Source organism: Dasypus novemcinctus, chromosome 3 (genome assembly GCF_030445035.2).
Source record: "Dasypus novemcinctus isolate mDasNov1 chromosome 3, mDasNov1.1.hap2, whole genome shotgun sequence".
Lineage (NCBI taxonomy): Eukaryota > Metazoa > Chordata > Mammalia > Cingulata > Dasypodidae > Dasypus > Dasypus novemcinctus.
This window is the reverse complement of record NC_080675.1, coordinates 131,785,175-131,857,263: the sequence shown is the minus strand read 5'-3', so window position 1 is coordinate 131,857,263 and position 72,089 is coordinate 131,785,175.

Below are 72,089 nucleotides of genomic sequence, written 5' to 3'. Positions count from 1 at the left end.
TGAGGAAAAGGCTTCACAGAGGAGGTGGCATTTAACAGTGTTTTGAAGTGTGTGGAGGAGCTCATTAGGCCAATAAAGGCATCCAGGAGGGCAGAGTGTTCAAGGCCAAGGGGAAAACCCCTGTGCAAAAGCACTGAGGCATGAAGGGGCATGGTATGTTTGCAGATCAGTGAGGACTGCAGTGGGGCAGGATGCACAAAGGTGGGGTCGGAGAGGCACGGGAGATGGGACTAGAAAGGGACGCTGCTGCCAGAGGGTGGCATTTGCAAGAATGGACTTTGGGCTCTAAGCTGCATAGGGAAGGGAGTAAAGACAGAGAGAGTTACAGAATATGCAGAGATGTCAGGTGCTTGCAGCCAAGGAACCGTACACGGTCACTCAACCTCAGATCCTAGCATGTCTTCGTGTCTTCCTCCTGTCAGGGCATACCTTTACACCCCCTAGTCAGCTCTCTCTCAGCTCCACCAGGGAAGCCACATCCACCCCATCCACGCTCTTCAATCTCAGACACCTTTGGGCCGCACCCCCCATTCCCCGCAGAGGACTTCACTTCCTACTTCAGCAACTGCCATTGTTTACTGACTTCCCACTCTCAGCCAGGCCCTGATCTAGGCTCTAGGGATACAGCAACGAACACAGCCTCTGACCTCATAGGAATTATATTCTGGTGGAAGGAGACAGTAAGCTAATGACCATGCAGAATGTAACTGACCGTGACAATATGGGGGGAGGAGTGGGGTGAGGGGGGTGGGGGGTATATGGGGACCTCATGTTTTTTGAATGTAACATTAAAAAGATAAATAAAGACAAAACAAAAACCAAAAACAAAAACAAAAAAAAATAAAGTAGTATATGGGGGAATAAGAGTGAGGTGCTATTTTATTAAAGGGGAGTCAGGTGAGATAACATTTATACAGAGCAGTTTATGGATCTATCTGAGGGAGAAAAAGTAAGCAAACCCCAGCAATGGAAACACAACAGCGTGGAGGCCAGGGTAGCTGGGGCAGAGGAAGCAGAGAGGGAGAAGAGTAGGAGATGAGGGCAGGCAGGTGGGGAGGGGACAATAACGGAGGCCTTTAGGGTCTCATGGAAGATTTGGCCTTTGTTCTGAGTGCTATGCTTTGAGCAGAGGAACGACAAGATCTGTATTAGGTGTTTTTAAAAAAGGGTCATTCTGATTGTTGGATGGAGAAGTGATTGCAGAGAGGTAAGAGCAGAAGAGAGGCAGAAATTTCAAAGATGCTGGAATTGTGATGTCCCTTTGGGAAAGGAGTGAGTGCATTTTTGGTTGTGCAAAGGAGAAGCATTTAGATGGGAACATGGGGTGGCAGGGGCAAGTAAGGGGATTTTAAGTAAGAAAGGCCTATGTGGATGCTGGGAAACCTGTAGAAATTGATTAACATAGATCACTCTTGATTGTTTTGCTACCCAGCATTGAATGTTCTCCCTAGCTGGGAGATAAAAGAGTTATTCACTATGTGAGCTTTGTTGGAAGATAAGGCTGCAACTCCCTCTACAGTAGCACCTGGCAGCTAGAGAATGGGTAGCGGACCTAGCTCTGCCAACTGGGCGCCCATGCCCAAAACCTTTAATCTTGATGGGATGACCCTTAGACAACATTCCATCAGCTGAGAATTCATGATGGCTGCAGCCAGGGTGTGACAGTGGAAGCACAGGTGGTGCCTTAAGCAGTGTTCTCCCATTGGGACCCTTAGCCAGGCTTTCTCCCTCACATCCTGCCCCTTGCAGCCAGTTACCTGGCTTTCAGAGTCAGTTCTGTTGCTTGCAACCAAGAATCCTGCAGCTGCAGTGGCAGAAGATTTTTTTTCGCCCTGGAATTTTGCAGAGTACTGCTTTCTAGAGAAAGTCAGTTCTAATTAGAGCAACACTCACTCAAGATTACATGAGGGGTGAGAGGAGGTCACAGAAGGTATTTAGTATGAGGTTGTATTGAGGTGGGAGGAGAGTGGGTGTGGGAACAAAGATAGGCTGTCGCAAGGATGAGATGAAACAAATTAAAATGTTTTATGAAATTGCTTTGGATATCTCAGAGTAAAATTGACACATTATCTTCGTGACTTTTTTCTTTTAAAATTATTTCAATAATTTTTCTAAAAAGATCTTGTTAAATTTTAATTTTCTTCTTGAGAGTACTTAGTTGGGTTTTCTGATTATAAGGAAATTGTTTTGTGAACTGGGGAAAGTTCATACTTTTGATGGTTCTTTTTATTTACCTCATGAGCTTTCCTAAGTTGAAGACACCTAATTTTATTTTATCAATTAAAAACTTTAGTTCCAAATAATCAGTGTGGATAAAATACTGGACTGGGAGTCAGGAATTTTAGCTGTGAAAACTCAGTTTCCTTTATTCAGTTGAGGAATTTGGAGCAAATAATCTCAAAAGCCCTTGCAGCCCTCAAATAGTAATCCTGCCTTAAGCTATTACTAATTAAATAAAATGGCCACCTTCATTGGACATTGCTAGGAGGGACCTTTTTTAAGAAGAGCTTTTCTAGAAGACAAACACAATTGACCTGTAGGGTCTTTCATCGCAAATGGAACAATAGAGAACACCCTGCAGAACTGCAAATAGGCAACTGCTTCCTATAAACCAGTTTCCTCCAGTAGAGACAGCGTATCAGATTGGACAAGCATGCCATGCTAATCAGTGTATATCTGCTCTCCACTTTTTAAGAGCCCCTCCTCCCCCATGTAAAATGGAAATTTAACATCAACCAATCAGAAATTAATCTCCTCATTTGCTTCCACATTTCCTCCATAGAAACTTCCCCCTTCTACCTGCTCCATGGAGTTCCTTTCTACTTTCTGAATGGCATGCTGCCCAATTCATGAATCACTCAATAAAGCTATATTTATTTAGGATATATCACTCAATATCCTAAATTGCATGACTTTTTTTTCTAACACTATTAGAAATTGTTGTGACTTTTTAAGCATGCAAAAACTTTTAGAAAAAGATTGACACCAATGTAATCTACCATCTAGCTTCACTTTGTCTCAATATTTTGCTATATTTGATTCAGATAGTTGTTTTCCATTTGAGTTTATTTTAAAGATTACCATGCAATAAAATGGGCTTTTTTTCTTTTCTGTACAGTTTTATGACTTTTAATACATGTATAGATTTGTGTGACTCTATCCCCATCAGGATACAGAATAGTGCTATCATCCCCCAAAACCCCCCTCATCCTATCCCCTTCTGATCATACCTTCCCCACCTCCTACCCCGGCAACTGCTAATCTTTCTCCAGTAGTATGTTTTTTTTCCTTTTTACTGATGTCTTATAAATGGAATCATAAAGTATGTTCCCTTTAAGACTGGCTTTGGCAAGAGGCCTTTGAGATTCATCCAAGTTGTTCTGTTTGTCAATAGCTTGTTCCTTTGTGTTGCTCTCTATGAAGCACTCTCCAATCCACTCCCCTCCCTCCCTCTCCAAAGGGAACTGCTGTCCTGAAGTCAATGTATTTGACTCTCATAAATATTTTTATAGTTTTAGTGTATGTATAAAACAGTGTATACTCTTGTTTCTAAGGTTTAAAATTTAAATAAATATCATAATATACATGTCATGTTACAACTTGCTTTTAAAACTCAACTTTGTTTTTGTGGCTTATCCATATTGATGCCTTATTTATACTGGGTTATTCATTTTTGCAGGTTTTAATATTCTATTATATGAATATATCTGTGTATTCATTCATTTACCCATGGATGGGCACTTTTTCCTGTCCATCTGCCTTTCTCCCTGTCTTTGCCCAACCCTGACTTTTTGGCTGCTTCCCTGACCTCATCCCCTCTCCAGGTTCTTCAGTCTGATGGTTGGAAATGCCTGCCCTAAGGTCATCATGGAGAAGTCCCAGATATCATCTCAAGCCAGCTGCTTACTTAGCTGGGTCCCTGGTGAGAGTCTGTGTCTGGATCCTTTGCCCATCTAGGGTCAAAATTTCAGTGTAGATTCTTCCTGGATGCATATTCAAATTTCTGAGGGGGCTTTAATATAAATATAATATAATGGGGAGGGAGAGAGGAAGGAAGGGAGGGAGGAAGGGTGGGGGGAAGGGAAGGAAGGAAGAAAAGTATAAAGGGGAGGGGAGAGGAGGAGAGGAGAGAAAGAAAGAAATTAGAATTAAAATCTCTGGGGCTGTGTGGCCCCATTTTTTGAATCCCCAAAAGAGAAAGATTATCTTTGTAAACTAATCTATTCCTCTGGGCATGATACCCTTTGATTACATTGAATTCAGTTGAGGCACCATTGATTAGATTACTTGATGAAACTGCTTTAGGGCTTTTAGTTGGACTACATCAGGGAGGAACAACTGGGGTTGAGTCCCCACCCCCTTGCCTGGTCTGATATAAGTGAACTCATAAGGACAGACAGACAAAGGGAAAAGGGAGCCAGCATATTTTTTATTCTGCTGTGTAAGGAAGAGGATTGCATGAAGCATGAAGCCTCAAGAGACTGAAACCACAGAGCAGTTCAAGAGGAGACCAGGTCTGCTATATACCTGATAGCTTAAAGCTAAACATGGAAGAGAGTGGAAGAGCCAACACATATAGGGAACCTTAAGAGACAAGCCCTGTGCCACCTTGCAGCTGAAATCAGGAAGAAAGCAGAGGAGCTGAGCCTGAGAGAGGAAGGCCGGAGGAGAAAGCTGAAACTTGGGCAGAGATCGGCAGCCATCTTGCTTTACCACATGGGAACACACCAGGATCAACAGTAGCTGACTTGGGTGAGAAAACTTCTCTGATGGTACCTCGATTTAGACTTTTCATGGCTTGGAACTGTAAGCTTTTTACCCCAAATAAATACCCTTTATAAAAGTGAACAGATTTCTGGTACTTTGCATTGGCACCCCTTTGGCAAACTAAAACAGGCTTTGACCCAGGCAATGATTTTTTTTTAAACTAGGTGATTCTAAGATGCAGCCAGGGTAACAGACCCCTGATAAAAAACAAGTGCTCCCCATAACTCTGCTCAGCCTCCTTTCACTAGTTGGGGAGCCCGCCTCTACCCTTACATTTCCAATAGTGAGCATTACTCTGTACCCCTCAACCCACCACCCCTTTAGTTCCCATGGCCCTGCTGCCTCCAAACAACACTACTTTTGCCTGCTTCCAGAACCTGAGCAGGGAGGCCTGGCCTCAGTCCTGCTCCCTGATGGGGTTGTCCTTGATTCTGATACATGGGAATGCTTATCTAGTCCCTGAGCCTCACTATAGCTGATGAATTTCCTCTATTTGTATTTTATCTAATGTACTATATGCTGGAGCAAAGATATTGCCTCAGACCATGAACTTATAAAAAAGTTTTCTATCTTAGACTCCTGAAAGCCCAAGGATTGCTATTGTGACTTCAAAGGAACTTATGCTGCAACCTTGTAAATAGCTTCCTGTTATGTTTTACTTTTTTTAAAAAAGAAACTTTTTTTTTTTCATTTCAAAAGTAGTTCATGCTTGTGATAAAAACATTGTGGAAATGAATAACTTGGACTGTAAAAGCCCCTGTAATCATCCCTTACAGGTGATTACTTTAAATTCTTTTGAATATAATTTTCCATATTTTTAATATATACATACTAATTTTAAAAAATCAAATATTGTTAAAGTGTAGGGCCATCTAATTTTTATATTTAATATATTATGGAAAATTTTTCTATGTAGAGATCTATTACATAATTTTTAATGGATACATGATATTCTTTTGTATGATTGTATTGGGGTTCATTTGTTGATAGCCATTTAGGATGTTTCAGGTTTTGCCATTACAGACAATGCTGAAACAAATGTACTTCTATCTGTGCCTTTATGACCTTTTGCACAATCAAAAGCTGTTTTATCTCCTTGGAACCCACATTTTCTATTGAAGCCCTGAGATAAGTACATGTGTGAAGGGAAAAGAAAAACAGCCAGAAGAGTGATGAGGAAAGTTGGTCCTTCCTGGCAGTCAGAAGACAGAGGACCTTGGGACCTGCACTAGAGGCTCAGCCCTATTAGAACAAATTTCATGAGTCTCAAAACTCTCACCTCCCAAGATACTGAACACCAGCTTCTGGAAGGTTAACTTGGAAAGATTTAGTGCATTGTTTTTCAAACTTCAGGGCTGTGATTCATTAGTGGGCTATAAAACCAAATTAGAAAGTCATAAACCAGCAATTTTACAAAAACGAAACAGAACAGAATAGTATAGAAAATAACAGAGTGTATCACATAAAGTATAATGTGTTTCTTGAAATTTTATTTCAGATCCACACGTATGTGTGTGTATTGGGCAGTGTCTGAGGCCAGGTTCCCTAGAAGCCAATCTTAAGACAAGGATTTGGGTGTAGTTGGTCTTTTTAGGGAGTACTTACAGAATACAAGGAGGGAGGAAAGCTGGATAGGAAATGAGGGGCCCCTAAGCAAGAATGTCTTCTCAAGCCTGATGCCCTGGAGAGCTCTAAAGCAGCGTGCACTGTATCTCAAAGTTGGTGCTGCCTGAGGCAAGGAGAATGGCCTGTTAACCACCCCCCCCCCTGTGTCAATAATTGGGCATTGACTTTAGGTTGCTCTGAGGAAGAGAGGATTATAACCTTTTGGAAAGGCAGTTCTGTTCAGTCAAGGAAAATTCTCTACCAAGGAGGCAGCTGTGAGCTTTAGCAGCCAACACAACTGCAGCTGGGGAACAAGAGTAACAGCCTGATAAAATGGATGTGAGTGGGGTGTCTATTACAGGAAGTGAGAGCAAAGGTACTTCTTACTGTGGGTCATTGTGAAAAATGTTGAATGTTTGAAAGTCACTGGTTTAGAAGAACTTGGTCCATCAACCTCTGGGAAAGAAAATAAGGCCCTTTTCACCATCATTTCCTTATTTCATCAGACAAAGGCAAATTGCCATACAGTTGGAATGTTATCCCCCCAAGAGAAAAAAAGTTCCTGAAAAATTAATCATGGGTGGGTATAAGTGGTTTGGTATTATATATGAATTCCAAAAATAGATATTGGATTATGTTTGTAAACTGGCCTGTTTGCACATTAGATTGTATTGAATTTAGAGGTTTTGCCTTTACTTGATTAAATAATGATTAAGGCTTTGATTGGGCCATGTCAGTAGGATGTTGAGTCCCTGTCCACCAAAGGGGTGGGGACTCACAGAGAAAACTACAGAGCAGAACAGAGAAGTTAGTTGGAGTTTTGATGCTGGAGTTTTTGAGTTGGAGCCTGGGAAGTAAACACACAGAGAAGCAGATACGGTAGAGTCCCTGCGAAGAGAGACGTGCTATTCGCCTGTTAGTTTGCAGCTGCAGAGACCAGGGCCCTGAGAAGCTGAGCCTGGAGAGAAACAAGCCCCGGGAGAAAGATGAGATTTACCCCAGTCTACAGCTGGTATTGGAAGAAGCTGGGACCATGGAGCCTTCAGATGAAGGAAGCTGAGTCCTTGCAGATGTCGGCAGCCATCTTGCTCCAACACGTAGCAACAGACTTAGTGAGGGAAGTAACTTACAGTTTATGGCCTGGTAGCTGTAAGCTTCTACCCCAAGTAAATACCCTTTATAAAAGCCAACAGATTTCTGGTACTTTGCATCAGCCCCCTGTTTGGCTGACTAATACAGTGGGAAAGAGGAAGAGGATGTTCTTAACGCTTTAAGCTTGAGCCTTAAGGCCCCAGCAGATGTCTCAGGAGGTGGTATGGTTTGAATTGTCCCCCACAAAGATATGTTCAAGTCACAACCTCTGGTGATGCAGCAGAAGGGAACCTATTTGTAAATAGGACCTTGATGATCCTATTTAGTAAGATGAGGCCAAGCTGAATCAGGGTGCCTTAATTCAATAGGTCTGGAGTCCTTATAGGCAGAGGAAATTGGGGCCCAGTTAGGAGTAGGGGAAAGGCGACAGATGGCCATGTGACGGAGGCAGACTGAGTTATGGATTGCCAGCAGGCCAGCGCCAAAACACTACAGACTTCAGAGAAAGCATAGCCTGCTGATGCCTTGATTTTGGACTTCTAGCCTTTAAAACTGAGGACAAATTCCTGTTGTTTGAGCCAACCAGTCTATGGTATTTGCTAGAGCAGCCCTGGCAAACTCAGAAAGGGGTTTTCCTATGTTTCCTGGCTTGGAGGACACCTGTCCCTGGGGGCACCTGGGGAGTGCAGGGGGCAGAGAAGCTGTTGAGGTGACCTTGAAACAATGGGATAAGCATGACACATGTTCCTGAAACATTAATTTTACTCAACAGTAGATATTTTTAAGCCACTTTTTTTACAGTCGTGAATATAAATATGGAACAAAATATAAAATTCGCTTAAGCTTTAAGAGCAAGAATAAAATTAGCAAGGAGTTTCAGGCTGTAGATTGGCCACTTTGGATGGCACTTCCAGACTCTCTGAGGTTCTTGTCCATTGCTTCTGCAGTTAGGCACTCAAGGAGAAAATTATGAAAAGAGGTAGGTTTCCATAATTTTTCTTCCCCTCCCAGGAGCGTCACTTACCATGGGAGGCTGGGCCCTTGAGTCTTCTACTGTCTAAGCAGTTTGCTGGGAGCTGACAGTCATCCAGCCAAGGGCTTGGCCTCCCACCCTAAAATATAGAACCGTTTGGTTGGTCAACAGATAGTAAATAAGTTCCAACTAGGTGCTAGCACTGGGGATAAAATGGTGAACAAGACAGCCTGTCCTGTGCTGATGAACCATTCAAGTTGAGGCAGACAGACGAAACCAAATAATGCAGTCGTTATTGGAACTGCTCACCAAACTTTCTGGCTTTCATCCTTTTGGGCACGCGTTAAGAGTGTGCTTTGCAGCCCCTTGTGGGTGGGTAGGGCCATTGACTTGTTCTGGACAAGGAGTTGTGGGTGGAAGTGCTGTATGTCCCTGCTGGCCCAAGCAGGTAATTGTCCATGTAGGCTCTCTGGGGCTCTCAGTCCCTTCTGGCACAGTGTCCAGGGCAGTGCTCCATATGGTGGCTGCTCCATCCACCTGGCCAAGAAGCAGAGCCTCCTCTATCCACAGTGGACTCACAGTGAGAGAAGGCAGTAAACCTTGTTTTAAGCTCCTGAGATTTGGGGGTTGTTTATTACTGCAGTAAGACCTAGACTCTTCATGACCAATATAACACAGTACAGTAGCCTAAACTGTGCTAACTGCAATGAATAAAATAAAAAAGTTCCTGAGAGAACATGACAGAGGGTGGCCTATAAGGCAGGGAATGCTTCTGTGAAGAGATGAAGTTTGAGCTGGGATCTCTTGGATTTAGGCGATGTACTTTTCTGTAATTGTTTTACTCTATTGTCTGAGAGGAGCAGTATAGCCCTAGAATCATAGAGAAAGGAAAAGCAGGAAAATGGGGGCCTAGACTTGGCTATGGTCACACAGGTAATTGGTGGCCGAGGTGATGGTGTAACTACAGCATCTGTACTTGGGCCCAGGCTCTCCATGCCAGGGCTGGGACAAGTGAAGCACTACATTTAAGGAGCTGCTCTCTAGGCTGACCCTGCACTTGCAGGACCTGAGAGTGAGTGCCTCCTCAAATTTCGTGCCCTAGATGTCTCACTTTTAAGAAGACACCAAATTCTGAGTATCATGGAAGTGCAGAGTTGACGCCTGAAAGTGAGTTCCTACTTAAATTTTGCACACCAGGAACCTCACTTGCTCACCCTATTCCCAGCACTGCTTTATTCTATTATTCTCAGTTAGAGTAACACACAATCACATAGCATTTAGGCAACTTCTGGGTGTGCTTGCTGGTTTGAAAATAGCACCACACACATCTGGACCAAGTTACAGAGAGTACAGCACTTACAGATGAGAAAGTGCAATTTTGGGTAGTCAGAAACTGACTTCTTTTCAAAGTTGTTGATGGTTAACCAAGCAAGGAGACTAGGGAGGGGGTTTTCAGGAGTTTCCAGAAACACTAGAGGCCAGCCTGGTGCCCATCTTTTCCTTCAGAGGAGAAAAAGCCTTTCTTTCACTCTGAAAAGGATGGTTTCAATTGCAGGAAAGGAATTTAATGAAATGCCTTCTCATTATGGTGTCAATGACTAACACCATCCTCTTTCTTGGAAGCAGATATGGGAAAAAATAAGGAGAAGACTGTTAACAGCTAACATCTGTAGAGCAACGCCTATTTGCTGGGCACTGGAATTTGTTTTACAAATGTTTACCCTCAATTATCCTCTCATTAATATTATGAGGTTGACTCTATTACTCCGACTTTAGAGAGGAAGAAACTAGTTCTTAAAGTCTAAGTAACTTGCCCATTTGAATACAAGTCTTTCTAACTTTTACCCACTTGACTAGAAGTATTAACCAGGGGAAGAAGACAGATAACAGTAAAGAGACAAAGCCCCCTACTTTGCAGCGATGTCTTAACCAAGGCCACCCCTGATTTTTGGTACAATTTCCCAACTCCACCAAGCCCTGGACAACTGTGAAATTTTGTACCCAGATTGTGGAACACCTTGGTGTGTATTCAACAAAACCCCAAAGTTGTACAGCTCTTCAGAGACACTTATATTTTTCTATTTTACTGGGTTAACAATTTACAAACCATGGAATTCACCCACCATTAGTGTACAGTTCAATGATTTTTAGTATATCCTTACAGTTGGGCAACCATCACCACACATCCATCATCCCAAAAAGTTTCCTCTTGTGTCTACTTATGGTCATCTCCTTTTCATACCTTCAGCTCCAGGCAATTTCTGTCAACTTCTTGTCTCAATAGTTTTGCTTTTTCTAGAGATTTCTTACAAATCAATCAAGAAATATGTAGACATTTGTGTCTGGTTCTCTCAAACCTATAATGTTTTTGCAGTTTAACTATGTCCATTGTTTGCATTAGAATTATTTACATTGCTGAGTGCTATTCCATTGTATGAATACCGCATTTAGCTATCCATTCACCAGTTGATGGACATTTGGATTGTTTCCAGTATGAGGCTGTTGTAATAATGTGGCTGTAAATGTTCATAGATAAGTCATTGTACTGACATATGTTCTCATTTCTTTTGGATATATACCTAAAAGTGGAATTGCTAAGTTATATGAATGGTAGATGTTAAACTTTTTAAGAAACAGCCACAATTTTCCCTAAGTGGGTGTAACCATTTTTACATTCCTACCCGCAGTATGTGAGCATTCCAGTTTCTCCATGTCCTTGCAAACTTGCGATATTGCCAGATTTGTTGATTATAGTCATTTTAGTGGATGTTTCATGATAACTTATTGTTGTTCTAATTTGACTTTCCCTAATGTCTAATGATATTGAACATCTTTTCACATATTTTTCAGCCTTCATATATCTTCCTTGTTGAAATAGTTATGCAAATTTTTCTTATTATTGAATAGTATGAGCTCTTTATTTTTGGATACAAGTCCTTGACCAGGGATATAAATTACAAATATTTTCTTTCAGTCTGTAGCTTATATTAATTTTCTTAATGTGTCCTTTGATGAGGAAAAGTTTTAAATTTTTTATGAAGTCCGATTTATCAATTTTTCCTTTCATGGTTTTGGTATCATATCTGTTGGAGAAAAAAGGCACTTACTGGGACACAGAGACTGAATTGCAGGCAGAAAGTTTATTGGGAAGCTCTCCCAATGGAGGGTGCCTGAAGAATAGACTTCAGCCCACTCCTGGAAGGGGGGACTTGAATTTATACAGAACTTTCCTAGGCAGGGAAATGATAGTTGGTGGGAGGGGGTCAAGAGTCCGAGTGAGGTGCAGGGGCCAGTAGGTGAAATTTTATGGCTAGAGGGTAGTGGTTAGGGAGTTAGGTTTTCTTGGAGTGCTGGAGGAGCGGGTGTTCCTGTGATCTGCAGGGAGTAAGGTTTTTATCTCCCTTTGATACGCAGGTAGTGAAGGTTTCCATCCCCCTTTACTCCCATTTCTATGTGGTTCTTTGTTCAACCTTTGGGGAAGTGCCATGCCCTCAGACATGTAGGCTTATGGGGGAGAGGGTTTGCCTTTCCACAATGTATATCAGGGGGATCTGAGCTACAACTTGTTAATTATTGCAAATCTAGTGAGAGGGAACCTCTAACAATATCTAAAAAATCTTTGCCTAATCCAAGGTCACAAAAATTTTTTCCAATGCTTTCTTCTTCAAGTTTTCTAATTTCAACTCCTACCTTTAGTTCTGTGATCCATTTTGAGTTGATTTTGTGTAACTGCATCTTCTTGATAGGTGAAGAAACTAAAGCAAAGAGGCCTGGCTACAGTTCCTAACCAAACTGGTGGTGGAGCTAAAATGGCTGATAGGGTACCTTCCAAATTTAAGATGCGTGATTGTTGTCTCTAACCTCACTTGTTAAAAGTCCTTCCTGGGAAGTGGACTTGACCCAATGGATAGGGCATCTGCCTACCACATGGGAATTCCGCGGTTCAAATCCCGGGCCTTCTTGACCCGTGTGGAGCTGGCCCATGTGCAGTGCTGATGCGTGCAAGAAGTGCTGTGCCACACAGGGGTGTCACCTGCATAGGGGAGCCCCATGCAGAAGGAGTGCACCCCATAAGGAGAGCCGCCCAGTGCGAAAGAAAGTGCAGCCTGCCCGAGAATGGTGCTGCACACATGGAGAGTGACACAGCAAGATGACGCAACAAAAAGAAACACATATTCCCGGTGCCACTGATAAGGATAGAAGCGGTCACAGAAGAACACACAGCGAATGAACACAGAGAGCAGACAACTGGGGGCGGGGGGGCAGGGGAAGGGGAGAGAAATAAATAAAAAATAAATCTTAAAAAAAAAGTCCTTCCTAATGTCTAAGCCAGGTCTTTCTTTCAGCTCAGGTCTACCTTCTCTATTCTTTGAATAAGTGGAAAGACAGTTGCTTAGCATCATCGTTTGTACACTTGGAGTCCCTTGAGCCTATGCTAGCCACAGTTCTTCTTCAGCTAAATTGAAGGAGACTGGAATGGTCCACCTTGTCACTCAGCACACACCAAACTAGGCTGGGAAGGAAAGAGGACTTCATTAGCCGACGGAGGACAGGAGAGCTAATCGATCTCAAATGTGTCTCTCCGTCAAGGGGTATTTTTAAAGCTTCTATACAAGTTTGAAACAAAGAGAATTAATCATAAACATGATTTGAAACAAAGAATATTAATCATAGACTCATTGTCCTTGGAAAAGGATTTGGGAAACTGCTGGTTTTTCTGTACTGGCTAACAGTTAAGATACATATTGTGCCTGTACCTCTAAGTTTTGCAGTGGTAATGAAGCAGGCTAGTTTAGGGAATGAGAAGACGAATCAGGGACCTGTCAGAAAAACATGACCATGAAATTCCACCTGGAAATCCTCTCAGAGAAAGACCTCCACCAGGAAGTGACTGGAAGAACCCACGAGAATTTTCTTTGATCATCCAGGATCAAGGAAAAGTCCTGGATAGTCTCAAAGGGCCTTATCATTGCTTCCCCCACCCCAAGGGAATTGATGAGTGGGGTAATCAGTTAAAACCGCAGAAAACTGGGACCCCTCCCCCGAATATTAGCGAGTAGGAGGAATAATTAATGGTTTAAAAAGCAAGTGAAGAAGTTAAATCAACCCTCTTTTCCTCCTTTTTCTGTCTGGACCAGCCTGCAAGTATACCTGGGACCCATAATCCGTTATTCTCTCCCATTTCTATTCTCTCCTCTCATTTCCTCTATAAACTACTGGCCTAACTAAACTGGCATGTTCTTAAATTCTTTTATGCAACAAAGCCAAGAACCTAGAGGGACTTTGACAACAGTAAGAATATGGAATAAGTGAAGCCTTACAAGGATATGTCATATATTTTCTTTATAAAGAAAGAAGAAAAAATTCTGGTTAACATTAAACTCAGCAGGGCTATGTGCTTTTCTGTAGAAACTCTATGTCTATTCTAAGGTGCTTGCTAGAGCTACAAATTTATGCTACAGATTCCCCGATTATATTTTTATTTCCAATCATGGAATTAATTTTGGGGGATTTGGTTGTCTTTCAATTTGGCTGCTTCCTACTGAGATAGGACATAGTAGTTACAGAGTTTCTTGGCGGAATTGACCCATGGTGTGTATGTAATATTGATTGTTTTTCAAGGGATTGTGGGAATCTTAGAAGTAGTTCTAAGTGAAGAAAAAGGTTTAACAATTAATTGAATCCATAAGGAAATAATCTATTTTAGAATTACAAGGCTTATGATTATTAGTAGAATAATCATAAAGCCAGTTCGGAGAATAGTGCATAGCTAGGGCCCAATACCAGATGGCAGCCAACTAAATAAAGAATTTGAACAGAGTGAATGAGGTTGACATGGCCTGAATTTGTTTATTCATATGAATCAAAAGAGTGAATATATTGTTAAATTTATCAGGGATATAAGTTCTGCACTCAGATTTTGTTATAGTGCATGTACTTCTTGAGAAGCTGTTAAAATGTCCAATGCCTTTTGATTTTGGAGAAGAGCCATGCACATTAGAGTGATTTCAGTATTATTAAGAGATATACTATGGTGACTATCAGTTAAGGCTTTAGAGATAAAATTGTTTAGAGCTTCTATTCCTGCTATAACATTCTCAATTCTTTTGGAAGGAAAAAAATTGCTGCTACGCAAACATACCAGTGAAAGATGGAATGAGTCCATCTAGCTTGTAATAGGGGTAGATTAGCTGCAACAGATGGGAGGTTGGTATGAACAGGTCCTGGGGCCCATGGCAACCTCAGGGGACATATTCCTAGCCAGCCTGGGTGGGAGCCATGGCCACAAACTTGTTCCACAAATCTATTGGGTGCCATTTGGGGCTAACTAGTAAATTCCAGGTCTATTTTCCTAATCAGTGCCAAACCAATCACTTCCTTGTAAGGTGATTGTTTGTGTACAATTTTCTCTTAATAAGTGTCCTAATTTATGATAGAGAGAAGGGTTATGTTGCCGGGAGTGATGGCGTTATTCCCAACATAGGGGTGCTACTTAGTTTGCTGTAACCTGGCATGACCTAAACCATTCCATCCCAAAGTTGGAAATGTCTTTTTCTCTTATGATTAAATTTTCACCTTGATCATCCAACTGAAAAGAATATATAAAGCAATTTTAGCAGTACCATCATTTGAGAATCGGAGCTGATTACCAGGTTTTGTTAAGATTATTGGCCAATAGTCAGGGTTGGCTCTGATTATATCTATGGTATGTAATGTTCCTTGCTGTTTTTGCATTTCTTTTATGAAAGATTTTAGAGCTTTCCAATCAGTAACTTGTAAAGGAGATTCCCACCAGGGTAGTTCAGAAATGCTTGAGGTTGGCAACTGTTCACAAATCTGACAATTAGACTGGTTTATAGAGTTAGCATAAGAATGAGCCCACTGGGGAGAGGATGTGGCTCAAGTGGTTGAGCTCCCACCTCCCACATAAGAGGTACCAGGTTCAGCTCCTAATGCCTCCTGAAAAAACAAACAAATAACAAGAAAACAAATGATAAAACCAACTCAAGGAAGCTGATGTTGCCTAGTGGTTGAGTGCCGGCTTCCCATGTACAAGGTCCCAGGTTCAATTGCAGGCCTCTGGTACTTCAAAACAAAACAAAACAAAAAATCATAAATATGAATAAACCCATTGAAGGAAAAGTTATTACCTAGTGGTTTTATAATTAAAGATAGGAAAGAGAGCATAAGGGTAAGTTGGGTAATCATGTTAATTATAAGTTAATTTTCAGTGAATAAAAGCATTAAATTAACCAGGACCCATACTCTAGGAAAATGAAGAAAAAGGCAATTAATAGCAAATACAGGAAAGCGGACTTGGCCCAGTGGTTAGGGCGTCAGTCCACCACATGGGAGGTCTGTGGTTCAAACCCCAGGCCTCCTTGACCCGTGTGGAGCTGGCCCATGCGCAGTCCTGATGCACGCAAGAAGTGCCCTGCCACGCAGTGGTGTCCCCCATGTACGAGAGCCCCACGCGCAAGGAGTGCGCCCCATATGGAGAGCCGCCCAGCGCGAAAGAAAGTGCAGCCTGCCTTATAATGGCACCGCCCACACGGAGAGCTGACACAACAAGATGGCGCAACAAAAAGAAACACAGATTCCCGTGCCGCCCACAACAGAAGCGGACAAAGAAGAAGACGCAGCAAATAGAGAGAACAGACAACTGGGGCGGGGGGCGGGGGGGAAGGGGAGAGAAATAAATCTTTAAAAATAAATAGCAAGTACAATAACCAAGAGTTACTTATGAACGCTTTTTCTTTTCAAACAAATATTTGAGTCCATCTAGTAGTTCACAGGTATATTTTTGTTCAAGGTCTTTGGATGGGTCAACTGCAACAGTTACTTTTTGGCTGAGTGGTGGAGAGTCACCGTGTGGGATTGGTTGTAGCTTGACTCTAGTATAATTTATCTATGATGCCTGTAACTTAAGAGAAGAGTGAGTGACATAGGACCAGGCGTGGTCGTCCCATTCGGGATTTAGCTGTGCTTGGGGTGCATGTTTTTCCACGTACATAACCACACCAATCCCCAGGTTGGCAGTCGTGTAAAGGAGTGTCTGTGGGGAACTTGAGATAGTTGGAAGCATAGTTACTGATTTCAGTTAAAGTTCCTCCCAGGGATTTTACATATTGAATATTGGCTAATTTAGGACTTGGATGCATATTTCCAGCATATTCCACTTTTAGAAATGGCCTTCCATATGTCATTTCATAAGGATTTAAACCTAGTCTGCTTTGGGATTCTACTCTTATCCTCGGGAGTGGAATGGGCAGGGCTTTCTCCAATTTTAACTGTGTTTCCAAGCAAATTTTTGCTAGATGTTCTTTTAATGTTTGGTTCCTTCATTCTGTTTTTCCTGTGGATTGAGGTCAATAAGAAGAGTGAAGCTGCCAATCAGTACCCAGTAAACCAGAAACACCTTTGATTACTTTAGAGACAAAGGCGGCACCACTGCCGCTTTGAATGAATAGAGGGAACCCAAATCTGGGAATGCTTGACAGCTTCATGAGTTTTTCAGTTCGGCAAGGGAAAGCCTCTACTCACTCAGTAAAAGTCAATAAATACTAGCAGATACTTAAAATTTCCGAGGTCCTTAGGCATTATGGTAAAATTAGGTTGCCAATCTTCTCCTGCAACCCTTTTTGTTAAAGCTGGTACTTTGGGGGGGGCGGAGGACGGGCACCGAGGATTGACTCTGAGTGAATGTTACACATCGATTGGTTACAGCCTGAATAGTTCAGCGTAGGTTAGGTCTGACTAGAAACTGATTGAACCATTTGTAAAGAGATTCTTGTCCATAATGTGGAATTTGGTGAGTGTTGTTATGGTGGGTTTGAGGAAGTTTTCTGGGACAAAAATTTTAGTCATACAACTATATTCATTTTCATTTTGTAACCATCCCTGTGTAGTTAGACTTGTAAATCCCCATTTGTTTGCCCTTGCTAAGTCTTTTTCTGAATACTAAGGTTTTCCAAATGTCCTAGTTCAGGTCCTGGTTCACTATGAGGTAATAGAGGGTGGTTTGGGTAAAATAAAGCAAGGATGCAGGTATTATTATTACAATGAATAATTGCTGATTATTTGGTTGCAAAACTGCATTTAAGAACTGTAAGATCTGTTTAATATTTTTATTGGCAGTGATTAATAAACCATTTTCTATCCAAATGGCAAAATCATATCTAGAGTCTGTGTGTATGTTCACCTTTTGTCCTGTGCTTAATTGCAAGGCCCTTAAGAGAGCAATAGTTTGCCCTCCCCTTTTTTTCCTTAAAGATTTATTTTGTTTATTCCTTCCCCCTTTCCCCCTCATTGTTTGTGCTGTCTGCTCTCTGTTTGCCTTCTTTTTAGGAGGCATCAGGAACCTGGGATCTTCTATGTGGGAAGGAGGCATCCAATCACTTGAGCCACCTCAGCTCCCTGCTTATTGTGTCTCTCATTGTGTTTTCTCACTGTATCTCTTCATTGCCTCATCTTGTTTTGTCATCTTGCTGCATCATCTTGTTGCATCAGCTCACCATGCCAGCCCATCGTGTCAGCTTGCTATCTTGCTCACCTTCTTTAGGAGGCACCAGGAACTGAACCCAGGACCTCACATGTGGTAGGTGGGTGCCTAACTGCTTAAGCCATAGCCACTTTCGTAGTTTGGCTCTTTGTGCTGAAGTTCTTGTGGGCAAAGGTTTTGCTTCTAATATTTCTGTGAGAATAACTATGGAGTGGCCAGTTCTGCATTCTCTGTGGTCTATGCAACTGTTTCCATCTGTAAATAATTCTAGGTCTGGGTCTGGTAATGGGCTGTCTGCTTGTTCTGGACAGCTAGAGTGTGCTTCATCAAGTAGTGTATACAATCATGCCTGGGATTTTTCCATTCAGTCTTCCATTAAATGCAGGCAATAAGGAGCTGGATTGAGTTTGTCTATAGTGTTTAATGTGACATTTGGGTTGTTTAGTAAGATGGCTTGATACTTGCTTAGATGGCCCATAATTAACCATCCCTTCTAGTATGGCGAGAACATAATGTGGGGTGAGGAGTTGGGTGGGAGAGCCTAATGTGACCTTTTCTGCTTACTGGAGAAGATCACAGGTGGCAGCCACTGCTCATAAGCAGGCTGGCCAGTCTCTAGTGACTTAGTCAAGTTCCTTTGATAAGAAACTGACCAGAGGTTTTCTCCAAATTCTTGTACTAATTCTTCTAGTGCATTACCTTGCCACTCATGTAGAAATTGTTCAAATTCTTTCATTAAGTCAGGGAGTCCTAAAGCTGGGACCAAGAGAAGTCCATCTTTAAGTTTTTGAAATGCTGGAGAGCATTCTGGGATCCACTTTAAAGGATCTTGTTCTTCCCCGTCGAGGGCTTCATACAGGGGTTTAGCAATAAGTTCAAAACTTGGTATCCAAAGCCTGCGATAGCCAGCCATGCCTATAAATCCTCTAAGTTCCTTTTGGTTTCTAGGTTCTGATAATCGCCATGAAGTTTCCTTCCTGCTAGACAGTAAGGTCCATTGTCCTTCTGACAGTTGGAACTCAAGATATTTAACATGTGTCTCTGTTATTTGGGCTTTCTTTTCAGATACTTTATATCCTTTTTATGCTAGCCTTTTTAGCATTGCTATGGTGATTTGAAATTAGGCTACTTGGGTTTTACTGGCTATGACTAAATCATCAACATATTGAAGGAAAAGTCCATCTTGGAGTTGTCCTCTGTCTAAGGCCTTGGGCAGTGCTTGCCCAAAAAGAGTTGGGACATTTTGGAAACCTTGCAGCAATACAGCCTAACAATATTGTTGTTTTATTCCTATATCAGGATCTTCCCATTCAAAATCAAATAGTTTTAGTGATTCTTTTCCTAGGGGTATGCAATAAAAAATGTCTTTTTAAATCTAAAAGAGTGAACCAAGCATAAGCATCTGAAATGCTGATAAGTGATAAGGAGAGTATAAGGGTTAGGCACTATTGAATAGATGTCTTCTACTACTTGATTGACAGCTCTTAAATCTTGTACAAAAATATATTCTTGTGTGCCAGGTTTTAGGACCGGTAAGATGGGTGTGTAAAAGTCCGACTGTCAGAGTCTGATTAGGCCCCAACTAAGGGACTTTTACATTTAAGGGGTGCAGTACCTATTTTTGGTTCACATCTGAGTGGGTACAGGTGTAAGTGTGGAGGTGTCCTATTTGGTTTTAGCCTTGCCTTCAACTTCTTGCACAATCCTTGCTTGTCTAGGAGGTTCCCTCATGGCTCATACTTCAGCTCGTACCTGTTGTTTTATTTCTTCAGTTGCTTCAAACTTCTTGGTGCTTTCTGCCAGACCTAGCAGGGCTGCTTGGAGAGCACAGGCATGCACGTCTGGAACCTATATGTTGATCTCATTGGGCAAGAAGGAAAGTGAGGCTTGCAGTTTTGAAAGCAAGTCCCAACCGAGGAGAGGGATAGGACATTCTGGCATGTAGAGAAACTTGTGCATTAATTGGGTGCCTCCGACCTGACACTGGAGGGGTAGTAGGAAAAAACAGTCATTGGTAATTCCTGAAACTCCAATAATTGGGGCAGACTCATCAGTCTCATGAGTAAGTTTTTGATGTAGAACTGAAAAAGATGCTCCTGTACCCACCAAAAAATTTATTGATTTCTTATCCACTTGGAGAGAGACCCAAGTTTCCTTGGGGGTGGTCAGGATTGTTTTCCTCCCCAAGGAAAGTGCCCATGGACTCCGTCATTCCGTATCGCTGTCTTCGTCCCCTGTCAGCTGTGGGCAGTGGGTCGAGGCAGCAGGAGCTTTTAGTGCTCCCTTCTTTGCAAGACTAGGACATTCTCATTTCCAGTGACCTTTTTCTTTGCAATAAGCACATTGCTGGGGGCTCAAGGGCTTTCTAGGGGGCCCAGAGGTCTAACCTTTCATTCTTTCCCTCTGCCGCTGGAAGGTTTTGCTCAGGACTGCTCCTAAGAGGTTTGCATTTAAGTTAACCTTACATGTAATTGTTTTCTCATGATGCTATTCTTGGGCTGCTTCCTGATTGTAATATACCTTGAAAGCAATTTCTGTAATACTGGGGTTGAAACTGGCAGTCCTTGCCCTCTCTCTACGTTTTGTAATTTCTGATGGGTGGCAGGAGCACTTTGGCAGATAAAAGACTGGCTAACATTGCGCTGATTAACAGAATCTTCTAGGTTTAGATCAGTGAAGTGGTGATAAGCCTTGAAGAGTCCCTAGAGGAATTCAGACAGATTTTCATCCGGTTTCTGGACAATATCTTAGGTTTTGATTATGTTTTCTGTTTAGGCACTCCATTCCTGAGTCCTATAATTATGCAAACTTTGTAATAATATAGTTTAGTTTGGTCCCCTTGTTCATTTGGCTTCCAGTTGGGGTCAGCTATTGGTACTGCTTGAAGTTGTTAGGCTTACTACTGGCTAGAAAATCAGTACGATTTTGACCCTTTTCTTGTACAATCCACTTTTCCTCTGAGGTTAAAAGTATATTCAGTAAAGATCGAATGTCTGCCAATACAGCTGTGAGTTCCTACTACAGATTTGAAATGATTGACCATCCTTCTGGGGTCCTCTCTGCAGCTAGGGACCCGATCTTTCCAATTTTGTACATCTGATGTTGAAAATGGAGTATACACTTATAGATAGCCACTTGGATGTCCTAGCTCATCTATTCCTGGTACTTGTCAGAGGGGAATTTAGCCCTGGCCTTGCCCTCCTGAAGCAGAGGCACCGTGGCTGAAAGTTGCACACTTCAGGTGTGGGGTGGGGAGGCCACTTCTGGGAGATCTAACAGTAATTCTGATTGGTTTCCATCCCTGATGTGGCGGTGGAGGAAGCACTGGGGCTGTGGTAATTCCAGGCCTACGGGCATTTGAAACAATGATGGACTCTCAGACTTATTCAGCACTAGTGGGGTTAGAATCAGGAAGAGGGTTTTTTCCCTGATTTTTGCTTCCCTAATTTTCACAATTATTTAGAGGATTGATTAACCAATTCCTTAGCTGGCGGAACAAATAAGTCCTTGTTATCTCTGGTTTTTGAACACTGGGAGTTTGGAGCCTAACTAATCAGCAGTATACAGTGCCTGAAACATTCCCTCTGAAGTTGTTCATTTTGGGCTAGTGCCATAAAACATTGAATAAACGGAATTTCATCCCATTTACTTAATCTCCTACAGAACAATTCTAATTGTAGAATAGTATACTCTAAAGACCCTCAGGCTGGCCATTTTTGTTCATCCTCTAATGCATGTTGAAACCAGACTCCCTTAAAAGAAAAAAAAAATTTAATCAAACAGTAATCAAGAAGACTGGAATGGTCCATCAGCTCATTGTTTGGCACAGCAGAATAGACAGACACATGGAACTACGTGGGGAAGGGAAAGGGACTTTATTAGCTGGAGGAAGAGGAGAGATAATCAAACTCAAATCTCCTCTTCAAGGTTTTTTGTTTTGTTTTGTTTTATAGCTTTTATACAGTTTTGTAACAAAGAGAATTAATTACAAATAGGATTTGAAACAAAGAATATTAATCATAGACTCGTCATCCTTGGGAAGGGGTTTGGGGAACTTTTCTAGTTTTTCTGCTCTGGATAACTTTTGAGATACATATTTGCCTTGTACCTCTAAGTTTCACACTGGTAAGAATATGGAATAAGTGCAACATTACAAGGATACATTGTACATTTTCTTTAAAAAGAAAGAGAAGTAAAGTCTATGGTTAATATTAAACTTAACAGGGCTATGTGATTTTCTATAGAAACTCTTCTAAGGTGCTTGCTAGGTTACAAGTACAATCTGTTTTGCTCATGCTACTGTTCATATTACAAAATAGCTTTGACTCCTTTTACTCCCAGAGGCTTTCTCTGCCCCTCCCAGTCCTTGTACTGTTTCTTGACACCAATGTTCTGTACATGGCATGTGCCACTAGGTATTTGAACATTACAGCTTTAAAAGCAAGGGCAGGCTGGAAGCATGTTCTTGGATTGATTTCCCAGAAGATGCTGGAGGGAAAACACCTGCCTACTTCCATTCCAATTTGTCAGACAAGACAGCTGGAATTGTTAAGCCCTCCAATTTCCTGGGCTTACTTGGAGAGAGGGTGGACCAGAACAGAGAGATCTGTGAGGAAAAGATGGGCCAGGAGAACCGGAGAATCATACTTGTCACTTATATACTTGCAAACATGATGGTTTACCTCTCTCGTTACACTTTTGATCCAACTGTAGTATCTTTCCTTTTTACCTGGTCCTGGAAACCCTGCATTGGCAATTATCTGTCTCTTGACAAAGAAAAGTTGTTACATCCTATTCAGGTGGTGTTTTTTCAGCAGGGAGTTGGGGGGCAACCTAGATGTCTATCTCCAGAGGAACAGAAAAGTAAAATCTGGTGGAAGCACACGACCAAATGCTCTGTAGCAGATGGATGCATCAGACGAGGTGTGCATGCATATAACAGCATGGAGAGACTTAAGTACATAGAGTTGAGTCCAAAAAGGGAAGGAACAGAGTAAAATTTGTAGCATAGGATGAATTATATTGATCAAAAACACATACCCCCTCAATATTTTCCAAGTACATGTGCCTGCCCTCAGGCCATATATCAACCACACAATAGCGGATGTCTAGTGTGGGGAGGGAAATCAGAGTCTGTATTAATTTGCTTTGGCTGCTGTTAAATTGCCACAAAATGGGTGACTTTTAACAAAACAGAAAATTATTCTCTCCCCAATTCCCAAGGTCAGAAGCCTGAAATCAGTATCATGAGGCTGGAATCAAGGTGTTCTCGGGGCTATGCCTCTGGAGCCTGGAGCGGGAATCCACTCCTTCCTCTTGCAGCTTTTGGTGCCTGTGCATGCCTTGGCTTGTGGCCACATAACTCAGTCTTCAAGGCCAGTAGGCCAACATCCTCAGAATTCACACTGCTCCTCTTCACCTTACCTTTGTGTGTGCATGTGCATGTGCGTGTCTGATCTCCCTCTTATAAGGATCATGTCGTTGCATTTAGGGTCTGTACGACAATCCAGGATAGTCTCCCTGTCTTAATATCCTTACTTAATCACATCTGCAAAGACTCTCTTTTTTTTCCATATAAGGTAACACTCATGGTTTACAGGGATTAGGATGTGGACATCTTGTGGGAAGTCATTTTTCAGCCTACCACAAGGTCTTTTACTCCTGTCTTTCTTTTACATCTCCCACCAAATCTCTCAGCAAATCATGAAAGTACTTGATACTTTCAACAAGTATCAAGATGTAACCACCATCTGCATAATGGCCAGTCATTCTTATAGAGCCACCATCATTTCTCACTGGTCTCCTTTCTTCCTGCACAACAGCAAGGGCATTTCTTTTAAAACCTCAGTCAGATCATGATACTCCTATACTCCTTCCCCTCCCCCCTTTTTTACCCTGCTTTATTTTTTCTTTATAGTATTTAGAAATATCTGACAATATTTATTGTTTATTTGTTTATTGTCTATCTCATCTGGCTAGGATATGCCCTCTAAAAGCAAAAATTTTGTTTTATTCTCAGCAGAAAGTGCAGTGCCTAAAACATTGTGGACAATATAAAAAGTTGTTGAATGAGTGAAGAGCAAAGAAATAACTATAAAAAGAGAGAAGCTTTGCTAGACTCATAGTAAGGAGTCAGATGAAACCATCCATTATTCCTATTGTCCCAAGGAAAAGAATAAATAAATCCAGAGTCCTAAAGTTACATAATGGGGTGGGCTGTTTGCCTCCAAGTCACACCAGAGCCTGAGAGCCAGGTGGGATGTGTCTCTAGGCATTGCTCCTCCAGAGATACAGTGTGGTTATGAGGAAGGAATGTGGGCTTGGGTTCATTCTAACTTGGAGTTGAAGTTCCAGTTCAGACACTCCCCAGTTAGATTATCTTAGACAAAGTCCTTAATTTGCCTGTGCCTCAGTTTTCGTATCTGCAAAATGGGGATTTGTGAGCCCTCTTTGGCAGGGTTTTTCTCTGGGTCAGAAATAATGTAGGTAACTCACTTAAAATTGTTTTATACCCAAGAGCGTCTTAGTCTCACCAAAGTTTGAAATCCACTGCTTTATGGTGATACTTTTGGTTGGGAGTCACACAATATCATAAAATAGCCTTCAATTATTTAAATAATGGTTTTTCCATGTAGCATTGTTCTTTGTGTCCTGCTATTGGAAGTAATAAAGGTTGATTACTGGATGCATTTTTATTTTTTTATTTTTTAAAGATTTATTTTATTTATTTCTCTCCCCTTCCCGCCCCCCCCCCCCCCCAGCCCAGTTGTCTGCTCTCTGTGTCCATTCTCTGTGTGTTCTTCTGTGACGGTTTCTATCCTTATCAGCTGCACCAGGAATCTGTGTTTCTTTTTGTTGCGTCATCTTGTGTCAGCTCTCCATGTGTGCGGTGCCATTCTTGGGCAGGCTGCACTTTCGCGCTGGGCGGCTCTCCTTACGGGGTGCACTCCTTGCGCGTGGGGCTCCCCTAAGCGGTGGACACCCCTGCGTGGCATGGCACTCTTTGCACTCATCAGCACTGTGCATGGGCCGGCTCTACACGGGTCAAGGAGGCCCAGGGTTTGAACCGTGGACCTCCCATGTGGTAAGAGGATGCCCTATCCATTGGGCCAAGTCTGCTTCCTTGGATGCATTTTTATATGACATGAATCAAGTCAGGCATCTCCATATCTGGGAAGTCTCTGGTGTGAGAAAGGAGCCCTTCTCTGTACTTAGAGACTATTGCCAGCTCACCTCTGACATAGCATTTCCCATGCTGTTTTGTAATGGCTTGTATAACTGAATTCAGTGAAGAGTGACTGATACCAGGTGTCACCTGATGTTAAGTGCTAACGACAGAGAAATAAAAAGACTCTGTCCCAGCTCTTATTGAACACACAAATGAATATGCTAATTAAATACTAAGCTTGATCCTAAGAATCACCCAGGTATAAAATTACCTGGAAATCATCTTCTCTCAGAATATTGAAAGCATTACTCTGTTTATTCTCTAGCTATCAGTATTTCTGTTGGGAAATCCAAAGCCATTCTGAGTTTTGCTCCTTTTGCGATAGCATTTCCCCACCTCTGAGGTGTATAAAAGCTCTCTGACCCAGTATTCTGAAGTCCTAGGACTTGACTTACTATGGGTCTTTTTTCGCCCACTTTGCTAGTACTCAGTGGACACATTTGATTCATTTCTAAGAAATTCTCTGGAAGTATTTATTTGATGACATTTTCCTCCTTCATTTCTCCTTCTGGACTCCTATTATTTGTATCTTGGACCTCTTAGATTGTTCCTTTATTTTTCGTATTTTTCTCCCATATTTTCCATTTCTTTGTCTTTTTCCTTTATTATTTTCTCAACTTTATCTTCTGAGACTTCTATTGAGTTGATAATATCTGACATTTTTAATTTTCAAAAGTTCTTTTTTTATCCTTAAGAAAAGTTTTTTTTTTTTTTAGAACATCCTGTTCTTGTTTTGCAAAGGCAATATCTTTTTCTCTGAGGTTATTAGGACAAGTATCCCACTCATCCTGAAATTTTCTTCTCCCTCTATAATCTCTTTCCTCAAAGTTGATTTTAAAGAATTACTTAATTTGCTTTGTCTCATGTTGGAGGCTTTCCTCAAATGTTTGATGATTTGAGGCTCTGTATATATTTAAGAGTGGAACATTAAAAAGCTGATTGGACTTTCCCTAGATAAGATGTTTCCAATCTCCAGCCTGGGGAATGTAAGCCTTGGTGTTAGTTCTCAGAAATGAGGAGGGAAGACAACTGGGTTTCAACATTCATTATGTAAACATCCATTAATCTCCATCCTCTGCCTTCCACGATGCCATGTGTCTAGGTTTACAGATTGCCATGTGTCTAGGTTTACAGATTGTGTATTTTATCTTCCCTGAGAACAAACCCTCCAGTCATCTCTTAGGGTTGGTAAGTAACTGTTGCCTTACTGATCAACAAGGGAGTCAGGATATGGGGGGCTAAGTGCTTCTTGAAAAGACTTCAACCAACACTTCTGTTTTTAGCTTTTTCTTTGCCCCTACTTCTAGATCATCCGGTGACATTATTTCTGGGCCTTTTGGTAGTTCTGCAGGAAAAATTGGGATGTTCCTTGGCTTCCCACTAATGGCAGAGGATTCAGCCTTCTCAGGTCAACCAGATTAGTTACCCCGGGCCAGTTGCTTTCTAGCTTCCGAAACCTTTTGCTGTTTTCTCCTCTCCTCTGTTCTTTGTCCTGTAACTTCATGTCTCCTTCTGCCTGCCCTTTACCATTTTTAGTAGGGTTTAAATAGGTGAAGCCACTATATTCATTCAGAGTCCCACTGTATAAGTTTCCTGTTACCGCTGTCACAAAGTACCACAAATTTAGTGGCTTAAAACAACATAAATTTATTATCTTAGAGTTCTGAAGGTAAGAAGTCCAATGTAAGCCTCACTGGGCTAAAATCAAGATGTTAGCAGGACTGCGTTTGTTTCTAGAGGTAATAGGGGAAATCTGTTTCCTTGCTTTTTCCTTGGCTCACAATCCCCTCCCTCAATCTTCAAAGCCAAATGAGAGTGGGTGGAACCCTCACATTGCATCACTCTGATCTCCTCTTCTGCCTTCCTCTTCTACTTTAATAGACCCTTGTGACTACATTGGGCTACCTGAAGAATCCAGGATAATCTCCCTATTTTAAGGTCAACTGATTAGCAATGAATTAAGATGTGGACATCTTTGGGGAACCATTATTCTGTCTACCAAGCATCATTAGCTGATACTGAGCAACTTGAATTTGAGCTTTGAAGACTGCCAGAAGGCTTTCATTTGCTACCATCTTTCTCAAGACTTAAAATGACTCCATTAAATCTTTGATACAATCCACACTGCTTAACGTTTGTATTGGGCAAATAATGCTTCCAAAGATCCCTAGAAAATAAACAATATTTGTTCTAAAGTCTTTTCTTTATTGAAACAAAGTGTTGGAAAACATTTTATTTGTAGACTTCAAGGTTATCTTTTAGCCAAATTCTCTTTCCAGCTAAGGTCCCATTTACTACCTTTTACTCAGAGAGACTATTTGCTGTTACAGCTTCCCCTGTGACATTTGGAACGTTTAGAGGCCATGTTTATAGAGGCAAAACAAGGTGGAAATTTCAATTAATCCTTCGAACTATATAGGAAAGAAAATCTAACATTAACTGAACCAGCCTCTGCATTAAATATTTTACAGTCAGTATTTTACTTGACTCTCATAATGTTTTTAGGAGGTAGGTAATCTCTATTTTATAGGTAATCTCTATTTTATAGGTTTGGAAACTGCAGCATAGGGAGATTAAGCAACTAGAAAAGATTCTGAGGTCTTTCAAACACTAAGTATGTATGTCTTTTGATTCAGATTGGAAGTTGAAACTGATAAAAAACCTTCTAAGTAATTGTTCAAATTTCTCATTTCCATTGTCTATGTAGAAAAAAGTAGAAAGTTCAGAGGTTCCTACAGCCAACTCTTAAAACCTTGAAAAATGATGACTTCAATAAATTCAGAATATTCCCTTTAGATTTCTATCATACCCAAAGGCTTTCACTTAAGAGAAGCTACTAAAGAATCAAGTCATTAAAAAATATATTTGAAGCTGCTGTATGAATCTCACTGATACTCATTTGATGAAGAAAATATTCTCTTTCCTCACAGCTATGCTTTTGTCAGAGATGGAGAAAGATAACTGAACTGTCAGGCCATAGGTTCAGAGAATTCACCGCCAAGATAAATAGAACCTAAGATAACTTTGAGAGGCTCTCAGGGACTTACCAGTGTTGGCAGCAAACACTCTTTCTGGAGACTACACATATCCTTATTCCGTTCAGATGTAAAGACAGTTTGATCAGCCTGATGTTTAACAGGTTATCTAGTGGATTATTTTCATGAATAACACTGAACATCTTCCCTTCTGCTCTTTTGCAAGCTGATTTTAAACAAAGTTAAAGGTCAAGCCAGCAGGTGACTATAACCTCAGTCCCAATGTCTTTGAGATGTTATCAGTTTGGGTAGAAAATCAGCTTACTTCTCTTTAATTATTCAAATTGTACAGTCTACCATCTCTTGCTATTGAGAGAATGTCTTTTTTTTCCCTTCCAGGAGCCCTCATTCTGGTGATAAGTCTCAGGGCTTACTCGGTCCACAATATTAATCCTGATTATAATCTCTTCGTGGAAAGAAAACCAAAACTTCAGGTCTCTCTATCCTATCATCTGTTGTCAGAGGTGCTGCTCTTGTCAAAACCCAGGCCAATGGGTGGCTCTAGAGCAGGCATGGCTTACCAGTCACTGGAGAGTTGGGAGCACAGAAGCCTTGGGAAATCCTTGCCCATGGCCCTCTCCAGATGCCTGTGGCTCTTTCCTTCCACTCTCAGAACCATTCCCTGCAGCTTCACCCATCATTCCCTTCTCCTCTGGAAATACTTCCTCTTCCACTTTCAAAGATTGCCCCTGGGCTGGCCTCTGGGCCGACACCAGTGGCCTTCTGGGGTATTGGTTGGACAGACCAATCCATGGGGAATAAGATGTGTTGTCATCAGCTCTGGGGTTGGGGTAAACTCATAGTAATAGAAAATAAAAATGAATAGGCAGGGTACAGCCAGTCCTGAGCAGACCTGGGAGCCAGGGGCTCCTGTGAGGGTTTTGAGCTAGAAAAGAATCACCTGCCCCACAATCCCTCTCCTACCTCCACTTCCAGCCACTGTAGTCTATGTCTCAAAGGTTTTGATTTTCTAGTAGAGCATTCCTGGATAACCAAAGGTCATGAGGATGAGTTAGTGTCCCCACTGCACCTGGCCTTCCTTAGGGTTTCTTCCCCTTAGTCACTCTATTTCAGAGTCTAAGTGAGCTGGAGAACTGGCATCTATCAACATCTTTAATGATTGTTTGAGATTCTCTCCCCAGTTAGTAAACCAGCCGCTAATTCACCTCTCTTTGTTTCTTCCTTCAACTGCTGTTCCAACCCAGCCTATGTGTTGGGTAAAATAGGAGTTTGGAAGGAATGTTACAATATGGATTTCCTTTCCTTCCAAGTTTCAGAAGAGGGCAGGGTGTGCCCCGAAATGAGTCTGAGTGGGTTATGCTGACTGATCTTGGCACTTTTCTCACCTGTGAAGTGAAAGGGTAATCAGGATGATTTCCTGGGGTATATCTAGCTCTCACATTCAATGACCTTATTCATGTTCTAGTATTTTCTGAATTCTTGGCATTCCTCTTGCAGTTCCCTCTCTTCTCAGTACATTGACAGAATAGGATGGCATTTTAATTATCTTAGCATGGACATATTTTATTTTATTTTATTTATTTATTCCCTCCCCCCTCCCCCCCCACACACATTGTCTGTTCTCTGTGTCTGTTGTATTCTCGTTAGGCAGCTCCAGGAACCCATCCTGGGACTTTCTGGAGTGGGAGACAGGCAAACCTTCTCTTGCTCCACCTTAGCTCCCTAGTTTGCTACATCTTTTATTGTTTCTTCTCTGTGTCTCTTTTTTTGTTGCATCATCTTGCTGCATCAGCTCTCTGTGTGGGCGGCTCCACTCCTGGGCAGTTTGACCTCCTGTGCAGGGCTGCAATCCTTGTGCAGGGGGCACCCCTGTGTGGGGTGACACTCCTTGCACATAGCAGCACTCCACATGGGCCAGCTCACCACATGGGCCAGGAGGCCCTGGGTATCAAACCCTGGACCTCCTATGTGGTAGGTGGAAGCTCTATCCATTAAACCATGTACACTTCCTGCATGGACATATTTTAAAGTATTTATTTATCCCAGTGAATCTTAACAGTGATATAGAATAGCACAAGTTTGATATAAATTATAATTTTAATGGGACTCTTCCCTCTCTCCCTCTTCCTCTCTCTGTATCATTCTGTTTGTATTGGTCTCAAGCATATTTGTTTGTTTGAAGCTTAAGACATACAGGGATACAGAACTTCTGAGATTGCTGGGAGCTTCTGAAAGCAGGTTGCAACTCTGCTCATTGGTCAAAGGCAAGCACATACTTTGTTCTCCTTTTGGAAACCTCATTTCTCATTCCTTGAATCCAACATCTCTTTGCCACTTATTAGTTGGTTGACTGCAGGCAAGTTACCTGATCTCATTGTCCCAACCATCTCTTCCTCCCCTATTTTGGAAATAGAGCTTTCAACTCCAGTCACAGTACTCTACTCACAAATCTTCACAGCAGATGAGCAGGCTTCTCCTTCCATTCTACCAAGGATGCTGTAGGATGCTGCAGGATGCTCTTCTTGTCTCCTGGGACCCCCAAATAGGTGATGTAGATACCTCTGGCTGATTACTAACTGCCCTGTAAGGTGAGCTGATTCTTGGATCTCCTTACTCTGCTGCCATATTGCCCAATTCATTTTTATTGATTCAGTGCATTTTAGGCACTCAAAATCATCCCCCCAAAAGACCAGGGATACAGGTCCTCAGCATTTCTCAAAATATGCAGCCCTGGAGCCTGGCCAGCTCCCTTAAAGGGCATAGAGGGGAGAAGAGGGTCAAAGCTGGAATTCTGGCACTATCTAAGTAGGACTCTGCCAGAATTCTTTCCACACTGGAAACAAATCTATTTGTTATTTTGAGAACTGACTCAGATGACACTTATGACATACAGCAAAGTGGGAATTATCTTTCAGCACAGAAAGACAGAGACATATTGTGGGTCTGATAAGATAAAAGCGGCGGCAGATAAAAACATTTATGAAGGGAGAGGATGGCTACCTGCCAAACAGGAGCAGGGAAGCTCCCCCATTAAATAGAGAGAAGAAATGAAAAGAAGTCACGCCAAGTCCTGTGGTGTGCTATACATCAGCAACCTTTCCTGCAAGAAGTCTCAGCAACATGAGAGAGAACGGAAAGGGATGTTGGGTGTTGGAGTATAAGGGGGTGGGGTCCTGAGACCTTGGACAGGGCACTGAACCCTTCAGGAGAAGTTTCGTGACTGTAAAAAGGAAGTGAGGACACATTTACCTCTCAGAATCCTGATAAAGTTTAAATGATATGATGCAGGTTAAAGTGCTGTGTGACCTGGGAAGCACCATGTAGTTAACATATGGGTTTTCAAGCTGTAGTGGACAAGAGTATCACTTGGGGGAGATTCTGGACCCTGAGTCCAGAGATGCCCATTTAGTAGGTTTGAGCTGGGACCTTGGACAATAATTTTTGAACAAGTGCTTCAGGTGATTCCAAAGAAGGAAGTTTCTAACAACCATATGAAGTAGACACTTTATTATTCCCATTTTACAGATGAGGAAACTCATCATACATATACCCCCTTCTGCCTGGGTGGCTTCAGACTCCACAGCTTATAGTAGTAACCACATCTTCAGCTCCTATTCCACAATCAGCAAGGGAGAAAGGGTAAGTACAGATGAGAAAAAGCTGAAAAAATTCAGATTGTCTAAACTTGAGCCACTATAAAGTTCCAAATTAAGTTGAAACAAGTATCAAAGAGGGCTGTAGCACAGTCAATCAAAGAGAAAGCCCTAGACTAAAGAGAGAAAAGGAGCCCAGAATAAATGCATCTAGTAAATCAGATGTTGAGACACCAACAAAAATCACAGCTCATACCAAGAAACAGGAAGATATGGTCCAGTTAAAGGAACCAACTAAACCTCTGATGACATAAAGGAGTTCAGGCAACTAATAATAGATGTTCAAACAAATCTTCTTTAAAAACTCAATGAGATGGTTAAAAAGAGAAAGAACAAAAGAAGACACTGGGTGAGTACAGAGAAGAAATTGAAGGCATACATGGAAATAATAACAGATCTTATGGGGAAGAAAGTCACAATAAATGAAATTAAAAACACGCTGGAGGCATATAATAGCAGATTTGAAGAGGCAGAAGAAAGGGTATATGAGCTTGAAGACAGGGTCTCTGAAAGTGAACATACAAAAGAATAGATAAAGAAAAGAATGGAAAAAATCAAACAGGGTCTTAAGGAACTAAATGACAGCCAGAGATGTGAAAACATACATGTCATGGGTGTCCCAGAAGGAGAAGAGAAGGGAAAGGGCAGAAGGGATATTTGAGGAAATAATGGTAGATAATTTCCCAACCCTATTGAAGGACATAGATATCCATGTCCAAGATGCACAACCTACTACCATCTGAATAAATCTGAATAGACCTACTCTGAGACACATAATCAGAAGGTCTAATACCAAAAATAAAGAGAGAATCCTGAGAGCAGCAAGAGAAAAGAGATTCATCACATACAGGGGATGCCCAGAAATATTGTGTTGTTTTCTCTTCAGAAGTCATTTAGGCAAGAAGGCAGTGGTATGATACATTTAAGATACTGAAAGAGCAAAATTGCCAGCCAAGAATCTTATATCTGGTAAGAATGTCTTTCAAAAATGAGGATGAATTTAGTATATTTATAGATAAACATTAACTGAATTTGTAACCAAGAGACCAGCATAGCAGGAAATACTAAAGGGAGTGCTACAGCCTGAAGAGAGAAAACTGGAGAGAGAGGCTTGGAAGACAGTCTAGAAAAGTGAATTACATGACTAAAATTAATAAATGTGTAAAAAGAATGGTGAAAACAAGATATGATAGTTAAAATCCAAAGATCAAAATGGGTGAAGTAAAAAATGCCTGTACAGTAATATTGAATGTTAATGGATTAAACTTCCCAATCAAAAGACACAGACTGGCAGAATGGATAAGAAAATATAAGCTATATATATACTGTCTACAAGAGACTCACCTTAGGGAAAAAGATGTGGCTCAAGAGATAGGGCTTCCACCTACCGTATGGGAGGACCCAAGTTCAATTCCTGGGGCCTCCTGGTGAAAAGAAAGAAGAGAAAGCATGCCTGCATGGTAAGCCAGTGCCTGCATGGCAAGCCAGTGCCCACACCATGAGCTGAGTGCCCACGCAGTGAGCCAGTGTCTACACAAGTGAGTCATGCAGCAAGATGATGACATAATGAGAGAGAGATGAAGGGGGTAGTCAAGGTGAAGTGCAGCAGAAACAGGAATTGAGGTGGTGCAACTATTAGGGAAACTCTCTCCACATCAGAGGTCCCTAGGATTGAATTCCAGTGAATCCTACAGGAGAAAAAATGAGAAGACCAAAAAGAGAAATAGAGATAGAATATCACACAGTGAATGGACACAGACAACAAAAACAGCAAAACAGGAGGAGAGGGAGGGGAAAATAAATAAATAAATCTTTCTAAAAGAGAGGCTCATTTTAGACCCAAGGATACAAATAGATAGAAAGTGAAAGGCTGGGAAAAGATATTCCATGCATGCAGTAACATAAACAAACAAATAAAAAAGCTAGAGTAGCTATACTTATATTGGATGAAATAGACTTTAAAAGCAAAGCTGTTGAGAGTCTTCGGGGAAGATGGAGGTTTAGAGATGCAGTGGAATCACTTCTCTTCCCCCCAAAAATATAGCTAGAGGACAGGCAGAGACTGTCTGGAGGAGGTTCCTCTGGGGCTCAGGACACCAGGGGAAAGGGAGACACCACCCAGAAGAGAGAGGGGCAAGGGAAAAGAGTCTGAGCTGACTGAAAAATTCTGTGAATAGAGCTGCAAAAGCAGCAACAGGTGCCCATCCCCTCATCTACAGAATGAATAGTCTGTGGACTGCAGGAGCTGTGGACTCCAGTGGCTATAGCTGAGAAGGTTTCAGGGGTTCTTTCCTCTAAGGAAGGAGACAGGTAGGGACACAGCCTACAGTAAATTCAGATTTTGGCAAGCAAACTTGGTCTGCTGCATTGGAGGGATTGCACACTTCCAGGTTGGGTGGGGCCATGGAAATAATATATTTAGTAGGCAGCTAAATATAATTTGCCTTTTCAAACATATATCCTTCTGCCCTGAGCTGGTTGCAGAGGAGACAGAGGGAGGGAGAACGTGGCTGGCCAAACAAGGGTGGAGAATAGCCTCTGAGAAAAAAATCATCAAAATCACAAGCTGGTTCTTGGAGAAAATCAATAAAATAGACAAACCCTTAGCAACACTAACAAAGAAAGAAGTAAGAAGATGCAAACAAATAAAATTAGGAATTAAAACAGACCTTACAGAAATAAAAAGAATCATAAAAGATATTATAAGAAACTGCATTGCACAAATTAGTTAACCTAGATGAAATGGACAAATTCCTAGAAATGCATAAACAACCTACTTCAACTCTACAAGAAATACAGGAACTCAGCAAACCAATCACAAGCAAAGAGACTGAATCAGTCATCAAAATTGTTCCAACAAAGCAAAATCCAGGACCAGATGGCTTCACAGGTGACTTCTACCAAAAATTTTGAAAAGAATTAATATCAATCCTGTTTAAAATCTTCCAAAAAATTGAAAGGGAGGTGTATTAGTCAGCCAAAGGGGTGCTGATGAAAAATACCAGAAATTGGTTGGTTTTTATAAAGGGTAATTATTTGGGGTAGGGGCTTACAGAAACCAGGCCATAAAGCGTAAGTTACTTCCCTCACCAAAGTCTATTTTCACATGTTGGAGCAAGATGGCTGCCGATGTCTGTGAGAGTTCAAGCTTCCTGGGTCCCTCCCTTCCAGGGTCTTGCTTCTTTCTGGGTTCAGGGTTCCTCTCTTCCTAGGGCTTGCATTTTCCTGGGCTCAGGATTTCTCTCTTCCTGGGGCTTGCTTCTGTTTCCTCTGTGAGCTTACTTCCTGGGACTCCAGGTTAAAGCTTCAGCATCAAACTACAACATCAGGGAAGTGGACTTGGCCCAATGGATAGGGCATCCACCTACTACATGGGAGGTCTGTGGTCCTAACCCCGGGTCTCCTTGACCCGTGTGGAGCTGGCCAATGCGCAGTGCTGATGCACACAAGGAGTGCCATGTCACACAGGGGAGCCCCACACACAAGGAGTGTGCCCTGTAAGGAGAGCCACCCAGAGCGAAAGAAAGTGCAGCCTGACTAAGAATGGCACCATGCACATGGAGAGCTGACACAAGATGATGCAACAAAAAGAAACACAGATTCCCAGTGCTGCTGACAAGGATAGAAGTGGTCACAGAAGAACACACAGTGAATGGACAGAGAGAGCAGACAACTGGGGGGAAGGGGAGAGAAATAAATAAAAAATAAATCTTAAAAAAATAAAGACATTAGAGGAAAAAAAATTATAGGCCAATCTCTCTAATGAGCATAGATGCAAAAATTCTCAATAAAATACTTGCAAATTGAATTCAACAGCATATAAACATCACGATCAAGCGGGATTTATTCCTGGTATGATAGGGTGGTTCAACATAATAAAATCAACTAATGTAATACACCATTTAAACAAATCAAAGAAAAAAATCTTCATAGTCCTCTTGACGGATGCAGAAAATGCATTTGACAAAATCCAGCCTCCTTTCTTACTAAAAACACTTTAAAAGTGAAGATTTAGAAGGAAGATACTGCAACATAATAAAGGGTCTATATGAAAATCCCACAGCCAACATCATATTCAATGGGAAGAGGTTGAAATTTTTTCCTCTATGATCAGGAATATGCCAATGATGCACACTGTCACCACTGTTATTCAACATTGTGCTAGAAGTTCTAGCTAGAGCAATTAGGCAAGGAAAATAAATAAAAGGCATCCAAATTAGAAAAGAGGAAGTCAAAACTCTCAATATTCACAGGTCACATGATCCTAAATTAGAATATCCTGAAATATCTACAAAAAAGGCTATTATACTACTAAATTCATCAAGTACAGGATACAAGATCAACACACAAAAATCCATAGCATTTCTATACACTAGTAATGAGCAAGCTGAGGTGAAAATCAAGAAAAAAATTCCATTTACAATAGCAACAAAAAGATTCAAATATATAGGAATTAATTTAATGAGGAATGTAAAGGATCTGTATCCAGAAAAGTACAAAACATTGCTAAAAGAAATCAAGGACCTAAACAAATAGAAGAACATTCTGTGTTCATGGATTAGAAGACTAAATACAGTGAAGATGTCAATTCTACTCAAAGTGATTTATAGATTCAATCTAATACAATAAAAATTCCAACAACCTACTTTATAGAAATAGAAAGTCAATTATCAAATTTATTTGGAAGAGAAAGGGGTCTCAAGCAGCCAAAAAATCCTAAAAAAGAGGTGTGATGTCAGGAAGTGTCAAGGTCACTTCCAGACCGTGAAGTATATTATAAAGCTACACTGGCCAAAACAGCATGATATTGGCATAAAGACAGATGTATTGATCAATGGAATAGAATTGAGAGTTCAGGAATAGATTTTTACCTCTATGGTCAACTGATTTTTGATAAGCCTACCAAATCCAACAGAAAAGCCTCTTCAACAAATGGTGCTGAGAGAACTGGATATACATGACCAAAAGAGTGAAAGAGGACACCTATATCATTCCTATCCAAGAATCAACTCAAAATGGATCAAAGGCCTTAACTTAAAAGCCAAGTCCATAAAACTCTTAGAGGATAAAGTAGGGAAATATCTATAAGTCCTTGTAGTAGGTGGGGGTCTCTTAAACCTTATACACAAAGCACAAGCAAGAAAAGAAAAAATAGATATATGGGACCTCCTCAAAATTAAACACTTCTGCACCTCAAAGAACTTTGCGAAGAGGGTAAAAAGGCAGCCTACTCAATGGGAGAAAATATTTGGAAATCACACATCTGACAAGCACCTAATATCCATGATATATAAAGAGATCCTACAACTCAACAATAAAAAGACAAATAACCCAATTAAGAAATGGGCTAAAGATCTGAGTAGACATTTTTCTGAAGAAAAAATAAAAATGGCAAAAAACATGAAAAACTGTTCAGCATCTCTGGCTATTAGGGAAATGTAAATCAAAGCTACAATGTGATATGATTTCACACCTACTAGAATGGCCACTATTGACAAAACATAAAACTACAAATATTGGAGAAGATGTGGAAAGATGCTTATTCACTGCTGGTGGGAATATAGAATTGTACAACCACTGTGGACATCTGTTTAGTGGTTACTAAGAAAGCTAGACATAGATCTACCATGTGACCTGGCAATACTGCTATTAGGTACCCAGAAAGACTGAGTTTTGTAACATGAACAGATATCTGCACACTGATATTCTAGGAACATTATTCACAATGGCCAAAAGATGGAAATAGCCAGATGCCCATCAACTGAAAAATGGCTAAACAAACTGTGGTATATACACACAATGGAATATTATTGAGCTCTAAGAAAAAATGAAGTTGTGAAACATATGACAATGTGGATGAACCTGGAGGACATTATTTTGAGTGGAGCAAGTCAAGCACAAAATGCAAATATTGTTTGATTGTGCTGTTATGAACTAAATAGAATGAAGAAGATCAACCACTAAACCAGGGAGCCAAGAGTGCCTACAACTGCAGGCAGGAAAATTGCATCCATCATCCATGTGGAATCTAAGCCCCATCTTGATGCAGAGGGGGACTGGACATAACCATCCCAGGGTCTACAGGATGGAGGAATAGAGTATGGATTAGAGTGGACTTACTGGTGTTCTGCTGGGTAACTATTGTGATTAGTAAGGGAAGAAATTGTAATATTGATGTGGAGAAAGTGACCAAAGTAGCTGCTGATCGTAGGGAGAGGGAAGAAGAGATATGATGTGGGGGCATTTTCAGGATTTGGAGTTGTCCTGGGTGGTGTTGCAGGGACAGATGCTGGACATTGTGTGTCCTGCCATGGCTCACTGGGTGGACTGGGGGAGAGTTAGACTACAAGTAGACCACTGTCCATGTGGTGCAGCAGTGCTCCAAAATGTATTCACCAGCTGCAGTGAATGTGCCATGATGATGGAAGAGGTTGTTGATGTGGGAGGAATGGAGTAGGAGGTGTGGAGGGTATATGGGGACCTCATAGTTTTTTAATGTAACATTTAAAAGAAAATAAAGAAGAAAAAATAAATAGAATGAGCAAACTCATTTATTTCATAGCTAGAATATAAGACATGAGAGAAAAGAATGTGGTTAGAGAATGGAAAGCTGAAGTTTAATTTGCCGGAATTGGTAGAAAATTGTTTGTAAATGTTCAAAAATGAATAAGAATGGTGAGAGCACATCATAAGGATTTGTAATTAGGAAGACTAACATAGGGGTATGATAATGTTTTTGTTTTTTTTTTTTTTAGTATTGAAAATGTTCTAATATTGACTTAATTGATGAATGTGCAACTTGGTGATTATAAAAATGTAATTTATTGTATGCTTGAGATAAATTATATGGTATAGGAACAAAAAAAATTAATAGGGTGGGTTGAGGGAATTATACCAAATGTAAGATATGGACTACAGTTTAGTAGTAATACTTTGATGGTGAGCTTTCATAACTTGTTACAAATGTTTCACAAAAATGCAAGGTATTCGTGGTGAGGTGATGTATGTGAGCATTGTATGATGTTATGCATGTTTGTTTTGTAAGTTCACAACTTTTACTATACACTATTGTTTACGTTCATTTATGTATGATAGACGTCAATAGTATTTTTAAATGAAAAAAAGTTGTTATTAGAGACAAGGAAAGTCATTATATATTAATAAAAGGGTCAATTATCCAGGAGGAAATAACAATCATAAAAGCATGTGCACCCAACCAGGATGCCCCAAATTATGAGGCAAACACTGGCAAAACTGAAGGGAGAAATAGATATTTCTGCAACTATAGTTGGGGAGTGCAATACACAACTCTCATTGGATAGATAATTTGGGCAGAGAATAAATAGAGAAGCAGAGAGCTTGAATAATATGATAAATGAACTAAACCTAAGACATATGCAGGACATCGCACCCAAAACAGTAGGATATAAATTCTTCTCAAGCACCAATGTATCTTTCTCCAGGATAGACTATATGTTGTGTCACCAAGCAGATATCAATAAATTTAAAAAGATGGAAATTATACAAAACATTATCTCTGATCATAATAGAATTAAGCTGGAAATCAACAACAGGCAGAAAAAGGGAAAATTCATAAATATATGGAGATTAAAGAACACACTCCTAATCAGTGGGTCAAACATGAAATTGCAAGAGAAATCAATTAGTATCTTGAGATGAATGAAAATGTGAACAACATATATTAGAACCTATGGGGTGCAGTGAAAGCAGTGCTGAGAGGGAAATTTATACCCTCAGTGCTTACATTAAAAAATGAAGTGTAAACTAAAAGCAACAACCTAACTACACAGCTCCAGGAACTAGAAAAGAGCAGCAAACTATGCCCAAAGCAAGAAGAAGGAATGAAATGACAAAGATCAGAACAGAAATAAATGAAATTGAGAACAAAAAAAAATTTTTGAGAGAATTAACGAAACCAAAAGTTGGTTCTTTGAGATCAACAAACTTGACAAACCCTTAGCTAGAATGACAAAGAAAAAGAAGAGAGAGAATATGTAAATAAATAAAACCAGAAATAAAAATGAGGACATTACTACTGACTCCACAGAAATAAGGGATCATAAGAGGATATAATGAACAACTGTATGCCAACAGACTAGACAATGTAGATGAAATGGAAAAATTCCTAGGAACATACAAACAACATACACTGACCCTAGAAGAAATGGAAGACCTCAACAAACCAATCACAAGCAAAGAGATTGAAACAGTCATCAAACAACTCCCCCAAATGAAAAGCCCAGGATGTGATGGCTTCACAGATGAATTCTGCCAATCATTCAAAGAAGAGTTAATACCAATCTTGCTCTAACTCTTCCAAAAAATTGAACAGGAAGGACATCACCAAGTTCATTCTATGAAACCAATACCACCCTAATACCAAAGTTAGGTAACGATATGAAAAAAGAGAATTATAGACCAATTTCCCTAATGCCTATGGATATAAAAATCCTCAACAAACATTCACTAATTGAATCCAATAACACATTAAAAGAATTTTTCATCATGATCAAGTTGGTTTTATGGCATACATGCAAGGGTGGTTCAACACAAGAAAAATCAATGAGCTTAATACAACACATTAATAAATCAAAGAAGAAAAATCACATGATCATCTTGATTTACACAGAAAAGGCATTGGACAAAACCCAGCATCCTTTATTGATAAAAACTCCAAAAGATAGTAATCAAAGGAAACTTTCTCAACACAATAAATGGAATCTATGAAAAACCCACAGCTAATATTGTACTCAGTGGTAAAAGACTGAAAGCTTTCCTGTTGAGGTTGGGTATAAGGCAAAGATACCCACTGTCATCACAGTTGTTCAGTGTGCTGCTAGAGATTCTAGCTAGAGCAATCAGATAAGAAAAAGAAATAAAAGGTGTCCAAATGGAATGGAAGAAGCAAAACGTTTGCTATTTGCAGAAGACATGATCCTATACCTAGAAAATACCCAAAAATAAATTTTACAACAAAGCTACTAGATCTAATAAATGAATTCATCAGAGAGGCAGGATACAAGATTAATATGCAAAAATCAGTAGTGTTTCTTACCCTAATAATGAGCAAACTGAAGAGGAAATAAGGAAAAGAATTTCATTTACAATAGTGACAAAAAGAATCAAATATTTAGGAATAAAACTTAACCAGGATGTAAAGCACTTATATTCAGAAAACCACAATGCATTGCTAAAAGAAATAATTAAAAAAAACCTAAATAAATGGAAGGGCTTTTAATATTCATGTATGCAAAGACTAAATAGCATTAAGATGTCAGTTCTACCCAAATTGATACACAGATTCAAGAAAATTCTGATAAAAATTCCAACAGCATTTAAAAAATTTATTTTTATTGTCTTTTTAAAAAAGATATATAGATCACACAAATGTTACATTAAAAAATATAAGAGGTTCCTATATACCCCTCTCCTCCCACATCAACAACTTCTTTCATCAGTGTGGCACATTCATTGCATTTGATGAATAGATTTTGGAGCACTGCTGTACCACATGGATTATAGTTTACATTGTAGTTTACATTCTCCCCCAGTCCATTCAGTAGGTTATGGCAGGATATATAATGTCCTGCATCTGTCCCTCCATTATTGTTCAGGACAACTCCAAGTCCTGAAAATGCCCCCATATTACACCTCTTCTTCCCTCTCCCTGCCCTCAGCAACTCCCTTGGCCACTGTCTCCACATCAATGACATAATTTCTTCCATTGCTAGAGCCACAATAGTTCTATAGTTCTATAGAATACCAGTAAGTCCACTCTACCATATTTTATTCCTCCATCCTGCGGACCCTGGGATGGCGATGTCCACTCCACCTCTAAACTGAGAGGGGGATTAGATCCCACATGGCTGATGGATGTGATTCTCCTGCTTACAGTTGTAGACTCTCCCAAATCTCTGGTGTAGTGATTGATCATCCTCACCTCCCTCTTAGCTGACCTGGGTAAGTCCAACGAACCAGAGAGTAGGTCAAACAACATTGTTTTGAACAAATGGAAAACACAATTATCAAATTTATTTGGAAGAGTAAAGGGCCCCAAATAATCAAAAACATATTATAAAGGAAGAACAAAGTTGTTGGGCTCTCACTTCTGGACTTTAAATTGTATTACCTAGCTAGAGTGGTAAAAACAGATTGGTACTGACATAAAGATAGACATATAATCCAATGGCACAGAATTGATAGTTCAGACATAGATCCTCACATCTATGATCAAGTGATTTTTGACAAGGCTGTTAAACCCACCCAGCTGGGGCAGAACAGTCTATTCAACAAATAGCGCTGGGAGAACTGGAGATCCATAACCAAAAAAAAGAAAGAGGACTCTTACCTTGCACTTTATACAAAAATTAACCCAAAATGGGTCAATGATCTGAATATTAAAGCTCCTAGAAATGTAGGGAGACATTTTCAAGACCTGGTGGTAGGTGGTGGTTTCTTAAATTTTACACTGAAAACATGAGCAATGAAAAAATAGATAAATAAGTGGAAACTCCTCATACTTAAACACTTTTGTACTTCAAAGAACTTTGTCAAGAAGGTAAAAAGGCAACCCACTCAATGGTAGAAAATATTTGGAAACCAAGTATCCAAAAAGGGTTTGATTTACATTCTGTACAAAGAGATCATACAACTCAACAATAAAAGAGCTAGCAATCCAATTTAAATATGGGTAAAAAACTTGGATTTCTCCTGAGGAAATACAAATTGCCAAAAAGTGCATGAAAAAATATTCAATATCACTAACTACTAGGGAAATGCAAATCAAAATGACAATGAGGTATCATCTCACAGCTCATAAAATGGCCATTTTAAAAACAGCAAACAATAAGTGCTGGGGAGGATGTGGAGAAATAGGAACACTCTTTCATTGTTTGTGGGATTGTAAAATGTTGCAGCCTCTGTGGAAGATGGGCTTGGCAGTTCCTCAGGAAGCTAAATATAGAGCTGCCATATTATCTGGCAATCCCCTTACTAGGAATATATCCAGAAGAACTGAAAACAGTGACGTGGACATGTCACACCGATGTTCATAATGATGTTATTCACAATTGCCAAAAGATGGAAACAACCCAAGTGTCCATCAACCAATGAATGGATAAACAAAATGTGGTATGTACATTGTATGTCCTCCCAAGGCCCACTGGGTGGACTGTGGGAGAGTGTGGGCTATGGTGTGGACCATTGACCATGAGGTGCAGCGGTGCTCAGAGATGTATTCACCAAATGCAATGAATGTCTCATAATGATGGAGGAGGTTGTTGTTATGGGTGGAGGAGTGGGGTGAGGGGGGTGGGGGGTATATGGGGACCTCATATTTTTTAAAAAAATAAAGACAAAAAAAAAAGAACAAATGAAATTTGGACACCTATGATAACATTCGTGAACCTTGAGGACACTGTGCTAAGTGAAATAAACCAGACACAAATGAACAAATATTGAATGATCTCACTAATATGAACTAAATACGAAGAATAAACACATTGGGTTAAAACCTAGACTATAGGTTACTAGGAGATAGGATGAGACCTGAGAAAGGGTACTGATGCTTAATGTATGCAGAATTTTCCATTAGCTTGTCTGAAAAAGTGTGGAAATAGAGTTAATAGTATTACAAACATGCCTGGTTTACAAATGGGGTTGTGTCTGAAAGGGGTAGTTTAGGGATGTAAATGTCAATTGAAAGCAAGCTAGAGAATAATCTAGGGACTGAGTAACATGGTGAACCCAGAGGTAGATGAGGATTGTGGTTAATAGTATAAATACAAGAATGTTCTTTTATGAACCAGAACAAACATATATCACTTTTACAAGGTGGTAAGAATATAGTGATGCATGGAAAAAATACAATTAATGTACCTTATGGACTATAGTTAACAGCAGTATTGTAATATTCTTGAATCAATATCAAAGAAGGTACTATTTCAATGCTAAGGGTCAATAACAGGGGGGTGTGGGATTTTTTTCTTTTGGACTAAGGAAAATGTTCAAAATGTTGCTGTGGCAATAACTACACAACTTTGTGATGAAAATGGGAGCCACAGAGCATGCACTTTAGATAGAATGTACAGGCATGGGATTGTATAACACAGTGATTCATGTGGTGGAAGATGAACTGTGGTTAACAGTACAAATATGAGAGCGTTCTCTCATGAACTGTAACAAAGGTACAATACTAATATTAATACATAGTGTTACTAATAGGGGGTATATGAAAAAAAATATACCAAGCGTATGCCATGGACCATAGTTAGTGGTAATAGTCTGATGATGTTCTCTCATAATCTATAACATACATTCCACAACAATGTAAGCTGTTGGTGATGGGGTGATATATGGGAATTCTGCACATTATGCATGATTGTTTGTAAGCACACAAATTTTCTAATAAAATAAAACACATAGATTAAAACACTTGAAAAAACACTTGAAAACAGATTACTTTTGCCTGATTAGTCTACATATCAATTGATCAAAAAATGTGATAGATATAAAGTAATAACATATGCATTGATTTTTTAGCTGCCATCAGGACAAGTTGGAAACAATCTCTGGGGAACATCACAGGTATGGTTTGTGCCAGGATGAGGGTGAGGTGACAGTCACTCTCTCTGCAAACTGAATGGCCCAGAAAGAAAGTAAATGGGCTCTTGTGAGAGGGGAAGCCTTGATACCACCAACACACCACCTTGAGGCTGTATCTGGTTTGCAAGAGAACCCAGATTTGTCTCCAAGAAACCACGTGAGCAGAGTCCATGTGGCTGGGTGGGAAAGTAAGGGTGCAAGGTACCTCTTCCATGATCTGTGACCCTGCAGAGCATTCACTGCAGAACAAGTGCAAAGTGGGGCTTCGAACCCAAAAGACTTCTCTACCTATTATTAGCCTATTATACAATGTAGAGTGGTTTATTTTTCTTTTAAAAAAACTTTCTAGTGGTACGTGGTGTCCAGCATATATCTGCACATTAGTGTGGGGGCCCCAGGCCTGACCACCCTCCAGACTTGGAAAACTCTAATGTATATTGGTTGATGGGTAGAGTTAAACCAGGGCTTTGTACCATAGGCATCTCAGATATAAGTTTCTCCAAAGGACGGTGGGCTCCAATAATGATTTCACCATGGAGCAGGGTTTCTCAGCCTCAGCAGTATTGGCTTTCTGGGCTGGATAATTCTTTGTTGTTGGGGCTGTCCTGTGCATTTTAGGGTATTTAGCAACATCCTTGGCCCTCTCTACCCATTAGATGCCAGTGGCATCCCTCCTGCCCCTCTTCTGGCAACCAAAAGTGTCTCCAAATGTTGCCAAATGTTTGCTGGGGGCCAGAATTGCCCCTGCTTAAGAACCACTACCATGGACTGAACAAAAGTAACACATTTTCAGATGCTCTGGTACTGAGAACACAAAACCTTCTCATGAGACTCTGTCACCAAGGAGTTACTGGAATTTCCCAACTTACGCACAGCCTCTCCCCCCATCCTTTGAGGCTTAAGGCCCCCCTGGTTTGCCAAGCAGGGCCTTGCCAAAATGGCCTCTATCCCTGGGGACCCTGACTGCTTCCTGTCTCCCAGGCTGCAGAGCCCCCCTCTAGGTCCGCCCTCTGCCAGCTCTTGCCTCTGGCTTCATTGTAGGTGCATCCATCATGCAGCTAAACTCCCTGGGCTTGCCTCTATTAGCTGAATTAGTCTCACGGATTACTCCCTGAGTTGTCCAAGCTGAGCTCATTAATGGTGTGGAGTCGGGCCTAGAAGTAACCCCTTCTAGCTTCCTCCTGGGCCTGAGTCACCACCCTCCCAGCTGCAGGCAACCTTGTGACACTCCTCACTAGCAGTGGGGGAGCAACTGGGACTAGTGTCCAGTGCTGTGCTGTCACCGCATGGTAGACATTCTGGGGCTGATGGTGCAGCCACCCCGCGGATCCAAACCCAGCTGGGCCATTAAGCCTCCTGAGATGCTTGTTAAATCCAGATCTCCTGAGGGGTACTTCAGGATGGGTGGGGGCTGGGGACCTGCTTTTTCTCAGCTTCCCAGAGTTTAGGGCACTGCCAAGGCCAAGGTCGTGGCAATAGTTTCCCATTGCTGCAGTAACAAATTACCACAAATACAGGGGCTGGAAACAACACAAATTCATTATCTTTCAATTCTGGATGTCAGAAATCTAGAAAGGGTCTCACTGGGCTAATCAAGGTGTGAACAGGGCTGTGTTCCTGCTAGAGTCTCTAGGAAAGAATCCATTTCTTTGCCTTTCCCAGCCTCGAAAGGCCCCTCCTTTCCTTGACTCCAGACCCCTTTCCTCCATCTTCAAAACCAGCAATATTGGACTGAATCCTTCTCACGCCACAATTGCTCTGCTTCTCCCTCTCCTGCCTCCTGCTTCCACTTTTCAGGACCCTGTGATTACATTGGGCTCACCTGGAAAATCCAGGATCACTTCCCTATTTTAAAGTTAACTGATTAGCAATCTTAATTCCATGTGCAATCTTAATTCTTCCTTGCCAGGTCGCACACCCCATTCGCAGGTTCTAGGGATTAGGACGTGGACATTTTGAGGACTGGGAGCATTATTCTGCCTGCCACAGTTTCTTTAGAGACCCAGAGGCTCCCCATTCTATAAGTCTATGTCTTTTGATTGGGTAGTTCAAGCCATTAACATTCAATGTTATTGTTGTAAAAGCATTACTTACTTCCCCATTTTATCCTTTGGCTTTCCATTGCCATATATTATTATTGCCTGTCTTTACTCTTTAATTTACCCTTCTTAATAATCTTCATTTCTATACTCTTTTCCAGGTCTATCACCATTGTTTTTTCCTTTCAGGCTGCAGAACCCCCTTTAGTATCTCTTGTAGTTCTGGTCTTTTGGTAATATACTCTCTCAGTATTTGTTTTTCTGTGAAGATTTTCAACTCATCCTCATTTTAGAAGGGCAGTTTTGCCAGATACTAAAATCTTGGCTGGCAGTTTTTCTCTTTCAATACCTTAAATACATCATACCACTTTCTTCTTGTCTCTTTGGTTTCTAATGAGAAGTTGGCACTTAAACTTATTGAGGTTTCCTTGTATGTTATGCTTTGCTTTTCTCTTGCTGCTCTCAGAATCCTCTCTTTATCTCTGATATTTGTCATTCTGAATATTAGGTGTGATGGTTAGGCTATTGTGTAAACTCAGCTGGGTAATTGTGTCCAGTTGTTTGGTCAAGCAAGCACTGGGCTAACTGTAATACAAGGGCATTTATGGACTTTAGTCATCATTGACTTTACTTCAGTGGTAAATCATAGATAGCTGGTTATAATTACATCAGTCAGGGAGATTGCCATCAGCAATGAGTGACGCTTAACCTAATCAGTTGAATGCTTAAAAGGGGAAGTGAATCCAGCATTAAGAGTCCAGCTCATTTTTGGACAGCCAACATCTCCCAGAACTTGTCAAGAACCTTCACTGGACTTTCATTGCAGCCCCTGGTTGCAGCCTGCCTGTGGAACCTGGACTTTTGCATCCCCACGGCTGCATGAGAGACTCTTATAGAATCACATACTATTTTGACAGATATCTCTTGTTGGTTCTCTTTCCCTAGAGAACACTAATACAGCTTGCTACTGGGATTGGTTCTTGAGGAACAGAGTCTTAAACATGGGGTGTCTGAGGTAGTTCTGGGAGTTTTGCAATTGTTTCTCTACTCTAATTGGACTCAAGGGTACTGACAACTCCCTTTCCAATAATGAAGAGGCTGCTAACTGTCAATGGCATGAGTTGGCAATTGAGGTATGCAAAATAGCATCACTGGATTCCCCTTCTTCTACATTTATAAGAAGCAAAGATCTGGGTGAGAGTGTTTTCAACACCTTAACAGAGTTTTGTGGAGGCAAATGGTATAATGATGTTGTCTGGCTTCTCCTAGATACTCTGGATACTGTTATAAAAGAAAGAGATGAACTAAAGGCTGCAAACATGAAACTTAAACACTGAATGCATGATGTGAAAGTTTCTATGTGTGCTCTGAAAGAAAATCTTTTCTCCTGTAGCCACAGGCTTGAAATATCTGAGAACCAAACTCAGACTCTCACTGTATGAGTAGCAGAGTTACAAAGGAAACTAAAATCTCAACCCTGCAGGGTTTCTACAGTTAAAGTGAAGGCATTGATTGGAAAAGAGTGGAATCCAGAGAATTGGGATGGAGACATATGGGATGATGATGCTATTGATGGAGACACTGGAACCCTGGATTCTGCTAAGACTTTACTAGATAAGCCTGCCATGGCCTGCCCTGTCTAGACCACACCTTGTCAACCTTGTATCATCCTGCCTCTGGTCTGCCCCAGGGAGTCTGAAAAAAATTCCAGCTCTGAGGTGAGTACCAGCCAAATTGAAGCCTGCCCTGCCCAGCCTCCAGCCTACCCCAGGAAGTCTGGACCTCCTCCCAGCCCTAAGGCATGTACCAGCCAAACTCCAGCATGCATTGCAGAGGCTCCAGTCTGCCCTGAGGGAACTGCCTTCCAAGCCCTGACTGAAGAGATTGATCCTGTCTCACCAGAAGAAAATGCAGGGGAATGCCCCGAGGTCAGTATCTTGCAGGCATTTCTAATCCTTCTCCTTACCCACCCCCACCACCTCTCTTGTCTTCGAGACCTATTACTAAACTAAAATCACAACAAGCCCCCAAAGGTGAAATACAAAGAAGTGTGACCCATGAGGAAGTAAGGTATACTCAGAAAGAACTGCATGAGTTTTCCAACTTCTGTAGAGAGAAATCAAGGGAATATGTGTGGGAATGGATCCAAAGGTATGGGATAATGTTGGAAGGAATATAAAGTTGAATCAGGCTGCATTTATTGATATGGGCCCACTAACAGAAATTCTGGATTCAACACTGTAGCTTGAGGGGTTGGAAAGTTTGTTTGGATGGCTGATTGAAACGTGGGCCAAAAGATGGCCTAGCATGTCTAAGGTTGAAATGCCCAATTTGCCATGGTACACAGTAGAAGAGGGAATTCAAAGGCTTAGGGAAATTGGAATGCTAGAATGGATTTACCATTTGAGAGCTGCCCACCCACCCCAGGAATGTCCAGAGGACACCTTTAACCAGGACTGTGAGGAATAAATTTGTAAGGCTAACTCCATCTTCCCTGAAGAGCTCTGTGGTTGCTCTTCTCTGTAGTCCAGACATTACTATAGGGAGGGCTGTGATGGAATTAGACTCCTTAAACATTATGGGGATTATTGGATGTTAGTCTGGTTAATGTCAAGTATTGGCAGCTAATTGCCAAAGTCAAGGTGGGTGTGGCTACCACAATGAAAGGCAGATTCAGAAAATCACTCAAAATAGTCTGAGTCGTGTAGAGTTATGGCGTTGGCTAATACACCATGGGGTACTAGCAGTGAAATAGACAGGCAGTCTATTAAGTTTCTTCTGGATCTGTATAAACAGAAGAATTCTAGGTTGAATGAATAAAACTCTAACTCAAATTACAGATGCAGAGAATCAAAGCTCCTTAATCAATTCTCAGACTTGAGACAGTTTACAGACCCAGAGCCCCTTGAATGAGGAGTAGGCCAGGGAAGAATCCTGTTAAACTGCCCAAAATTTACACTGTTAATCTTCCTTCCACCTTTCCCCAAGGAGACCTACAGCCTTTTACCAGAGTAACTGTGCACTGGGGAAAAGGAAATGATCAGACATTTTGGGGATTATTGGACACTGGCTCAGAAGTGACATTAATTCCAGAAGACCCAAATCCCCACATTGGATCCCTGACTTGTGGAGTGAGGGCTATTATGGTTGGAAAGGCCAAGTGGAAGCCACTAGAACTGCCCCTACCTAGCAAAATAGTAAACCAAAAGCAATACCAGATTCCTGAAGGGATCGCAGAAATTAGTGCCACCATCAAGGATTTGAAGGATGCAGGGGTGGTGATTCCCACCACATCTCCACTCAACTTTCCTACTTGGCCTGTACAGAAAACAGATGCATCTTGGAGGATGACAGTAGATTATCATAAACTTAACTAGGTGATGCCTCCAATTAAGCTGCAGTCCCAGATATCATTGCTTGAGCAAATCAACACATCCCTTGGTACATGGTATGCAGCTGTTGATTTGGCAAGTGCTTTTTTCCCAATTGCTATTAGTAAGGACCACCAGAAACAGTTTTCTTTCAGCTGGCAAGACCAGCAGTATACCTGCCTCAGGGGTGTATCAACTCTCCAGCCCTATGTCATAATATTATCCACAAGGATCTTGATCATCTCTCCCTCCCACAAGACATCACACTGGTCCATTATATTGATGATATCATGTTGATAGGACCTAGTGAGCAAGAAGTAGCAAAGACTCTAGACTTATTAATAAGGCATTTACATAAGAGAGGATGGGAGATAAATCCAACTAAAATACAAGGTCTTTCCACCTTAGTGAAATTTCTAGGTGTCCAGTGGCATGGGGCATGTCAAGATATCCCTTCTAAAGTGAAGGATAAGCTGTTGCATCTGGCTCCTCCTACGACCAAAAAAAAAAAAGGCACAATACTTAGTTGGTCTCTTTGGATTTGGAGACAAAACATTCTTCATTTGGGTGTGCTACTCCAGCCCATTTACTGGGTGGCCAGAAAAGCTGCTAGTTTTGACTGGGGACCAGAACAAGAAGAGGCTCTGCATCAGGTCCAGGCTGCTGTGCAAGCTGCACTACCACTTGGGCCATATGATTCAGCAGATCCAATGGTGCTGTAAGTTTCAGTGGCAAATAGAGATGCTGTCTGGAGACTTTGGCAGGCCCCTATAGGAGAATTACAATACAGACCTTTAGGATTTTGGAACAAAGCCCTGCCATCCTCTGCAGATAAATACTCCCCTTTTGATAAACAGCTTTTGGCGTGCAACTGGGCCTTAGTAGACACTGAACACTCAACCATGGGCCATCAAGTTACCATGAGACCTGAGTTGCCTATCATGAGCTGGGTATTGTCTGACCCACCAAACCATAAAGTTGGGCTTGCACAGCAGCTCTCCATAACAAAGTGGAAGTGGTATATATATGAGATAGGGCTCTGAAGGCACGAGTAAGTTACATGAGGAAATAGCCCAAGTGCCCAAGGTTACCACCCCTTCCATGTCACTTTCTCTTTCCAGCCCACAGCTTTGACCTCTTGGGGAGTCCTTTACAATCAGTTGACTGAGAAAGAGAAAATGTGGGCCTGGTTTACAGATGGTTCTGCACAATACGCAGGCACCACCCAAAAGTGGACAGCAGCAGCACTGCAGCCCCTTTCTGGGACATCCCTGAAGGACAGTGGTGAGGAAAAATCCTCCCAGTGGGCAGAACTCCATGCAGTGCAAAAAAACATAAAAATTTTTGTGTCCCCATGTGAATGCTCACAGAGGGAGACTTCAGCAGAGGAAGATTTTAATAATCAAGTGGATAAGATGACCTGCTCTGTGGCTATGCTCAGCCTCTTTCCCCAGCCACTCTTGTCATTGCCCAGTGGGCTCATGAACAAAGTGTCCATGGAGATAAGGACGGAGGTTATGCATGCACTCAGCAACACAGACTTCCCTTACCAAGGATGACTTGGCTACAGCCACTGCTGAGTGCCCAATCTGCCAGCAGCAGAGACCCACACTCAGCCCCCAATATGGCACCATTCCTTGAGGTTGACCAGCCTGCTACCTGGTGGCAGGTTGCCTACAGTGGACCACTTCCATCATGGAAGGGGCAGTGATTTGTTTTAACTGGAATAGATACATACTCTGGATATGGGTTTGCATTTCCTGCATGTAATGCTTCTTCCAAAATTACCATCTGTGGACTTACCGAATATCTTATCTACCGCCATGGCATTCCACACAGCATTGCTTCCAAACAAAGAACCCATTTTACAGCAAATGATGTGTGGGAATGGGCACATGCCCATGGAATTCATTGGTCTTACAATGTTCCTCAACACCCTGAAATAGCTGGATTGATAGAATGGTGGAATGGCCTTTTGAAAACTCAATTATGGTGCCAAGTAGGTGGCAATACCATGCAGGGCTGGGGCAATGTTCTCCAGGAGGTTGTGTATGCTCTAAATCAGCATCCACTCTGTGGTGCTGTTTCTCCCATAACCAGGATCCATGGGTTCAGGAATTAAGGGGTGAAATGGGAGTGGCACAACTCACTATTACCCATAGTGACCCATTAGGAAGATTTTTGCTTCCTGTCCCTGCAACCTCAAACTCTGCTGGTCTACAGGTTTTAGTCCCAAAAGGAAGAGTGCTGTCACCAGGGAACACAACAATGATTCCACAACTGGAAGCTAAAAAACTGCCACTGGCCACTTTGGGCTCCTCTTACCTCTGAATCAACAGTCAAAGAAGGGAATTACTGTACTGACTAGGGTGATTGATCCTGACTGTCAAGGGGAAATAGGACTGTATCAACATAATGGGGGTAAAGAAGAGTTTGTCTGGAATACAGGGAGATCCTCTAGGGTATCCCCTAGTATTGCTATGTCCTATGATTAAAGTCAATGGAAAATTGCAACAACCCAATCCAAGCATGATTACAATGGCTCAGAATCTCCAGGAGTGAAAATTCAGACGCCCCACCAGGCAAAGAACCACATCCAGCTGAAGGGTTTGCTGAGGGAAATGGAAACATGGAATGGGTAGTGGAAGAAGGTAGCGGTAAATATGAACTTCAACCACATGACAAGTTCCAGAAAGAGGGACTATAATGGTCATGAATCTTTCTTCCTTGTTTCATTATGATGATGATTGTATATGTACACAAAACAAATTTCTTAGTGTTCTTCCCCAAACTTCCCCTAATCATATAACAAGTTGTATCCATTTCATGTCATAATATTTGAGAATGTCAAGTTTGAGAGTATTACCCAAGAACTTGCACCCGATTCTATACGGAACTAATGCGTTTCCAGTTGTACGCAGGAGAGTTGAATATTGTTAGGCAGAAATACATACACACATACATATATATATATATGCATGTCTGTTATTGTTTTTACTTAGAGACTAAGTATGGTTTGAGGTAATGTGTATGGTTGCTGAGTTGACAAGGGATGGACTGTGATGGTCAGGCTATTGTGTCAACTCAGCTGGGTAATTGTGTCCAGTTGTTTGGTCAAGTAAGCACTGGGCTAACTGTAATACAAGGGTACTTATGGACTTTAGTCATCATTGACTTTACTTCAGTAGTAAATCATAGATAGCTGGTTATAATTATATCAGTCAGGGAGATTGCCATCAGCAATGAGTGACGCTTAACCCAATCAGTTGAATGCCTTAAAAGGGGAAGTGATTCCAGCATTAAGAGTCCAGCTCATTTTTGGACAGCCAACATCTCCCAGAACTTGTCAAGAACCTTCACTGGACTTTCATTGCAGCCCCTGGTTGCAGCCTGCCTGTGGAACCTGGACTTTTGCATCCCCTCGGCTACATGAGAGACTCTTATAGAATCACATACTATTGACAAATATCTCTTGTTGATTCTCTTTCCCTAGAGAACCATGACTAATACAGTAGGTGTCTCAGAATATGTCTATTAAGATTTATTCTGTTTGGGGTATATTGTCCATCTTGGATATTGATATTTATGTCTTTCATAATGGCTGGGAAGTTTTCAGTCTTATTTCCTCAAATGTTCTTTCTGCCCCTTTTGCATTCTCTTTTTCTTCTGGGACTCTGATAATGCATGTTTTTGTGTATTTCATGCTATCAAATTATGAGCCATATTAAGAAAGAGAAAGCAATGGCCCAGCCAAAGGAACAAATCAAATATCCTGATGAGATACAGGTTTTAAGACAACAAAGCAATGATAATCATACAAATCTCCTAAATCAATTCAAAGAATTTAAGGAAAATATGACTAAAGAGATAAAGGATATTAAGAAGGCACTGGATGTGCATATAGAACAATTTGAAAAGCCTGCAGAGAAAAGTAGAGAGCTTTTGGGAATGAAAGACATGATGGAGGAAATTAAAAACACATGAGATGCTGGGTTTAAGATATATGTAGGGGATTCGAATCTCTGGACCGATAATATGACACCCAGGCCCAGAGCCTCAACAGACTTCAGCTCCTACACTTTGATTTATTGGACTTACTCCACTCAGCTAACATGGAGTTGAAGAAGGTCAACCACCACAACATGGAGCCTAGAGTGTCTACAACTGGAAGCGGGAGGAGTGCATCCAGTACCCATATGGAATCTAAGCCCTCACTTGACATAGATGTGCAATGGACACAACCAATCCAATGTCCACAGAGAAAATGTGGAATGGGTGTGGGAACAGTAGCCATGGTGGCTGCTGGGTGTGGGGAACGGGAGGAAGAGATGAGATGTGGAGGCGTTTTTGGGACGTGGAGTTGTCCTGGATAGTGCTTCACGGACAATTACGGGACATTATAGATCCCCCCAGGGCCCACTGGATGGAACGTGAGAGAGTCTGGGCTATGATGTGGACCATTGACTATGGGGTGCAGTGATGCTCAGAGATGAACTTACCAGGTGCAATGGATGTGTCATGATGATGGGAGAGAGTGTTGCTGTGGGGGGAGTGGGGGGCAGGGGCGGTGGGGTTGAATGGGACCTCATATTTTTCATAATGTAATTAAAAATAAATAAATAAATAAATAAAAACACATGAGAGGCATATAACAGAAGATTTGAATTGATTTAAGACAGAATTAGGGATATTAAGGACAGAACATCCGAACTTGAAAAGACAAGTTCAGAACAGAAAGAGGAAAGAATGGAAAAAAAATGGAACAGGGTCTCAGAGAATTAAATGACAATGTGAAATACACAAATGTATGCATTCTCTGTGTATATGGGAAGCAGGCGCTCAACCACAAAGCTATATCCACTCCCCAATGGGAATTGGGTTTTTTTGTTTTGTTTTTAAGAGGAACAGGGAATTGAACCTGGGATCTCAAACATGGGAAGCAGATGTTCAAGTACTTGAGTTACATCAGCTCCCTTACATTGATTTTTTTTTAAAGATTTGTTTATTTATTTAGTTCTCTCCCCTCCCCGCCCAGCCACGGTTGTCTGTTCTCTGTGTCTATTTGCTGTGTGTTCTTCTTTGTCTGCTTCTGTTGTCAGTGGTACGGGAATCTGTGTTTCTTTTTGTTGCGTCATCTTGTTGTGTCAGCTCTCCGTGTGTGCGGCACCATTCTTGGGCAGGTTGCACTTTCTTTCGCACTGGGCGACTCTCCTTATGGGGCGCACTCATTGTGCATGGGGCTCCCCTACGTGGGGGACACCCTTGCGTGGCAGGGCACTCCTTGCGCGCATCAGCACTGCGCATGGGCCAGTTCCACATGGGTCAAGGAGGCCCAGAATTTGAACCGCGGACCTCCCTTGTGGTAGAAGGACGCCCTAACCACTGGGCCAAGTCTGCTTCCCTACATTGATTTTTTAATTAATGATTTTTTTTTTACTTTAAAAATTTTATTTATTTATTCCCCCCCTTCCACCCCCCCAAATGGTTCTCTTGTCTGTCTACTCACTGTTTGCTCACCTTTTTCAGGAGGAACCAGAAACCAAACACAGGACCTCCCACATGGGAAGGGAGTGCCCAATGACCTGAGCCATATCCGCTCCCCGCGGGCTTCAGCATCTGCTGGCTTGTGACTTTTGCTCATATAGGCATCTGCTCATTGCAGCGGTGCAGCATCTAGCTCATTGCGGTGGGTGCAGCATCTCTGCACCTTCTTTAGAAGGCACCGGGACCCAAACCAAAGCCCTCCTGTGTGGTAGGCGGGCACCCAACTGGTTGAGCCACATCCACTTCCCCGTTACATTGATTTTTGTGTTGACAAATCTAAAGAGAGACAGCCCTGGAGTAGCCTGTAATAGACTAGCAAAAGACAAAGAGGGTCTCTGGGTTGGAGGCTGTGGGTGGGGAAAGTGTCAAAGGGTTCTGAGTCCAAGCTCTGGGCTCACTCTTGCTCTCACCCTCCATGAGCTTCATTTCCTCATTGGTTAAGTGGGGTTAGACAAAGGGGGTTTCAAGCTCGTTTTATAAAGCAGGGGAATGAATGCTCCCTGTCCCCCAAATGGAACTCTGATATAAAACACAGTGAAAGCCCTGTTTGAAGAGGGGACAGTCCTCTAAATCCCACCGTCTCAGTCTTCCCTGTGACCCCTCCTGTCTCTGAGTCTCCATCAGAGGAACCTTGGCTCCATGACCCCAGGATGGCCTGGGTTTGTAACACCAGCTGTGAAGCCTGTCCCTGGCACGCCTAACACCTGCCTTCTGGGGTGTGAGCAACCCACAACTTCATTTTCCTTCCCACTTTAAGTGGACAAAATGGGGATAATCTTCCAAACACACAAGTAAACACTCCAACATAATATTCCAGCTCACTCTAACACGGTCACTTTAAATCACAAAACACAGTCGAATTCAATTGTGTCTACTCCAAGAGAATAACTAAATTTCTGAACTTAATACTATGTCACTTCTTTGTCTTCTTACCCACACCCCCTCCCACTGGGCAATTTCAGACCCTCAGCATCAGGGATGAGTGATAAAGGATAAAGGGCTGCTGACTAGCAGCAGATGTCCTCATGTTCTCTGGGTTGGTAGAGTTAATTCTCCTTTTTTCATGAGTTGCTTCCATGGGTTCCTCCAAGATTCTCACTGCTGGGGAGCTTTGCCACACGTCCTTGGACCTGGTGGGTCTCATCTGCATTCAGGTAGCTGCAGGTGTCTGCTTCCTCCGCCCTTGGGAATCCTGATTAGGCCTCCAGCCTCTTGCTGCTGAGCTTGGTCCACCCCTCTGGTGGCTTTTTTCAAGCTAAAGACAATCCTCTGTGGCTTCCCAGGCTTCCCTTGCCCACTACTGCCTCCCACCCCTGACGCTGTAAGTACATGGAACCCAGTACAGCCACCTTGATCCTTTGCTGCAGTTTTCTGAGGCTTGAGTTAGGTGTCAGCCTTCCTTAGCTCAATTGCAGGGAGCACATGTTGAAGTTCCCTGAGGCGTCCCGTGGTAGCTCTCTTTGAGCCTTGAAACAAAGGAGGAGGTGGGGACACATGGTGCAGTTGCAGTACTCTCCAAGTAAATTCTCTCTTGCCTTTACACTCTAACCCCTCTTCATAGCCTTGATCTGGCTGAGAGGTCCAGAAATGCTTCAAGGAAGAAAAGCCCTTGGGTGAGAGCAATTATGCATTAAGGAGAATATTTTAGGAATTTGACTGTACGCAATTGTGGTAAGTGATGGGGAAGTAAAGATTTGAAAAGAAGTATCAGAAAAAGGCCAAGAGCCAGTCCAGGCACAGGTGAACAAGTCAGAGCATTCAGGGAAACCTGGAAACTGAGCCACTTTAATCACCAGAATAGGACCAGAAGCTGGCAGGCACAGAACTCTAAGGAAGGTTGTCAGCACTTGTGCACTGCAGCTTCTGAATGCACAGCAAAGTGTTTATGATGCATCTAGGGTCCCTATTGATAAGCAGAACCAGAGGCTGGAAAAGAGAATTGGACCCACTGCGGGGAAAAATGAGGACAAACCAGAACCCACTGGCAATGCCTTGTTCACCAACAAGGACCATCTCGGAGTAAAAGCCACTGCTTTACTCCTGTCTCCCAAATCCTACACAATCCTACTTTTGGTAAACTCAGATCCAGAACATTCTGTAAAGGGATAAACAAGTTGACAATAGAATAATCCAGCACAAGGAATTATGGAGCTGGTTCTCCTTTAGGTAGATGATGATAGAGTTAGAGATAGATGGAGATAGAGGTAGCTATAGACAGCAATAGACATAGGCAGATACATATTTACACTTTACTTTGGACTCACATCAGTTTTATCTTTGGGACTAGTAGAAACTTCAATTTTCACCTCCTATTACCCGTTCTATGATTCTTTCCTTCCATTCGGCATATTTAAATGAGTCCTTCAAAGCTGTGAAGAGCACAAGCTAGTGATGCACCATTTGCAACTTTTTCTCGAGGGAACTGGGAAAAACAGCTGTTCTCTGGCCTTGGGCTTCTTTTGCAAATGCAGTCAGTGGGGGAGGAAGGTCATGTGGGAAAGAAGCATATTTGTGACACAAACATGCTGGTGACTGGGACTTTAGTCATTCGTTTTAGATGCTGGAAAAGAAAAATCACTGAAATAATTCACATTCATGGTGGCTGCTGGTTATATTTTCTAAGTTACAAAATTTAAGACTAAATTGAAGTGAACATGTACCACTAGCCCCACATGGCAACGGGTAACAGCTGCTGAGATGTTATTATCAATTAATTATTGTGTTTTCCATAAGTTTGAGGAAGAAGCAGTGAAGGGAGAAATGCTGTAGATTGTGCAAGGAGCTGACCTCCCTCTATGCTTCTCTGAAACTCTCCATGGCGTGGCACACGCCCTACCTGGCCATTGGTGCGGTTGCTGCCAACCACCGAGTTTCAGGGTGACTGACTGTCTGATGGCTCTTGACTTACCAGAGAGACTATGTCTGGGAGATGCGGTGAGGGCCTCTCTGGAGAACTGTGAGAAAAAAGGAGAGAGAAATGAGGAGGAAAACTAGAAGCTCAGAATTCGACTACCTGGTCTGGGTAGGTGTGGAGAAAATGATCTGCCCTCTGCTTGGTAATGGAAATGTGGTTCCCTTGGCACTAGATCCACATGACTGTATCTGTTTACTTGTAAAATCTGTGTTTTGTCCTCCACACTCCTCTCATCCAGCTAAGGAAGGCAATGTTGTGCAAATAAAAAACAGCAATATCAATAATACAACACACAGGTTGAGCATGGATGCTGGGGACTGCTCTAAGGGCTTCACTCACCACATTTGGTTCTCACAACAGCTCATAATGATCCCATCACCTTGATGCAGATATGAAAGCACAGACCGCTTGAATAACACATCTGGGTGGCAGCCACAGACGCACTGGCTTAAGCAGGCATTAAAGACATTAACTCTGAACCCAGACCATGAGTTGCTAGCCCTTTGACCATGGACTAGTTGAAAAACAACTGAGTTTTAGATTTTTCATCTCCATAATGAGAAAAATAATAGTTCTTCTATCTCAGAGTTGTAGTAAGGATTTAAAATAATCGTGGCAGGGAAGCAGATGTGGCTCAAGAGATTGGGCTCCCACCTACCATATAGGAGGTCCAGAGTTCAATTCCTGGAGCCTCTTGGTGAAAGGCAAGCTGGTCTGTGTGGAAAACTGGCCTATGCTAAGTGCTGGCCCATGTAAGAGTGCTGGCCCACATGGAGAGCTGGCATAACAAGATGACGCAAGAAAAAGAGACACAGAGGAGAGACAATAAGAGACACAGCAGACCAGGGAGCTGAGGTGGTGCAAGAGATTGAGTGCCTCTCTCCCACTCCAGAAGGTCCCAGGATCCGTTACCAGTGCTGCCTAAAGAGAAGACAGGCAGACATAGACGATCACATAGCAAATGGACACAGAGAGCAGACAGCAAGTGCAAAACAATGGGGAGAGGAATAAATAAATACAAATCTTTTTTAAAAATTAAAAAAAAGATCATGGCACTTACATACCCGAAGCATAATAAAAGTTCAATTAACATTCTACTATTATTACTTCCTAGTCGTTTTAAGTCTTTTCTTCCCCAGTTGTCCCCACTCCCCCACATACCCATACCATTACCATCTCAATCCTGTGTGTGCATGGCTTTATGTGTGTGCATGTGAACTCCAGGCCTCTTGGGGGAGAAGGAAGATGGAGAAATGGGTCAGCCACTCAGAGTTCAGACTAGCTCCAGGGACTCTGCAGTAGGCTAGAGCATCCCTGGGGTGGCATCTGCCTGCCACTTTTTGTTTGTTGATATATTTTGAATTGACAAGGGCAGATGGCTAGGGGGAGGGGTGGCTAAGAGTCAATATTTGGTGACACGTGAATTATGCACTTGTGGAATTAATCGGCCTTGTCATTTTGGGCTAGTTGCTATGGCTATGGAAAACCATGTGTCCTGTGTAAATCAGAGTAAAGGGATGGCAGTGTGTCACTGCTATTTGTTTTTCTCAGCCTCAAAGCTCCTGACAGCATCCTTGCCCTCCCAGTCAAGGCCAGGGTGTTAGGAATCTGAGGTACTACACATTGCGAGCGGCTCATCCGTCTACGACCCTGGATGCTGTGATGGGCCCTGCTTTTCTCCTTCTGTCTCTCCCAGGGATCGTGTGCACGTTAGGGCAGAGGTTCAAAGACCGACAAACAGGTCTGAAAACTAACAGATTTACCAGCACTTTAGTTTGTCATGTAAGTACGTTAGAAAGAAAAACAAAAGCTACCATCATTTTATAAAAGGGCATTTTAATACCAAAAAGTAGAAAGGGTGTAATTTCAGAAGAGAAGATAGTTCTTCAAATAGAAGAAATGTAGTTTAATGAAAAAATTCTCCAAAATCCTTCTTTTTTGCTCATTTCACTTATGGCTAGAATAAACTTCCTAACAGATTAGCCATGTGGGTGTACTTTTCTTGCCTAGTGTTAGGATATAGTGATGATGGTGACAATTTAGGAAATAAAATTTAGGATGTAAAGATGATATATATATATGGAGGCAAGAAGACAGAACATTTGAAATAGTAGTGCTTCGTTAGGAATTCTAGTGAGTGTGATTACTGGAGACCTGCGGGCAGAGCAATTAACTCGTATTCCAGACTGTTAAATGGGTGTATCAGTTTTCACTTACTTCATGGGGTTTTGAGAATTAACTAGATAATATAGGTGAAAACAAATGGTACTCTCTTATTATGTCTGGGAGGTCCTCAGGGGACTATATGTTTCCCTTTGGCACCCCTAGTGTCTGAAGTGACTCTAATGGCAGGGAATTCAGACCGGACAGTAGGGGAGGGCGCGCTTGCGGCAGAGGGCTCAGCTACAAGCCCTCTCCTTTCCAAGTCAGCAACTGCACACTCTACTCCTTCATGAAGACTAGATTCTTTGTGAATAGCTCAACATCTTTCTTGATTCAACAAGTGTCTTTTTGAATCTCCAACAAACTCCACCTGTTGTCTCTGGAATCCAGTTAATTTTCTTTCTCTTGAAGAAGACCTTTCAGTCAGTGCCTGTGATTAGTCCCGGGGACATGCTGAGTAGGGGGATGCCTCAGTTCAAATACTGACTCCACTTACTAGCGTCACGCTCTTTGGCAAGTTACAAGTTATTTCCCCTCTCTGCACCTCGCGTTCCTTACCTGTAGGTGCCATAATAAAGGACTACCCTGCCCACGAGGTTCTTCTGAGGATTAAATGAGCCTGCCATGCCAAATACCTAGCACAGTGCCTGGCGCAATGGACATGCTTAGTACTTAGTCTGCTATTATTAATACTCGCAGGCTGCAGGGATGGCCATCAAAGGAGAGGTAGATAAGATTGCCCTTAAGGGTTCAATTAGATCCTAGCAGATATGAGCGAAATCTGAGAGAGCTAGCTTGCCTCCCAAGCCACTAAAGTTAGACAAATTTGATTAAGTATTTCAGTGCATCGAATGAAAGACAATGTCAGCCACAGGGGCTTAGTTAGGAAACAAAGAAAAAGGAGAGGTACTGAGGCAAAGGTGGGCAATGCCCACCTGAGCTTGGCTTGGGTGGTGGTGGGGAGGGAGCCTTAGACATCATGTTTTAAGCCGACACTCCCAAGCAAGCCCTTTTCTTCCTTTGAACTTCTGTGGGCAAAACTCTTTCTTTGCCAGCTGAGAGACAGACAAAGGGGCAGCTCCTGGGTTCATGGAAGGCACCAACATCCAACGTGCTGTGTGCACTGATGATAGGGGCACCAAACACCCTCTGTAGGATCAGGTCCACCCGGAACAACCGTCCCCAGGCTGATCCCCCTTCTGCCCAGCAGTTCCTTCTGGCTGCTGAGCCCAGTATTTGCACAGGAGCCTCAAGGTCCTTTGAAAGAGTTGATTTAGGAGGTGAAACAAGACACATCAAACCTCCATTTGTCCTGGAGTAATAATGGCCAAGGCCATGGCTTTGACCCCAGTTGTGTGACCAATTAAAAGACAACTTGAGTGACAGAAATATGAGCTGGATTAATTTTGAGTGGCTCTCAAAATGCCTTGGATTCTGCAGCCAAAAATTAGGTCTTCCCAGCTGAGAAGGAGCCAGACAGAAGTCCGAGAACTATTTTATCTTCCCGGAACTCTCCAGGTCTTGCACACTCTTCACTGTGCTACTATTTCTGCCACCTAAAATGCCTTCCTTCCTTGTCTCTGGCAAACACCTATCCTGCAAAATCAAGTCAAACAGAAGAGCTGGAAGAAACTCAGAGACCCCTGTCCAGAGGTTTTTAAACTTTACACCAGCAAAGCCCCTTTTATTAGTTCACTCCATGGTCTCCACATTTTGAAAGATATTTTGTCTCCCAAAGAAATAGCATTTACCAAGTAATAACGAGTTCATTAACCAAACACATAACTGCCAGACTGAATTTCTGAACAGCATGTGATAACCATGCTGAGTTTACTTAATTCCAGCCCAAAGCAAAGAAACTTGCTGTTTCTAGTTGCCTGGGACAGCCAGAAATGCAGAAAATAGCCAGAGGAACCCAGGTGGCTATTTTTAAGGCTCCCTGGAGATCTGAGGGCCCTCCATTGGAAACCACCAATCTGACCCCAAACCTCACTTTTCAAAAGTATTCATTTATTTGTTATGTTGGGCCAAAGGGAAGAGGAGCTAACCTTTATTTCATATCTACGATGCGTGGGGCACTGTGCTAGGCCTTCCACTTCCGTGATCTCATGGAGAAGTCACATCACCTTTACAAGGTATGTAGTGCTACCATCCCTATTTTACAGATGGGGAAACTGAGTCTCAGAGAGGGAACTGACTTTCCCAAAGGCATATAACCAGTACATGGCAGAGCCAGGACTCTGACACAGTTTGGCTTTTGGTTTTAACAACTTTGTTGAGATGAGATTCACATACCATACTCCCATTCACTGAGTACAAGTCAGTGATTTTTTAGTCTACTCACTGAGTTGTGCAACCACAATCAATCTGAGAACATTTCCATCACCTCACAAAGGAATCCTCACACCCATCAGCAGTCACTCCCCATCTCCCCCCCTCCACAACCCTTCCTCTCAGCTCTGGGCAACACTGATCTATTTTTGATGTCTGTAGATGGCCTTGCCTATTCTGGACATTTCTTATAAATTGACCCACGTTTTTAGACTCTAAAATCCATATACATCAAGCTGTTCCCCAGGGATCAAGGTGGTCTACAAATCTTTTATGTAATTTTACAGCCTGTACACAGAACGCATAAACACTGCACTCTTTATGTTTGAAGCACACAAATATGCAAATATTTCATATTCAGACAGCTAACTATTAAACTGTCATATACTTGAATTCAAATGACCCTGCTTCCCATGCTCTCACACCACTTTCCCAAGCAACCACCCAGCACTGACAGAAGAGACCTCTCTTGCTCTCTGTTACACCATATCATGATTTTGTTTTGAGCTGGGTCACCATAATGGCCTTTGAGGTATGAGGTGTGTATCCCTCTCCAGGTCAAGGAGGTCCTGGCCAGGTTGGTGATAAACTCTCCATCCTACCTGAGAGATCCTTCTGTATTTCTGGACTCTGCTGTTCTCTTAACCTTCCCTCGCCTGCAAGTTGCTGTTGGCAACATGATTTATTCTCCCGCCACAGATGGCAGGGACGTTTAACACCCATGTCTAATAGTTTTCCATATAGAATTCCCCTTTTGTCAGCTGCTTTGTCTCTAGGGTTCAGGTTCCATTTTCCCAGCTGATTAATTATTCTGCTAAGTTTGTCCTTTGTATCTTTGGGGTCTGTTCTGAAAATCTGTCTTGAGTGCATGTGGTTTGCTTATGCCTTAGGTGTCAGTGAGAACTGCCCACATTCTGCAGCGGAGACTGGTTATAATGGACACAGATAGGCCTACTGGTATTCCGCATGGAGTCATCACCTTTCCTCCTTCTTTCCTCCCTCCTTTCCATTCTTTTTTCATCTGGCATATACTGAGCATTCTCAGCTTACCAAGCCCTGTGGGTATTTGGGACACAGCCTCACTCTATTAGCGCTTTTTCTCATTTAGGGAAAAAGCACACTTAGGGTACCAGATGTAGATCTGGGCTGGGGTTCACTAAAGTTTTTAAATACTCATGGGGCATCTCTCTGGAGTGTCAGATTTACTGAATGTTTTGGGAGGGAATTTTCATATTAAAACAAAGATCTATTTTGAGGAAGAATTAAAAATTAGTAAGATTTTAAAGATAAAACATGAGATGACATTTTGGGGATTTTGGGGGTTGTGGGAACTTCTTTGACCCTACTGCACCCCACCCCACCCCACCTCCACACCTCCAACCCCCACACACTCATTAGACACACGCCTGACCCAGCTTCAGGTAGACATTCACAAGCTCTTTGACTGATATAAGAGCCTCGTCCAGGAAAATGAAGGAACCTCTTGACTCTTGTTACTCAATTTGGAAAATCTGTAGGCAAATCTACAATCAGGTGTTTTGAAAAGAAGCTTTTCCATTGTGTCTCTCTGACAGGCTCCTGGCAGCAATTCCCACCCACAAGCCCAGGTCACCCACTGAGCCCTAAACTTCCACTGGAGGCTGAGGAGGTGGCAACTCTGCAATGGGCCAGAAATATAAAAGCTGTTGTGTCACACAATGCTGAGCTGACTTTTTTCGGTGGGAGAGGGAAAAGACGATAATTCCAGGATGAACAGATGTAGAGCTGGTGCCCTTAGATGACCTTCTCAGAGTGTAGCTGGCACCTCTTCTTTGTCCACTGTTCATTGTGTGGCACCCCTGCTAGATTGGTATTTAGACACTTTGAAAATCACCACTAATGCTAAGTAAACTTTATTCTTAATAGTTTACCCCATTACATGATCTTCAAGAGCTGCCTACTTCTCATGAATAGTTCTAGGCCCCCTCAGATTATCAATGTCTATCTAATTCCACAAAGGGATGGAGTTCACCTCTCCCACCACTGCTGATGGGTCAACCAGCAACACCCCAGTTCAGATCCTGGACTCACCAGTGGTACAAATCAGAGCATGTTTCCCAACCTCTCTATGCCAATCTTTTCATCTGTAAAATGCAGCTGCTAATAGTTCATACTTCCTAGGGTTGTTGTGTGGATAAAATGTACCAAATGTATGAAGCACCAAATGGCAAGCCTGGCATATTGTAAGGTTTCAGTAGATATTGCTCATCAGTTTGATAAATGTGTATTGATGCATACATGGTTTCCAAAGTTTTCATTACTAAGAAGTGCTTTTATTATTTTGTCTCTATGCATTCCAGTTTAGGAACTAATGCTGTAACACAGGAATGAGTCCTTTTGTAGGAATAGGATTAAGTATCTTTTAAAAAACATCAATTCCATTGATGCAAAGGACAGAATTCTTAGTGATTTTCCTTTTTTTAAAAAAATTACCAAGGATGGTTTCTGTTCCTTTTTCCTTGGTATAATGTTTACCTTCTTACTGTAGTTATTAAGACTTCAAAAGACTGGCATCCCTGGCTGGGTCCCAGGGTATCTTGCTGGGACATAAACTTAATCTATTTATGATAGATCTCATATATCTAACAAGACATTCTCCCTAACACTAGAAGGTATGTGAAACTTGCCATTTACATCTTCCCTGTTAGTAGTTATAAATGCACACTATTATCTCTCTTTTGGTTCTAAGACCTACTTGGCAAACTGATTAGTTCATAATTAGTCACTCTATACCTTGGGAGCCAGAGAAAAGGCCTTTGCTTGTAATAGTGAAATCTCCCTTACCCCTAACTAGGGAAGTCCGTACCTCTTTGAGCTCTTATTTACTCCTTTGTCATGTGGGCCCATCTTTCCTAATGGAAACTTATGCCTTTGTCTGTCTGTAGCTACCTTATAGGTCTCCTAAGAGTTGGATTTAAAACCAAACTCTCTTTTGGTGTTAAGAGGTCTCCCGAACCATTATTATAATCTGGATTTGAATATCTCTTTCATAAAAGGGCTATAAAAGAAGTTTGATCAAGACTGACTAATTCAATGACTTTGGAGCCCTCTGCTCTTCAGTTAAGCTTTTCTATTAGCTTGATTCAGATCTGGGCCATTGATTCTTTAGGTTTCAGGGGTAGAATTTTAAATTTCTTTTTAAAGCAAAGGGAACCCAATATGAATATTGGGTAAATCATTTTCCTTAATTACAGAATAGATGAGATTACCTCTTTGTGACTATTTCTATACCCCTCTGACAATTCAGTTATATGATCAGGATGTAAATAACAGAACTTTAGAGAGGGAAGGAGACTAAAGATCATCCAGATTCAACTCTCACTTTACAGTCAAGGGAACTGTGAGTTGAGAGGTGACCTGGCCAAAGTCGCAGGGGTAAATCAGTGGCTACAAAAAATTTTATTTCATATACTTTTTAAAGCCACAATTCTGAGCTGTAAGTGTTACAACTTGGGGGAAAAAGGCAGGGAGGAAGAGAAAGTTTGCGATATCAAAGTCAATTATAGGAAGCAAATTGGAACATTGTGTGGGAGGTGAATGTCAGAAAGGGACATCAGAGGTTACCAGATAATCAAAGCTAAAGATGGAACAGCACAGCAGACATAGGTCGGAAGTCAAAGGTCAGGAATTCATTAAGAGTTGGTCAAGTCCTAAGGAGCAGAACTGTGAAAAGAACTTGGGGACATTTATCAACTAAGTTCTTATTTGCATGAACTCCTCTCATGGGCTGCCTCTTTTAAAAATAAATTTTGTGTTAAAAAAAACCCTAAGCAATTATATGCATACTAAAATATCAAATACCTTTAAAAAGCTTATAATTCAAATCATTAGTTCCCTGCACAAGCCCACACCAGCTGCCAGTCCTATGCCAAAGAAAACTGCTTTGAATTTTAGCTTTTTCTAATCTTTACCATCATATTTTTAAATAATGTGCATATATTGCAAAAATTGTAATATTTGCACCTCTTTCCCCTCATTCTCTACCCAAAATATCACTTCTGTAACTATTGCAAAAATTAGTGTTTACATAATCATGGCAATGTAAATATTATTCACTGTAAAACCTATTAGTATACTGTGATTACATTCCCTTTCTTTCAGTCTTTTGTTATTCCTTGAATTAATATTTGCCTAATTGCATCTTCTTTTCTAATGCTTCATCATATCATCTATCAGATTACCCTTCCTATTGGGCCCACTTTTTTTCCTGGATACTCCTTTCTGAATCCTTCTGTCTTCCTGTTCGGTTGCAGACTTGTCATACCGTTATATCCCAGGCCCAGCTCATCTAAGTTAGATCAACTGTTCTGGGATGCCACGTTGTCCTCTTTCCTGGTTTTCCCCTTTGTCTTGCTGATGCATACCTTCTGGTGTCTTTTTAAGAAAGGGAGGTCAAATTTCTGAGTCTAAATATAGCTATAAATGTATTTATTTGTTTTCATACTTGATGGACAGTTTTACTAGATGTAAAATTCTAGGTTAAAAATATATTTTCCTTTAGACATTTACACACATTGCCCCCTTTTTTTCCCTTGGCTTTTAGTATTGCTGTTGAGAAGTCTAGCACCATTCCAATTCTCATTCCCATGTGATCTGTTCCTCTGGGAACTTTTGGAATCATCCTTTTTTTTCCTGATGCTGTAAAATTTCAGGTCTTGGGAAATCTTTTTCCTTCATTTACTGTTGATTCAGTGGGTTTTTGGTACTTAAGGATACTGACTCCAAGGTCAGATGGTCCAGATTCAAAACATGGTTCCACTACTTAACATTGACTTAACAGCTTTGATACTGGTCAAGTTACTAATCCTCTCTGTAAAATGATGAGGCATTTCATGACATTTCTGTGAGGATGGAACTAAATAGTATAAATTTAGCATTTGAAATAGTTCCTAGCACATGGTAGGAACTTAGTACAAATTTTTGCTGTATTGATGTTATAGTTACCACCAGCATTTGTTTCTGTGGACTCCACATAGCATAGGGTGCCAGACTTCTCAAATTTGCCTGGTCACCATTTACAGGGAGCCCTCCAGGAAGATCATCTGGTACCAGTCATGTTCTCCAAGACTGCAGAGAGGAGCCTTCAATCTTTGTTGCGCTCTATCTCTGTCACCACCGTTAGGGACCCTGTCTGTCTTCTGTGGATGCTGCTCCAATGTCACTCTCAGGCATGACTTAACCTCATACCACCTGCCTCTGTGAGTTTACTAGCCCCCCCACACACCCACTGGCTCCCAAGCTGTAGCAGACATGCGGGCATATGGGAGTGCCACTGGCCCACGACTGCTAGCTTAGATGTTGCTGCTGATATGAAGGAATCTGACTTCTTTGGTGGGTTCTGGAAAGGCCAGATGGAGGCCCAAAGAGGTGTGAGCAAGGGAGGGTTAACATCCCCTGGAACAAGTTTGACCAGTGGAAAATTGGATCCAGGAGTTCTACTTCTTCGTAGTTGGACTAAGACTCTCTGGAAAGCAGAAAGTAGTGTCTGTTATGTGACCAGGTTGGGAATAGCCTCTCTTATATTTGTTCCCTCTCCTTCCCTGCTTATGCTCTCTTTCCTTCTCTGTTGCTTTCCTGGGATTGTACTGCTCAATGAACAGTGAGCAGGTGAACTTTTGACTTTGGTTCTGTTTTGTAGGGAACTTGGGCACATTAATTCGAGAGCTTGGGCTCTGGAGCTGGACTTTCTGGGTTAGACTCCTGGTCAAGACATTGCTAGCCACAAGACCTCTCTGTGCCTGAGTTTCCTCATCTGTAAAATGGAGATGATAATAGTAACTTTAGGGAAGCAAATGGGCTCAAGCAGTTGGGCTCCCATCTACCATATAGGAGGTCCAGGGTTTGATGCCCAGGGTCTCCTGGCGTAGGCACGCTGGCCCATGTGGCGAGCTGGCCCACATGGAGGGCTGGGAGTGTCACCTCACACTGAAGTGCCACCCCACACAGGAGTGCTGGCTGATGCGGAGAGCTGGCACAGCAAGGTGACACAACAAAAAGAGACAGAAGAAAGACAATAAGAGATGCAACAGATCAGGGAGCTGAGGTGGCACAAGAGAATGATCACCTCTCTCCCACTCAGGAAGGTGCCAGGATTGGTTCCTGGAGCCACCTAATGAGAATACAAGCAGGCACAGAAGAACAAACAGCAAATGGACAGAGAGAGCAGACAATGGAGGATAGGGGGAGAAATAAATAAATAAATCTTAAAAAAAATAGTAACTTCACAGGGTTATGGGGAGGATTAATGCTTACAAAACATTATTCCTCAGTAAGCCCTCAGTCAATGTTAGCTATTACTTTCATTTCTGTGAATTTTTCAATATTATTATTTTTTACAGTTTCCTTCCTTGCTTCTTCAACTCTGTTTTCTGAAATGTCTTTGATGTGATCATTGGTCTTCCTGGTTGTCTGCTTCTATTTAAGATCATGGCATAAATAAACTGAATGGAAGCTCTGTGCGCTCTGTCTGCGTACTGGGACAAGGGGAGGGAACTGTGTGGATCTTCCATCTGAGGCCATGCCCTCTCTTTCTGGAGGACACTTCCTCTCCCTGGCCTGGGTTAGGATGGGATCATCAGCTTTCTGGGCAGAGGATGGTGCTTGGGCTTCTGTCACTTCATTTGCAGACTTGCAATGAATCCCACTGCTCTCTGCTCAGATGACTTTGTCCTGCCCTCTGCTCTACCTGGAGTTTCTTTCTGCAGAGAATAAACCTCCAGTCTCCAACGGGGGAAACTCAGCTAGTCGCTGGTGTTTTATGTACACACTTCCAAACAAACCCCACTCTCCTCTCCTCTGGCGCACCTGGCCTCTCTGGGCTCGAGCCCCTGTGAGCCCTGTGGGCTCTTTACGGGCAGCTTCCTCTGCACTCCTCTCCTCCACCCACCAGCTCTCCACCTTCCAGAAATAGGCTGCACTCCCTGGATCTTCTCTGTTCTTTTGTCCTGGGTTTGTGACTCCACTCTCCCCACCCTTTGCTTCCATTTGCATGGATCTTTAACCAGAAAAATTTTGCCTGCCTCTTTTGAAAGGCGAGACTTCCAAAATGTAAAAGGGAACATAACTGCCCCAACATTAGCAACAGTGATTTTCAGCACCTGGCCACTTACTCCAGCAGAAACAAGGGGAGCTGAAAAGCTGCGAAGCTTCTTGGAGACCTGCTTGCTTCCAAATCCAGTATTTCTTCCCTCCTTTGGGTGTTACTGCTGCTGCTCCAAGTTCCTTTCCCTAGGCCTCGGGGCCCACGCTCCTCTCCCACTCTCAGGGTTCTTTTCTTTTTGCTCTCAGGTATAGGGTTACCGGATTTAGCAAATAAAAGCACAGGCAGTCCAAGTAAATTTGACTTTCAGATAAACAACGTATAATTTTTTAGCAGAAGCATGCCCCACGCAATATTTGGGATGGACGTGTCAAGATTATTTCCGCCGTTTATTTGACATTCAGCTTTAGCTGGGCGTCCTGTATTTTATCTGGCAACCCTACCCAAGTGACTTCTCTTTCATTCTCCAGAGACCAAGGTCGGCCTCTGTCAGGAGAGTCAGCAGCGGCACAAAAGGGCCTTGTCTTCACACTATTCTCTCTTAAAGGGACCTACAGCTATTTACATAACATAGGGCCGTCTAACACCTATACAATTATAAATCAGAGTCTGCTTATTCATTGTCAGTTTAGAACTCCATCACATTTCTCAGCTGTCTAAGGTTCCCCAGACTCAGAGTCACTTAATAAATGTGCTGTTCTAATAGTGTTTCTTTCACCATCATGGCACCTTTGTTCATTGTTTTTCCCACAGTAGGGGAGGGTGGGGGTTGGGGAGGAGGGCCCCTGCATTGGGTGACCTACCTAGTCAGTATTACACAAAATAACCCTCCACGGGCAACATCTCTGTTTTATTCTGTGGAAGGTATGGAGATCATTTTTTCAGATCTTGCTTTTTAAGATCATGACCACCTCCCGTCAGTGTCTTCCTCAAGGGGCTCTGGCAGGTGGCAGGTGCTTCAAGGTGGCTGTGTTAGTACTAGGAGCCTGCCCAAGAACACAAACTCCAGAAAGAAGACTTGTCCATCCCAAAGGAAAGTTGAATTATGATTGAGCCAATTACATGAGATAATACAGGAAACAAATACGTACTGCGTTTGGGAACATGATACATTAACATTTTGATCTCATTGCTGTGGAGTCTTCCTTTCTTAGGTCATTTTCTTAAAGGTATTTTCCTTTTCAAGTTATAAGCCTGTGAGTGTTATTTCACTCCGACTCACTGTCAAGAACAGTCCCTCTGTGATCCTGACGGGGTCAGCTATTAACGGAGCAGGGCTAAACATATCCCTTCCAGGAACCTCTACCTTTGCTCCAGTCTGCACCCTCTGCCAGCTGTGGTTGATGTCCCTCCTGTTTCCCTTCCTTGGAACGTTTAAGGGTCAGCTTCAGCCTACAACGAGGTTAACATGATAACCTGCAAGAACTCTTAAAGGCCCTATTTACGCAACATGGTTTGGCCACCTGCTTCCCGTCGCCACTTCATCCAGCACACAGATTTGTACATCCACTATGCATCCGGCCTGCCGTGTCAAATATAAAGCACAGGTCTAATCTAGCTTTATTAATTCCTTTAGTGAATTAATACGTCTAATTCACTAAAGGAGGGTTTCTCCACGGGAGATTTGTGGGGCTAATCAAATGGATGAGCATTTGGCATTTTTTTTCCTCATGGGAAAAAGTGAAGGTCTTAGAGCAGAGAGTCTGAACTGGGAGCTTATATTTTTCTTCCGGTTTGCTTGGGAGTAAAGGGTTTCCTGGATGCAGAACTTTCCAAGCTAAAACCAGATCTCTTGGGCAAACCAAGACAGTTGATTGCCCTCCCTCACCTTCCCTACCATCAACCTTCAAATTCCCTTCACCACTCACTCTTGTACTATTGGAGAGAGAGACGAATAGAGAGCTCATGAGCTTTGAAAGTTTTTGCCATATGCAACTGAGAGATCCAGAGGTTTCACACTAAACCAACATAGGCAGGAGCCAATAACTTTTCTTTGAAGGTATATGTGAGAAAAGACAAGGAAGAGATTGAAAGGAAAGATCTAACTGTGTATTTTCGTAAGTAAAACTCCTCTAAAGAGTTATTCAAAATGTTTGTTACATATTTTTCTATTTCAATAAATGCGCCAAACAAGTAAGAAATAGAAAACTTGTAATGACAAATCTGTGGGGATTGAACTCAGAACCACTATCTGTAATTTTAGTAAATT